At 36.0% G+C, this 71,967-nt stretch overlaps 1 protein-coding gene across 1 annotated transcript; it reads left to right on the forward strand.

Annotated features, from left to right (window-relative positions):
* The first annotated feature begins 1,315 nt into the window (after nucleotides 1–1,315).
* Nucleotides 1,316–46,107, forward strand: LOC132560307 (uncharacterized). The gene is made up of 5 exons (XM_060224975.1): nucleotides 1,316–1,667; nucleotides 35,545–35,704; nucleotides 42,119–42,267; nucleotides 43,376–43,511; nucleotides 43,928–46,107. The coding sequence occupies exons 1-5, from the start codon at nucleotides 1,586–1,588 to the stop codon at nucleotides 44,175–44,177; spliced, it is 777 nt and encodes a 258-aa protein (XP_060080958.1). The 5' UTR covers nucleotides 1,316–1,585; the 3' UTR covers nucleotides 44,178–46,107.
* Nucleotides 46,108–71,967: the final 25,860 nt, after the last annotated feature.

Here is a 71,967-nt window from a genome sequence, read left to right on the forward strand (position 1 = left end):
ATCCATACTCAAGTTTTTAACTTAAATGGAACCAAGATCTGGTTCCTAGTTCCGGTTTTGTTAAGTGAAACTAGGGACCAACTTCAGGCTCCCTATCCACACTGTTACCAAGACACTACCTGTCGAAACTGATGCCATATTAGGCCATTGCCAAACTTATCTAACCCTGCAACAAATACTAAATAGATTGTCACCAATGGGATATATAAACGAATATCCGAGTAGACTATGTTAACCAGATGTTCATGGATGAATGTCTGACTGTCTAAAACAAGTGTGGCATTCTATTTACACAAAAAGTCACCTTAACTTTTGGTCGACACTTTGTTGCACCTAGCGCTAAGCTATGATAGGAGAGGATGCCGACTGTTGTCTTACACATTGTACAAACTACCAAACCGGCAGTGATAATGAATCCCACAGAACATAGAAAGATTTAAACGTGATTAAGACCTGGAACATCCCGGCGAAACATTCACCTCACAGACTTGCAGTGGTGCCACGGGAAGACATCCATTACTGTACACTTATAATGACGTCACTAAACACATAAACCTGCACTGTGTATGTAAATCAGTCCATTCAGAATTTTATACTTTATGAAACAAAATTTATGAATACATGCACGTGTTTCACAGATTCTACAGAGAATAATTAATCGTTGTAGTAGTCTAGGTACTTTATGATGCTTTGTTTCCCACCAACACTGTTCATAGTTGTCGTTCCTTCCACATAGGTGAGTATAAGGGACACTGCGATTAGGTGTGAGATGAAGTACAAATACAATTAGACATATGCAGATCAGTCTGACAACCCAAGAGTACAACTGCCGAGGGTGCATAAAGGTTAATACACCCAAATACCAACAAACTTAATTTCATCATTGGTCACTTGTCCGTGTGACAGAACATTGTTTTATACGAGAGATATGTAGCATGTGGGGGTAGTTTGATTTACGGACTAGAATGAAGCAATTTACAACTGTGTATGTAGTGGTTATATACATGTTCTTATTGAAAAAAACCTTTGTTAAAAAAGGCCATTCATTCAAATATCATCATTTTCTGTCTATAGAAAGTACTTTTACTCAGCAGGTGTCAAACTGACTCTATCCTCTCCCTTGTCTGTAAATAAACAAATAGATCAAAAATCTTACCATGTGTCTTTTCTTTAAAAAAAGAACAAAACAACAACACACACATGATTAGTGCGCCAGCTGGTCCAGCGCTGACGCTGCGGTGATTCCATACTTAGGACTCCACTAACTAGAGCGTGCAGATTTGACAGACTTAATATATATATGAGCAGCACGCGATGCCTACACGGACAACAGTCTGACCCGCTCTCTTTATAAACTCAATATACTACCGACAGATCAATTTTTCCTAATAACTGTCATATATACATGCTCTTTTTCAGTTGAGACTGGGCGGTTTGTGACGTATATCCGGCTGTGTTATGATATTGGTAGCAGACCGGTAAAGACTATCGCCGAGGGACCCACCACTCAATTCATGATTAAACGTTACGTTGTATGACTCACTCCTCAGTTCTCTTGTAGAACTTCTGACGTGCAGGAGTTAAAATGTGTGTATGTGTTTCATCGAGGTTATGGAATAACGTGACCTACCTGAAATCATGGTTCATCCTCACCATTCTGTGTTCGGGTAAGTACGATTTATTAAGTTCATTTATCAATCGATACACACATAGCAAAACAGTATTACTGTTGTGTACGAACCAAGCATGACCAATATGATAAAAAACATAAATACCTGTCTTGTTTAATTCTCGTGTCCTACATGTGTCGTAATGATTTGTTTCATGGGGGTACCTCAAGATGTCATTCAGTAATTTTGTTATAATAAAATGCGGTTAAAGACGTAATTAAAATTGTATATCTCAATACTCACACAGAACAATACTGCACACGTGTTATAGAATAGTAGACTTGTGTCTAGGTAAATATTTCTGAATGTCGTTTACGTGCAGGCTGTCATTACCTAATAGAATGTAGACAGAAGTGCACCTGTGCAATTTGTGATCTCACAATGATAACTCGTGTCATTGATAATACTATATGGCATCCGTAAGGTGTATTGTGTATGTATTATTACCAGTGTGTGTGTGTAATCGTGGCTCTACTAATAGAAGTATAGTACAAGGGAATGTATTCTACATAGCACATGTCACAGCTATACAAAACGTTTACTTCAAGTACATCTTTAAATAAACAACACGAACATTCATACATAAGTATGTTTATGACACATGGAAGTGTAAGTATGTATATTGTTAATATTTTCCATGGTACCTTGTTAGCTTCAAATTATGTAATTAAAGCTGAATAGACAAGGTATATCATGTCTTAATAATTGCATGGAAAATACCATTGAGTTTGAATCGTGCAAGAAAACAAGCACAATACCACATTCAAAGTTTAGTGATTGTGATACATATAAACGTTAGACATGATGAATCCCCTTAATCAAGCCAAGTATTATTCTACTTCGTCCTGGGCACAGGGTCGATACCAAATAGACTATGAATTCACTCGTTCGTGATCCCTGGCAGACAAAACTACATGCTTCTTGATCTAAATCAGGCTTAGCACAATGGAAAACATTAAACCCCCTAAACCTGACTGTGACCCGAAATGACCTCAGAAATCGAGAACCTAATACGCACCAGTGACATTCTAGCACGAGAATCAGATCGATCGCCCGCGCCTGTTTTGTATAATGTTGTGAATGAAATTGTACGCAGAATGTATGTGTGTAGGTGGCGTACATATGAATGGAGGTTTTTAGATGTTCACAAGTATTCTCGTTGTACATGACGAATAAAATAGTACGCTCCCTTACTTAAAGTTGTAAAAGTTAATAGTCACCTATCCCATGTGTGAGAGCGTGCTTTGTGTGTTGGATAGCCTCATCTTGTGGCTTGGTGTGTCGTTTTAGTGTATAAGGAGTGAGCTCCAGCCGGTTGGGAAAACGTTTATATTTCCTTGTCCGCACCAGACCGCCATATGCGAAACCGTAGTTAAATTATGATTAACTGTGGGACGTATATGTTTATTGATGTAATGACGTATTAACAGTTGCTATACTTCAAAAGTGCGCGTGCGTTCCATCGCGTTCTTCGTCTGAAAAATACCTTGCTCTGTTCATAATTCTCGACGATGAATAGGAAGGGGGGTTCCGAAAGTACACTCATCATTCGGTTCCTGGGTTCAGCAGGAACTAACTAGATACGTGTTCCTATACTCAAAGTGTCAGAGAGTATTCAAACTCCATGAAACCGACACGTGTAAATGACAACATGAGGTATCTCGAGTGCACTCTGGGTGCAGGCAGATGTTGCACAATATGAATACTACGGAACGACCGACATAAAAAAAAAGAAAAAACATCGACCGTATACTGACGATGAACGTATATTCTGCTTCTGTACTGATAAACAGAGCGCATGATACGTTTGAATAGTTAATTTCTTATTGATATTGCCCAATATCCTTGTATGACTTCGGTTCACAGTTTTTCACGAGAGATGAAGAGAAAGTGATATTGTCACAATCTTACTGCCGTACCCGGTACTTTGCAGTGTAAAAGGGCTATGATAGTTTAGACGAGGAACAGCCTGGAGTTATAGATCACATGGTCTTTCTAGGTTATTCAGGTATAACTAAACTGATTTACGGTAATTGCACTCTCTAAATTTCCGTGTTTGGTATCTGTCCAACTTTTAACTACACAGAGACAGGGCTTGGATTTAATCATCTGAATTTAGATTGAAACTACGTAATATATTCAAAAGCTTGTGGGCATGTAGCAGAATACGTTAAACGAGATGGAGTTTAGCATGCATATATACGAACAGATATAACTGTAAAATACATTTACATAGTGTAACAACAAAATTAATGAACATTAGATTGCCTGTTTATATTTATAAGGATTGAATTGAAATGGAAACGAATTGTATTTCATGGAAAACTAGCATACACCCTTAACTGTTCTGCCTTAATTATCTGTTCTGAATCTAATAAACCTAGACGTGAGATTATGATTTTTGAGAAGAGATTTTTATTTTCTAAGATCCGTCACAACTGTCATATAGGCAACTAGGGTCATGCATAGTCAATAACTTAATATTATATAGCGTCAACGTTAGTTTTCTAGGGCATATCTCGGGGTCCATAGTGGGTCAACATAGTCAGAAAAGGTAAGCAGATCACACTGCGTCGACATAGGTTACATAGGGTCAACGAACATCACATAGCGTCGACATAGGTCATTTAGGGTCAACGTACATCACACTGCCTCGACAGAGGTCACATAGGGTCAACGAACCTCACATAGCGTCGACATAGATCACATAGGGTCAACGTACACCACACTGCCTCGACAGAGGTCACATAGGGTCAACGAACATCACATAGCGTCGACATAGATCACATAGGGTCAACGTACATCACACTACGTCGACAGAGGTCACATAGGGTCAACGTACACCACACTGCCTCGACAGAGGTCACATAGGGTCAACGTACATCACACTGCGCCGACAGAGGTCACCAGAGTCAACGTACATCGCACTGCGTCGACAGAGGTCACATAGGGTCAACGTACATCACACTGCGTCGTCATAGTAGATAGCAATGCGTCAACGTATATCACTTTGCGTCGACGTCGGCCAAATAAGGTCAACGTACACCACATTAGATCATGCTGCGTTGACAGAGGTCACATAGGGTCAACATACATCACACTGCGTCGACAGAGGTCACATAGGGTCAACGTACACCACACTGCCTCGACAGAGGTCACATAGGGTCAACGATCATCACATAGCGTCGACAGAGGTCACATAGGGTCAACGTACATCACACTGCTTCGACACAGGTCATATAGGATCAATATAGCATCAACGAACATCACATAGCGTCAACATACGTCATATAGAGTCAACTAACATCACACTGCGCCGACAGAGGTCACATAGGGTCAACGTATATCACACTACGTCGACAGAGGTCACATAGGGTCAACGTACATCACACTGCGTCGACACAGGTCATATAGGATCAATATAGGATCAACGAACACCACATAGCGTCGACATACGTCATATAGAGTCAACTATCATCAAATTGCGCCGACAGAGGTCACATAGGGTCAACGTACGTCACACTGCGTCAACAAAATCACACAGGTCCAATGTTCACCATACAGGGTCAACATAATCCTACAGGATCAACGTACGTCATACAGGGCCAACATGTATCTTATATAGAGTTAACGTAGGTTACACTGGGTCAACATAATCCTCCAGGGCCAACTTACGTCATACAGGGCCAACATATATCGTATATAGAGTTAACGTAGGGTACACTGGATCAACATAATCCTCCAGGGTCAGCTTACGTCATACAGGGCCAACATATATTGTATATAGAGTTAACGTAGGGTACACTGGGTCAACATAATCCTCCAGGGTCAACTTACGTCATACAGGGCCAACATATATTGTATATAGAGTTAACGTAGGTCACGCTGGGTCAACATAATCCTCCAGGGTCAACTTGCGTCATACAGAGTCAACATAGGTTACATGATCTGAATAGGTCGTATAGGTTTACAAAAATATCATAATGTTTATAAATATTATATCTATATATTTTTTTGAAATATAAGTTTGTGTCTTTTCTTTTCAAAATTGATTACATTTCACAAATAAAGGTGATTTTATGTCGTGTGAGGAAAAAATAAACTGACCTGAAGAAGTCACTAAAGATGTCTCGATCAAAAGAAGGATCGATTGTCAATACATCTAGACACCCATATCTCGCTTCTCTTTATAAATTGATTCCTTGTCTCGCTTCTCTTTATAAATATATTCCGTATCTCGCTTCTCTTTATAAATTGATTCCTTGTCTCGCTTCTCTTTATTAATATATTCCTTATCTCGCTTCTCTTTATTAATGTATTCCTTATCTCGCTTCTCTGTATAAATATATTCCTTATCTCGCTTCTCTTTATTAATGTATTCCTTATCTCGCTTCTCTTTATAAATATATTCCTTATATCGCTTCTCTTTATAAATATATTCCTTATCTCGCTTCTCTTTATAAAATATTCCTTATCTCGCTTCTCCTTATCTCGCTTCTCTTTATAAATATATTCCTTATCTCGCTTCTCTTTATTAATGTATTCCTTATCTCGCTTCTCTTTATAAATTGATTCCTTATATCGCTTCTCTGTATAAATATATTCCTTATCTCGCTTCTCTTTATAAATATATTCCTTATCTCGCTTCTCTTTATAAATATATTCCTTATCTCGCTTCTCTGTATAAATATATTCCTTATCTCGCTTCTCTTTATAAATTGATTCCTTATCTCGCTTCTCTTTATTAATGTATTCCTTATCTCGCTTCTCTTTATAAATGGATTCCTTTTTATTTTTGTGCCTAATTGAATTCTTTTTGTTTGGTTAGAATTTTGTTCAGATATTGATACACTAGCTCAATGTTGAACAGATATTGATACACTAGCTCAATGTTGAACAGATATTGATACACTAGCTCAATGTTGAACAGATATTAATACACTAGCTCAATGTTGAACAGATATTGTTATTATAGCTCGATGTTCAACAGATATTGTTATTACAGCTCAATGTTGAACAGATATTGTTATTACAGCTCAATGTTGACAATGTTGAACAGATATTGTTATTATAGCTCAATGTTGAACAGATATTGTTATTATAGCTCAATGTTGAACAGATATTTTTATTATAACTCAATGTAGACAATTTTAAACAGATATTGTTATTACAGCTCAATGTTGAACAGATATTTTTATTATAACTCAATGTAGACAATTTTAAACAGATATTGTTATTACAGCTCAACGTTGAACAGATATTGTTATTACAGCTCAATGTTGACAATGTTGAACAGATATTGTTATTATAGCTCAATGTTGAACAGATATTGTTATTATAGCTCAATGTTGAACAGATATTTTTATTATAACTCAATGTAGACAATTTTAAACAGATATTGTTATTACAGCTCAACGTTGAGCAGATATTTTAATTATAACTCAATGTAGACAATTTTAAACATATATTGTTATTTTAACTCAATGCTGCTACTATTGGTGTATGTATAATCTCTAATTTGATGTTTTAACGAGTTTTGCTCTGTCACGTCGCCTGATTCACCCAGTGTAGTATCGGAACATTCGTGAGATCTTAACAATACAGACATGTAAATGTCTCGCGTTCGTATACTGAACGTATCATAATCTGGAATTAAAGTGAAAACCTACTATGTAGAGTTAATGTTGCTGAACCAACCATAAAACAGACGATCTAGTCGTGTTATAGAATGTACTGACTGTAACTATACACCGACATAAATTCTATCTACTTTACAACACTATTCTGATAGTACGATTACGTACGTGTTAAAAAAGAACGGTTGTAAGACAACTAAATCAACCTAGGTGGTCGATATTTACCTTCAGTGTCTGTAATGAATAACCTTGTTGTTATATCACGACTTTCTGTCCAAAAGAAAACATTTGTAGGAGTCTCTTTTTTGTGATAGACATCCGCGTCGTATTAATTGAAAAATACTTTTTTTCATCATTGAAAGCAAGAAATACCGACATGTTTCTTTGTCATAGAAGTTTTCTTTTTCTCCATCATACAAGTCTACCGATTTTCTTTGTTATAGAAAGTTTCTTTTTCTGCCATTAATATTGTTGTCTTCATGAAGTGCTATTTAATAAAAGCTGTTTTCTTCGCAATAAACTAGCTATTTTTTGTACAGAATTCTTTTTTCTTTGCTATAAATTCCTATCTGTTGCTTTTTTTCGCCATCATGACCATACCTCGAATCTTTCCCACACAATTATTTGATAACCACCAGACAATACTGAAACTAAGGCTTGGGGATTGTTATCGACTTACTTTAAAATATTTTTCTCCTTTGTTTTACGTATATATATAGAAAACAGGAATAAGGCAAGTTTATATCTATCAATGAAAAGAGAGAAAATTTTCTTCAAAGCAGACGACAATTAACAATATTGTTTATTGATTTTGTTTACGATGTCAGAAATCTCGCCATCTGTTCGATGTGATGATCCAGACCATCACTATATGATGGCCATCACGGGGGAGACACTAGGTCAGATAATTATCAATTTATCAACTACACATACACTGTATGATATATATCAAAATCAACGCTGTAGGTTCTCCGCCTTTTATCGAACATCTGTGTTGACACACCGAGCCCTAACATCCTGTTATCATAAATATCAGTAGTTTACATATTTTTTATAGTATAATATAACTTTAATCTCGGCTAATTCTGGTATACACACAGTAAAACATTTCTTTCCACAACCAAGCCTCTCTCTAACAACTTGGAACTCTACCACGACACTTTATATAACATTCCTCTTCCAATTTGTTAACATCATTGGTTTCGATTAGAGCGAACACAACGTTAACATCGCAAACGGCATGAAGGATAACTAGCGTGTATTTTTATTTTAGTACCAAGTCTGCTATATTGATTGTCCGATACTGCTCACAATGTGTGAAGAACTCGCCCACTGCTTTAACAGGAAATATTTCTTGTCTAAATGCTGTATGTAGTAAGGTGGCCTTCTGGAAGAGGAACGTCCTGTCTTGGTCATCCATCCCGCCGAAGTGGCGTGTGGTGAAGTGGGCAATCGGAAATATGATAATAACACAAGGATATTGACTATAATATTACATATCATGATCCGTTGAATGATACACCATCATAATTTTTGAAGTAGATCAATGTGTACAAGGAAGTACACGAGCCTTTCGTTCGGTAACAAAGACAGCAAAGTTTCGACATGTTAACGAAATCTTTCCTCAGATTCAAAATCAATGGAACCTGGGCAACATATGAACATAGACAGGCTAATGCTTACATTGCGATTGTTGTAAGTAAGCCAAATGAATAAACACTATCAGGAGTTCCATCTGTCTATTCGTTCATCAGATGTAATAAGGATTCATCCTACCGCGAAATCACAATAATTGTACACAAATCTATTATCAAACAAGCCATTGCTGTGATAGGAATCTCACCTAACTGCAACCATCGTTTGGAATCTCAGCAAATATGTGATGTGACAGATTTGGTAGGAATGTGCCCTTTTGGTGTAGTTACAGTTTACAAAACAACCATTCAGAGTGGTATATGAATGACATATTCACGTTCTTATTGGTATACAAGTCACAAAAGGTACCTTTGTAGAATCTGGTCCCGACACCAACCCCGCACCTACCAACCCCACCTTCAATGTTCCTTAGTATGTGTGGCCTTACCTTTATCGTCTTATCAGAAATTACATTATCTGTTATCTATGTTTGGAAAATGCCGGACGTACCTCAAAAACAGGTCTGAAAAAAGTATATTCCTTCCAGTCTAACTCATGACAACTCCATTATACACCCCAGACATTTGAAGGTAATTTCAGGGTTCTGCAATTTTGTTCACTTGAACATTTTCGTTTTTGTATCATATCAAAATAACAATTTTTGTAACGACTTTAAACTTGATTAATTTTTGTAACGCAAAAGCAACAATTTTTGGAAAAAAATAACAATGTTGGCATGTTATGTTTAGAAAAAACATAAGTCATTCAGTTGCCCACCTGGCAAGGCCTTGGTCGATGGTTCTCCTGAACATCGACCTGTAACCGAATATGTTTTGTGTTAATTAACATCAGTGCGACTACATATGTAGCGTGCACTCCATGTACTTGATGTCTGTAATTAAATTAGTCGATCTCAATCAAACGCTCACACCTGTTTCCAATCGTGGTGGTATAGACGCTTGTCTTCGGTATATAATACTGTAGTTATATGACTGGGATCGGGACCTCATTGAATTTTATGTATATACACTGGTCATGATATCAATATTTTATACCATCATTGTTTCAGAAATTACGTAACCTCTTCTGTTTTATTAACCAATGACCGAACCTCTCAAGAACACTTAATTTCAACTGTAAAATGAAATCCCTTTTAAAATGTTGGCATTAAACTTGACTGGCCGTAATGTCACCCTTGTCTCATATTTCCTCTTCAAATACATTTTGTATGTAACGTGTTTAAGGAATTGAGGAAGAGGGAGTGTTGAGGAGGAAGAGGGTATCACTTGATTCTCTTTGATACTCCTACAGCGATGTGGTTTTTGGCAAACTTTGGCATTGGCGAGGTCAACTAATCTAAATATTATACAATAATATAAATCTCAAGGCTGTCTGAGGGGTTTATAATTGTAGCATTGATGGCAGCAATGTCGGTTGATGATCAAAGTTTTTTTTTCTATTTTTTTGAAATGACTGGCACCGCCTTGTTTGTTGTGTGCAGTTTCTTGGCAGAGATAGATCGATATTTAATATAGCTTGATCATGCTTTACTAACTACCTGTAACAAATCATGCAATAGGGCTGTAACGATCACGGCCTGCTTCTTACTCAGCATTAAAAATGGAAGCCAAAGCAGTAAAACCTTCAAAATAGAAAACCATCTGTTAGCATATTAACCTGGTCTTTCTTATTTCCCTTTCTTTCTTGCTTTCTTTCCTTTTTTTCTTTTTCTTTCTTTCTTGCCCTTATGTGTGGATGTTTCGATTCTTTTCTTGGTTTGGAGATATAAATAAGACAAAAGTTTTAAATGATCTTAGCAAGATAATATCTAAGTTTCTAAAAAAAAAGTGGTGCAATGATGTTGTTTTTTGTTTGTGAGCAAGTGCTGTATTCAATTGCTGAGATTAAATATGGTAAGTTCAATACAAGAGTTAACTTTGGCAGTGCCTTTCTATGTAACCCCGTATTCGCCATGGTCCAGTAATTCGGTCGAGGTGAAGATAATACCCTTTGATGCTGTGTTAAGTTTCACGCCTAAGATAAGTCAGAACCTGCTTCAAATCAAGTCATTACAGTGTAAAGCCCGACATGCACAGACACAATCAGACAAGGATTATATCGTCTTCAACACTCTAACCCAGAATTCATGGTGTTTCTATAGTAAACAAGTACTTTTCTTGCACCCGTGTAAATGCTCATTACGAAGAATATAACCCACCACACTGACCTGGAAAGATTAACTGCAACTTTAATACTAGTCATTTTGCCACCTTTCGTTATTTAAACGTGGTGGAACCTATGTTTCTGATGACTATAATCTTGAAAAGAACAACACGAATAAAAGTATTTGACAATGTAGAAAGTTCTCGAGTTCATGTTTTTAAAAATGTTTTAAAGGATTGATTGGTACGAACAATTTAGAGACAGACAAAGTAGGAAAAAAGCAGATGAAATATTGCTTAGTTGACAAATCCAAATGGTTGAAGAGAATACAAAACAAAATTTCTAACTTTGAGCAAGCTGTGTGGTTATCTGTTACAGTCTTGGTGTGCTTTCATGACGTTTGCAAAAAAAATACATTTTAATGTCTAGTTCGTAATACATTCCAGAATCAGCAATTATTTTTTAACTGCAATTCTTAAATTGAGTTTTAAAAATAAACTAATGCTCGGTCTACAAACAACAACATTTACGTAATGTAGTAAGAGTTTACAATCGTATTTTCCGAAACATTTCCAGATTCAAGTGCTCTCAAAATTTTAAATATTCATTTGCTAGATAAGATTTTGATACAGTTTATAGAACAAGTTGTGTATATGGATGTTAAACTAGATAGAATATTGGAAACACATACAAAATATTAATATCTTAAATAGAATGTATCAAAGAAAAGTCTATTATAACTACAATGCAACAGAGTTGGAAACTTATGTCAGTGTACCGTATGTAGGGACACATAGGAGAGGTTTTGATGCCTACAAGTACCGCATTTGGCATTCACATTTCTTGCTAGATCGATTCTTGAATGACAGATATACAAAATAACAAATAAACATTTCTCTAAAAATATTTTCAGAGTGAACACTTCGTTGAACTTCCTTACATCATGTAATATATTTTGTTCACAAGGATTGGTACAGACAGTTGTTCTAAGATTTACTATATTTACCAGGCCTTTATATAGAACTCAGCGAATAAAATAGATTAGTATTCAAAGGATGTGATACTTCGGCATCAAATGACACGTCATTTATAAGTCTGATCTTGATTTTAAATCTAGTGCCTAAAGGGGAACTAAGGTTTATAGCTAAGACACACGGAGACACGTATACGTGATTGTAATTGCTATATTATCAGCAAGTTTCCATTTAAATTCACAAGAAAATTCACAAGTCTGAGTTTGAATAAAACTATTTCTCTGAGCCAGGAAAACTAAAAAAAACATGACGTTTGACCACTGGAGTTAATATTAAGAGTATACATGCGTCTTTTGCTTCATCGACCACATCCGACATGATATATGTATGTTACGCTCTCAAAATGCCAACCACGACAGTGACAACGTCCCAAAGCAAAGCATTACAAAAGACATTTAATACGAACTTTATATCACTGAATAGAAAATAATATTATCCAAGTAAATTGAAATGAAGAACATGAAAATTCTAAAAGTTGACCATGGTGTTTTAATTTACCTTCATCTGTTTACCTGTGCAGTTTGACAGCCTGCTATAGAATCTTCATAAAACAGTTCTTGTGATTTGTCAAATTGAAACACACCAAACAGGGTTATTAATTTGTATCTATTTTCAGCACGTCGTTATAAGTTGGACTCTGGCATAGACTGTGTTCGAGACCAAAGTTCTGTTTTATATGTTGGAATTTTAGCTTGGATCTGTCTGGCAGGATTAAAATGGCTGATGATGTTCAGAACGAATTCATATGTACTTGACGATTTCTTTTAAAGACGGTATAAGCCCTTGTAAAAATAAATCTGTGCTGTCTAAACTATTTGATAAGATTATTTAAGCATTTCTAAGCCCTCTGTCCAAAAAATGTTGTATTACATTACGTTTTGAAATAGAAATACAATCGTGACTAGCATGCGGAGACTGACCCCCTCAATTCATAAATGAATTAAGCATTTACTAAAACCCTTCATGGAGTGTAATTGAAAACTATCTCCGTGTGAGATGGAAGCGTGAGGACATTACAACTACTTCCTTATGAATTGTTAACCTGTTCTTATATTATAAATGTACACTCCCTTCATAATAGGTTTATGGCCAAACCATCCGCTGGTAATAGTTTCTTGTCTCATAAAACGTATCCGATAACGCTGTTAAATGTCTTTTTTCTGTTTTACTAAAACACCGGAGAGATTGTATACATAGAATAACTTATTGTAAAGAGAAGGTTTCTTCTTTAAAGCTGTGTGTTTGGAGATAATATTTTTTATGCATTCATGGTCTAGAAAATCAGTAAAAAATAGTATGCAGAAGGTTTGCACTGTGTATAAAATAACATTTAAATACTGCATGCTTCTAATTGTATTCAAAACAACATTTTTTGTTGAAGAAGAAATGAGTTTGCAGGTTTAATCGGTCGAACGTCTCTTGGTTTCAGTATTTTGAGTTTGATAACCAAAGATAGAGCTCTGTACTTCAGTTTGGGATAAAGACATTTTAAGTTTTACCAGTTTTAATGTTTGTCCTTTGACGTCAAGATTCAGTTCTGCTGTAGCATGCTCTCATTAGTGATACAAACTAAACTTTGTGGTTACTTAATGATCGTATCATGTTTTGAAGTAAAATCTTGGACCATTCGATTTTTTGTCAGATTCTTAACGCTTTGGTACAGAAAGTGAACCTTAGAGATAAGGCTTTGAAATGAATAAATATGTTATAAGAGATAGCCGTATAGTGATCGCTTGTCTGCTTCTGTATCATTACAGTATCTACGGGAATGTCACAACGCGAACTGAAGATTGACAACACTTGAACTAACAGCTGAGCTTGTCTTTGATAAAAACTATTAAGTAGACTATAATTTGGTGTTTAAAGATGCATATCTTTTCATCTTTCAGTCAAACTTACCAGCAGATAGAATTAGTTTTTTTAATGTGGCCAATATAACTCTTTAAGTACACAGTCAATCATGTAAGCTTAATTTTACACGCAGATTCTGAGGTCGACCTAGAGTTTTACACGTGTTTCGAGTTCAAATCTGAAGTGCGAACTTCTCTAATTTATGAAAATATTTGGAAGCGTTTTGATGTGCCTGTTTGTCGAAAAGTCCTGTTGCGTACTATAAACTATCAAGAATCCTTCATTTTATCAGGATCACGATGGTGAATTTGGACGAATAACTGACATATGCTTCCATGTAGTTACCACTATAACACACAATCATTGCGATATAAGATTAACTAGTTCATCGAGGTACTAGAATTGTAATTTTCGTGTACTGTAAATAATGCCTTACATAGAAATATATTCCATCTTAGAATAAGAGTTTGACCTTGACCTGACTATTGGAACCTTTGTGAAACCGTCTGAGTCGCTGATGAGTTTGAATGAGGTTGTGTTATTATGGTGGCTAGGGAGATGCGAAATGTATCACCAGGTTAAGCTTAACATAATGACTGCTAATACTTTCGAAAGCGTAACCGAATTATCGGTGAAAACATCCACTTGAGAGCACTTCGGTATAGTGTATCACACAAAACTGAAAACAACTCACTGTCTGAATGTCACCTTGACGGTCTCACGTTATATTAGGCGTATAAAATCTTCACATTTCCATCAGAACTGTTGCAATGATCCTGTTACAAACTTCAGGTAATATATCGAAGACGCATAGAACTTGAAAGAATATGATCCACATATTTGTTATTAAAACCAATTGAAGTAGTTCAGCTGTTTTCGAAAGACGCGCCTTGCATTAATATATAGACAATGTCACATGCCTTACAAATAATTTTTTTATGTCTGTGGAGCTTAAATCCAGTGTCTTTGAATCGGCTTTTTGCATCTTTTAAACATTAGATATGAATGATTTTATGGCCATAAAATGCAGGCTTTGTGACGTAATTCTTCTTCACCTGCTTCGGTTTGTATTTTTATTTTAAGATCGCGAAGGCAGGTGTTGAATTTAGTTTTTCATTGGACACTTTTTGAATCCCTTTTAAAATGCATCGTTTACTGAAGATGTACTGAAGAGGTACGTTGTTTATGACCTCCGGCGCTTATCAGATATATGTTTCTACCTCTAGCTATATTATGTAGTCTTTCTGTGTTTTAACCCACGTTTAATTACCAATCGCTTCACTTTAAGGATGTAACGAAGAAGGCTTATAAGAGTCGACTAATGATAACGTTACCTACAAAATCGGATGTTTCTACATTCTTAACGAGAATATAAAATAATCTTTCTCTCATTTACAACATTTTTAAAATATGTTTAGATATATATTTCTTATTATGTTTTCGCCATGTCCTTATGTTGTTTGTCTTTTGGTAGCCCAGGTTAGAATTTTTAAAGAATATTTTGGGTGTATGAGGCTGTGATATAGATTTAAGGGAAGTGAATAATAGTTATGTTGACAATCGTAGATGCCTTACTTCGTCTACTTAACAAAGACATCAAATAGTATAGTTTTTCGCCAGACTGTATTTATCCTGGCTATCGAGTATTTCCTCCCTGAAGAAATAAAAAAGTTAGTATTGCAGAAGGTGTTTAGATTAAAACTGAGTATCCTTGTATTTCTGAGCTAGAGCATTCTTGTCCTTTGTGTCATGTTTCCCATGGTGTTGATTACACAAGACACATGTCTAGCATTTTTAAATACATATATGTAGTTAGATACAATAGGATTAAGCAATGATTAAACATCATCCTACAGCTGGTTCGTCCTTCTAGGGCCACATACATTAATTGTTGTACGAAATGGTCTATAACCACTGTACAAGCTGTGCCATCAACTCTGTAACAAACAGAAAGTTTATTATACTGTTTCTAGAATATGGTGTTTATGGCGAGCACGAAGTCGATATCATTTGTGAACTTGTTATTAATCTCCTAGTGATCACACAATGGTCTACATTTATCAAAATGCCAAATGGTGCAGTTCGTCATGTAATGACCGAATGGGATGACGTGTCATTTCGAAGAAGTTTTACAGCATGGACAGGAAACAATTTTACTTTGTTTAACGGTAGTACAAAATGAGGTTATAGTAGTGTGTGAAATCGATTTTCAAAACCCTGGTATCAAATAGAGATACCCTAGTAATATATTATGTGAAAAATACATATATGCATTGCTTTAGGCCTAATTATTTTTTCGAAAGAAAATCGTTTGTTTTGGTAGTTTTATAGGTACTAGACCATTCATTTCCGAACTGAACCAACGATTGATTATAAATACAGGTCACTGACATTGTCCTAGGACACTAGATAAGCGTAACGTGTTGGAATCTGGCATTAGAATGAACCAAGTACCAATTACATTGGTAGGTGTCGGAAGAAACAAGACACATGCATTCTTCATATTGTGCTGAATGGGAAATTATGCTAAGTCTTCTGAAACCAACAAACATTGTTTCTGTCACTGCTATCATATAAACAATGCCATACAGACAGGTACAACCGTATCAACGATATCAACATGTGTTTATCAAACACATGCTCCAAAGCATGATGGATGTTGCCCAAATATAAAAACAGACGCCAAGTAGAAAAAACAGATGCTTGTCACGAGAGAGTAACCGGGAAGACTTCCGCCCGATGGTTTACAGGGGTAGCATGTACCCTTGGTCTTCGATATGTGCAAATACAATATAACTTCTCCTTCATCAGACACATTGCCGTATACGAAAAAATGATTAGGAGGTAATCAGATATGTATTAAAGAACATACAGTAGGAGTGCCAGATACGATCGTGTCCACACGGCATTTTGCAGTCCACGTGTTTGATTACTAGAACCCACTGAGGATGGGATATCGACACGTGTAAATTAGCGAAAAGGAGTACCCAACAAAAGGCAGGCTTAGGGAGTTTCAAACATACTTTTGATACCCAAGATTTACATGGCGGGTGTCGTCGATGGAGCAGAAGACACTTATTCTTCCGTAACGCCTGGTCTTATTCTCAATTTTTTTCTTTTTTCATGTCTCCGTGGGAATTATTTATGTTCGCTCTAATTATTGAATTTATGATTACAAATAACAGAAAATTCATGCAAACAAGGGATGCAAAATTATGTTTGTCGTTAATGGGGTCTGAATATCATACCTTAACTTCACTGGTTATACATCTTATTGTCTTTTAGCATTTGACAGCATCTAGGAGGTACAATGGCCAAGCTACAGCGGGTTATATTTTATCTTAGGGTCAACGAGGACATCATGTACTGTTATTTAGAGAAGACAGCTAAATATGGTGCGCGAGAGACTCTTAAGTGCAAATACGTCACGTGCATGATTGGTTTAATTTCGCTCTGCTAAATGAGATAAGGAGCGGTGATTTACATGTTAAAATGGGAACGTCAGAAGTAATATTGTAGCATTACGTTACAAGGACAAATGTTTGATATGCTACATGAGAGATGAACTATCATATACAACTAATGTCTGTATTTCACAGCTGGGCATATGTTAAACATGTAATGCATTGCGGCAATATCACATCACATTCTTATGTGTATTTTTCACACTTTGGCTCTTGATTGTCGTTAACTTAGTGTTCACTTTCACTCGCATATTTTGCATATCATACTCTCAGCTTAGTGTCAAATGATTAATTGTTATGTGCAATGCTTTTCTCAGGTTGAATTATATCATATTCCCATCAACGATGTGTTTACATAGAGACTCTTGTTGACTGATACGCATATCTATGTGTACTGGTTATGTAAACAAAATTCTAAAGCATGTTATCAACATTAATACATATTTAGCCAGGATATGTTTTAATGCACATCTATCAAACAATACATTATATAATTTTAAACCTCTTTGTATTCATTGTCGTTGACATTTGTTTTAGGTTTCCATTGTTATTTCATTTCTCATTTTGTCCAAATAAGTACATGTAGCCTTATATCAGGAGCAATATGAACCTTGGATCACCATGTCAACTCTGTTACTCCGAAAATCAAAAAGAATTTAACAATACAAATCTTCTCGTCCCCTTACAATGGACTATGAGAACTGATTATCGAATTATATTAAGGTTTTTATAACCTTGCCATACAAGATATACATGACAGGTGTTATCGGCAAAGCAGTAGACGCTAATCCTTTTGAAACACTTGATCTTATTCCCCATGCAGCATTTTAGCTCACTTTGTCCGAAGGAAAGGTGCGCTTATTATATGGCGCGGCGTCCGTCTTCCTGTGCTCGTCACCTTTTTACAAAGAATCGCTACTAGTCTTGAACGACGTAATTGGCGTGTAAGTTATCATGTCACACAGGGCTACTGGCGTGTAAGTTATCATAAAACTCAGGGTTACTGGCGTGTAAGTTATTATAAAACACAGGGCTACTTGCGTGTAAGTTATTATAAAACACAGGGTTACTGCCGTGTAAGTTATTGTATTGTCTTTAACACTTTGACATTGTTTTATTTTGAACGTCATGCGATTTAAAGGTATTATGGATCCCATACAATTACAGTATTTAGTGTGGTCACAATTGCACATGATGAAATGATACTACTGCTAGAGAATCATAGATACCTGGAAGGTGAATATGGATGTGGGATGTTTTCTATTAATTCCTTATGTACGAAATCTGTTAAACCAATGGTTAAACGCCTTCGTAAACATCACTGAAGTCTTTGGCGTCTATACAGATTAAAACAAAATAATTGTGAAAAAAAACTTTTGGATGCCTTCTGGTACATTCATTGTTTTCACACCAAACAAACGATGGTGCTGATATGCCTAACATACGAGGTTGGAGGTTTAGCAGGCAGACATCTTGGTTCAATTCGCCCGGAACGAAACCGGAAGTACAGGAAGTTGTTACAAGGATATAATTTAAACGAAACGCAACTTTCAGCGTCTGGCTCTTGTCAAGAATGCACACGAAGTGAATTATGATATACCTTTATACGTAGCAAATCGGTGTAGCAGTGTTATTTTGTCGGAAAAGAAAACATCCAAAGAATACGTCATGTAGGATTTAACGATTTTTTTGCTCATTTAAACATCAAAACGACCTGGTTATCGATTTTGTATTTCATAAATTATGGAAGGCATATGTTTTAGGATATGAAAACCGATCGAGGGAAATGTCTTTTCCGTTATCAGAGAAACAGAAATATACCAGATTGCTAGAAATACATATGGCAAATTATAACTGCAATTTGTAAATAATCCTGGGCAGTAATGGTGAGAGAGTGTTTCGTATCGCGCCGTATACAGTCATGTGGGTCTAGAGCGATTCTGTTGTATGCATGGTAGTACCTAGCAGTGTTGTCATTACTTACAAAACATATGTAGTACAGATAAATTGTGTCTGTCTTAAATACTCGTTACATAGCAGACCTACTGGTGTTCAAACGGAGTAAAATGCCCCCGACTACATTGAAATCTGTAGGAAGAGGATTACCACACAATAAGACGTTACATGTGGTCGGCTGTTTGTTTGAAGACATGCATTAAACTTATAGAACATCTGCACTTGGAAGAAACAATATGTTCTATTAGAGGTGTAGTATCATTATATTATATTAACAGAGCTTTTGTATTCTCACCACAATAGACTTGAAGGTGACTTGTCTAAAACGGGCAAGGTTTTTGTTTACTCTTTTACTTGATATTTATCCTTGTGAATAAATTCCTCTCGTTTTGATTCACTTATATTTAGTAAACAAACTGCCTAAGTTTAACCAAGACGGTTTCGAACCCGATTGCAAATAATTACAATAAATCTCTTAGAGATGAACTGAATACCAATAACATCGGAAGTTCAAGCATCAGTCACTTCTTCTGATGTACCGGCCGTCTGGTTATTAAATCCCCCGTTCAAGATTGCTTAAATGTTACCGAGTACGACTGGAATTCTAACCTCTGTTTACAACAGTCTTAAAAGTTACCAGCGCTCCTGATGTCCATCACGACATACAGTGTCTTGTTTTAGTCACCTTAATCACAGCAAGCGATCTGGGAAATAGTAAGTTTGCGAGGGGTTTGGTCCCTGTAATAAACAAAACAAACAAAACAAAACAATGCCAGACTGCTGGTACATTTGCATGCATAATGGGATCCCTTATGTCCATATAAATAGAACCGTTTGACGATAGAAATGTTTTCTACATGTTTGTGCTTTCCAAAGTGGGGAGCAGGTTTCAAATTAATTACAAAAAATATCGACAGTATCTGTAGTCCATTACGCCACAGAAGTGCAAAGCTTTCAATTATTCATTTTGTCTCTCTACGAACAAACGGCACGGATCCAGGTGTTGTGTGAAAGAAACAATAAAAACAATATTCTGAGAGATACGATTGATGTATAACAGGATGCAGGCTCTAAGACTCCTGATAATCAATCTTTAATATGGCAAGTATTAAATTATCGTATTAATGAAAAAAAAACCTTCTTTAAAAGTGTTGAGGGTTACCACACGTGAAACGTATTGTTTGTCTGCAAGGTGAATTATTGACTTATTGTGGTTTTTGCGAAACGTTACATAATTATTTGTGAATGGAACACGGTATCTTCTTGGCATGAAATGCTCTGTTTGAGGGATTTAGGAGTTACGCCACATGTATAGAAGGACGTCTTTTTACGTCTGCTGTTGCTTTGAAAAGCCTGGTTGATCTCTGTTCAAAAATTGCCTTCTGATAGTAAACGTTATATTTTTCTTTGTACTTTTTAATTTGATAACGTGAAAAAAGAACAACGACAGAAATTTAACTCATACTGAAATTCTTGTAAGCTTTGTTCAGCACTGCAAAATTTCTCATCTTAAATATGTTGATTTCACATGATGATGACAATACTTATGATTTTAGCAAACTTCTGGTTTACGCAAGACATCCGCTAGCAGAGTATTTAATCTGGCATTAAGTGTCTGTAATTATCTATGAGGCAACTAATAATTGTGTAATTCGCCGGTTGTTGCTTTTTGTACATACACCAGTATGTTTCCAGGGAACCAGGCTCATTTAGTAGTAAATGTAGCGTTAATGACACGCGAGTCGTATTCATTGGTCGGTATTCATATTAGGCTACTCATCTCTTTATCATTTCTATCTGTACACATTGAACAAAATATCTTGTACGGAATCATTCCAAGCAGATAACGCCAATAAATGCCTCCAACGTCACATGCAATCTCCAACACAAACATCCATTACGTCAACTGATGTCAGAGATCTTGTAATCTGTCAAAATCCAAGTCAGACAAATGCTGTTATAGGAAGTGTTTTTCAAGTAAATAACGGACCAGGAGATGATTCATCAATTAAGTATTTTTGATGGAATTGACGTATGTTACCAACCATCCAACACCACTATCTTTGACTGAATAGTTGACCTCGCTAAAGATCCAACACGCATGACACTGAGGTCAGGATGTCACAAGGTCTTGAAGGCGTACCGCACCACTTCCGGTCCATGTTGACTTCTCTTGTGTCATGTGAACAGTCTGCTTCGAATGGGTGGATGATTCATTATTCCGCTTCCGAGTATTTCCATAATGTATGTTAACATTACTTCACCTGGGTTCAAGGTTGTGCTTGGTGAATGTCTTGCGCATGAGTAGGCAAGATATGTCTTATGAATGGTATATCTTAAATCAAACTGTTTTGCTGAATAATTTATTTAGATGTGCACCTATTTTTTTCGTGTCGCTGTGGATTTAAATTCGCGTCTATAACGATGTCTGTCTACAATAGAATTTATAGACTATCAATATGATATTTGTTTCTCTGACACCAGATCTACTGGTCATTTTCAGCTGACCAAAACACATTGGTGTCGTTTCTTCCCTGAGTCCTGAGGCATTAGTAAAAGGAAGTGTTGAATTGTTCAGTATCTATCTTGTATTTTTGAGTATCTGAAAGCATTGTGGGGATGATACGGGAACTTGTATTTGAAGAAGTCAGTTCCATGAAACCAGATTTAGGCATTCATTAAGGAGTTTTGCGACCTCCGTTCATGGCACCCCTAGTTGAAGCCATAGGGCGTGTCACAGCGTGTCTGGCTTGTACTACGTTATCAACGCACATTGCATGTCAGAATGGCCACTTAATTTATCAGAAAACAAACAAGTGTTTGTATCAATCTAGGTGTCAAGAAACATACACAAAACAGACAGGTTTATTTATAGTATTTACTGCTGTGAGTTTGATGTTTATACGTGAAATCAAACGTACGGAAGGTGCATACTAAGTATGTGACTTTCTACAACAATGTCACGGGCGGCAAAGTCTGTCTTACATTGGAAATATGTCAACGAGAAAAAAAATACGGCTTAAGTAGAAATACGTCCTTTTAAAACTTAAATATTCTTGTCATCTTTGTTAATTGGACACTAAATCTATTGAGGAGCTCTTTAAATATCAGACGATTGTTGACTTTAAATGTGATTTTGTATGGCGATCTGGCGACGACGTAACGAAAATGTGATTTTCTTTTATACATTCTTCAATAAATCTGCATCATGTCAAGTTAAGAGGGATCCATACTGTGACCATGCAATGGCATTTTTTTGTGTCTATTGCAGAAAAACAAATTGATTTGGTGCAATTTTGATCGAAATCCTTTTTCGTTCTGAAATAACACGTCCATCTATGGCCTCACACAGTATTAGGGTGTTAAATAAAAGAGAAAATACAGCATACAAAACCTGTAGCACGTTGTTAGAAAAATGCTTTCAGAATTCGAAAAAAAAATCATAAAATATTACTGACACCTGAAAATATATACATTTGTGTTTCACTTTAGTGAATTCGACTTTTCATTAGAATATTTTGTTGATAAATCATTAGTTTTTGTGATTCAATATTTGGCCTAAACTTTTGCTGTCTCGAACCATTTAATAGTGTTATTTCCGTCCTGTTTGAACGGAAGACAATGCAATACCATAATCATACCATTGGTGTGTATAGAATTGCCACTTGACCTACCCACTTAGTGCAATTAGTTACACAGTCACTTGGAAAACATGAAATAGTATGCATTTAGAATATAAAATGTATTTAACTCAAGACTGCCGTCTCATGTGTTACAATTGTTAGCTTGACACTGTGTGTGTGTCTGGCAAAAATCTTGTGTATGAAGCATTGATGTGTCTGACATCGGATCTTATAATGTAAAGACATGTAAACCTACAGAATATAGGAGAGCAATCTAATTGTTAGTGTAACATAAAAAAAGGCGAATGAAAGGTACCACTAGTTTTGAAAACGATGCGATGAAGCTGTAAAACATAAAGCAACTCGTTCCAGTTCTGTACTCATTTTCAGCGCCTGTTATTCTTGATGGTGATGCTGGTGATGTCACTTACTGAGTAGACCTATGGTATCGCCTTATCGCGTGTTTCTTTAGGACACTCATCTGCAGTACGGTCTGGTTCAAATAACTGTCCACTCAGCAAACATTGCACAAAAGGGATAGGGAGTTTCAATAGCATTATGTAAAATTATTTTAAATCAATATATGGAAACGATTATTTAGGGTATTTGCTTTGAGTAACTGTCTGGGATTGTCGTAATGACGCATACATTGCTAAACCATAAAATTATAAAAAATGAGAAATGTAATCTTATTGTTATTTGGTAGGTTATATCGTAATAAAATTGCTTGATTCATTTTGCTCGATTACTTGAATTTTTAGAGATGCATACATATGAAAGTCGATGTAGGTAACTTGTATGCAATCCAGCCGTTGCCAATCTCAGAATTGTAGGCATTTCGCAGGGAATGTATCGAATCTAAATTATTATTGGAAGATTTCTGAAAGGGATGAATAATAAAATCTTACTTGTGTCTTTCCGTGCACAAGAATACCGTAAGAGTTCAGCACAAGGCTTGCTGAGAACTGACCAGCCAATCTCTAACACAAGGCTTGTCAAGTGCTGACCAGCCAATTTCTAACATAAGGCTTGTCGAGTACTGACCACCCAATCTTTAAAACAAGGCTTGTAGAGTACTGACCAGCCAAACTCTAACACAATGCTTGTCGATTGCTGACCAGCCAATCTCTAACACGGGTTGAGATATCCTTTTCAACAGAACAGACTCGGATTTGAATATATTTCTCATATACTTTAAAAAGTGACATATTGTAACTTGTCGTGAAACCTTGTCATCTCGACATCATCATTGTTACTCGGAATTGAGGTCGGAATGATGAATTTGCGACATGAATGCGTTACATAAACTAATAACGCTTACCTATTGTGTGTTGCGTCATAGCCCCTTTGTCTTTAACTACCCCGTCTGACTTTTTTCTTTCCTAGCAACCACGGGATCACCCTGTGGAGTAAATGAGAAACGGTCTTCCTTCACATATACCACGTGTATCCATTATCAATCGCATTTGCGGTACAATACGGCAAATGTCTATCATAGATTAGATGTTTTCTCTATGATGTAGCAAAGGACAGGATAATAATCCGATATCTATGAAAGGATACATTAATTTTATTTCTCTCTATATACAAATTTGAAGTCATCAGTGTCGCTTGAGATCAGATTCCGAAAAAAATATAGGAGCAACTGTTTCATCAATGGACACATTTTCTGAAACAATTCCTTCCTGGTGATGAGTAATACATGACCTTGAACAGTTTGACCTTAGATTACCGAATGACTCAAGATTGCAAGCCAGACTCTAACGAAATCAAAACTTAGATCTGGTTTGTTTGAAATAGAAATCTGTTAATACTATTGCTTCTTAGAATTTGTGTTTGTGATATATAAAGATTTGTTAGATTTTCAAGGATGAACAAAATTTATCAATAGTAGAACTTCAATATATAGAATAAAAATCATATTACGTCTAAATAAACGTTATTATCTGGTGCGTACGGTCCTGAAAGCTATATCTAAATTCAAAATGGAACACATGACTTTAAAATGTTAAAGCTAACAATGGAACACGAAGGACAACAGTTGCCCAAGCACTTGGTGATCGTCCAACACAAAACAGGGAACAGTTTGTACATATCGTAGATAAGATAGGAAGGGGCGCGTGAGTTCGACTGCGATACGGACAGATAGGATGAAAAGATGGAGGATGATATCTTTAATATTGACTGTCTGTCTCTCAAAAAATAAACCCATGTGTGGCAATCGTTTAAAACTGTTAACATCAAACCTTATTTGTAACTGTATATTGTACTAAACAATAGACTTCAGTAGATATTCTTATCAAAGTCTTTCGTTTTCATCTAGTTTATATTACCGACCTGCATGTTTTAACACTATACGGGTCAAAAGACGGATTTAATCTTCCTTAGGTACTTTTCAGAGTACATGAGAAGCTCACCTTATACGTGAAGAGGTTTGTAACTATCAATTTAGTTGGTTAAACGGTTCAGGAAGTATATGTGTGAGAAAGTTATGCTCCATAGAATTTTCTTTACGTGAGATGAACACAAATGCACTCTGAATAATGAGTGTCGACAAGATCTCAACTTATAACAAATTAGAGTATTTAGGTACATTGCATGTTAACTGAAGCCAAATAGTACATACGAAAAGCTTATCTAGAGTTTTCACTCAATTCTATACCACAGATTTGTCTTAGAATATCCGATGAATAAATAATTCTGTGATAGGTGACTGTAGATGAAAAGTTGATATTTCTTTCGTTTTCTTAAATATTCTAGTTGGTTCCTCCGAGTATTATGGTATCAAGAGGATGACAGTGCCTTGAAGCACTGGTGTCATTGAGTGAAGAAGTTCTGCAGTTGTTAAGGAAAATTGACCCAGTTTCATGAACGTTTCTTAATATAATGGAAGTCTTAACTCACATATAAAGACATTGCATAAGTTTAAGAAAAACATAGTTCAAGGACGCTTCTGTAACGTATATAATGCTTTCCTATAGGCAATTTCAGATAAATTTCTTAAGTGAAGAAAGATTCATGAAACCAGGGCCATATACATCTGTAGGATAATTCACGCGTAAACGAAAAATATAGAAGTTGAATACCATTAGGAACTTCTGCATTTTGTCATTTTCATATATTATCCTTTTTACTATTTCTGAAAATGATTCCAGTTTGACCATCAAATGCTATCTGTACTATTAACTATTTATATAAACGATTTGGAACTGAGCGAAGTGTAAAGAACTTGGCGCTTTTGTTGTTATATGTATGGGAAGCTAAATTATACTAAAGCACACTTGTTTTGTATTGTTCACTCTGGTTTTCACGTTACAGCTTCTCTAGGGAGATCCACCTTGGATTCTGAATCTTCCCTGTGAAGCTGTGTTGTAAAACCCATTACTATTAGTTAGTCTTCCTACTGTACACTTTCCCATTCTGCATTCCATACTGTAGCATGCATTAACGATATAAATATGTCACTGATGTTTACGATACTTTCCCAGGCAATATGAAGTAGAGTGTAATAGTAGTAGCGTTCTGTCACGTGTAGTCATTGTAAAACTATGCCGCTGCTATGTTTTGTTACTATTTTCAGTGAGTTGTTTTGTTCTACAATCATTCTCTGATACGAATGTACCAGAACTGTATGTTCACTATGTTGTATATAAAGATATGTATCTTAAACAAATTTCATGTTTACTTTCATTGTTTCTAATGCTGTTTTTAGATTTTCATATTTTGATGATGAATTCAAAATGACAAAACTGTAATATTGAAGAGTAAAATTTTCAGGTCACTTTTAATAAAACTAGAGTCAAAAACACTATGGTGTAATCAAGCATAGTATTTTCAGCTGTAATTTATTTGGGATGTGTTTTGTATATATATACATTATATATACATATACATATCGTCATTAACTATATATATATATAGTATTACACGTTTGATTGAATCGCAAAATGTTTGAGAAATAATGAATAGCAATATGTTTTATAGACCTTGGGTATTGAACCTGTTTGTGTTTCCATTGTAACAACAACTAAGCTACACGAGGCATTATCTAGTGATTTCCAATCAAATTATCCCAGAAGTACGCGACCATGCGCTGTAATCGGTAAATTGACAGGATGTCATTAATCGGTTCTGTTTGTTTACACCTTTATGTGTCTCTAAAATCATCGTTTATTTTTATTGGAAATTTCTTTTCGGTTATGTTGCTTATAAAAGTTATTTGGTTAATTGTGAAAGGAGAAAATGAGCTATAGATCGTTAGTATACTGGAAGATTCAATGGAATTGAAACCAATGAGGAAATCTTTAAAGAGGGAGGGGTACAAGGTAAAAACAAGGAACAAGGAAGGCATACTGGTTTATCATGATGCACGAATACGCTGAAGGTGTACTGGGTACAAAACAGTTCACAGGCCTATCGGTTGATACTTTGATAACAACAGTGATGTTGATGATAAATACAACCAGAGAACAAAGATGCGTAGAATTAGTCAATATAAAAGATCACATAGGTTGAACAGGGTCTAGATACGGACAAAGCAGGTGGTCACAAAACCTTGGCAAGGGCGGTAAGTTACCCGCACAGTGATGTATCGGTGTAATTTGCGCCCGTCTGGGTCGTCAATTATTCAGAATATAATATATATTATCTGCGCAGGACGTTTCCAATTTTCTACTTTTACATTAATTTGAAAGAAAAGGTCGAGGTACATGTAGTATATCACAAGGTAGAGTTTAAAGGTCACCATGATCCAATCAGCCACGCAGTTTATTAGTATGTATTCATTCTTGTATATAATTCTAAAGTCGGCAATAATGGAACATTTTCTCTCAGAGTTTATTCAATTGTCTACTTTTCTACAATACCAATTAATGTAAAACTTGTAGAATTATATTTGACTTATATGAGCAAACCTTTATTTCAAAATTTGGTCTGATTTTAGCGCTATGCTGAAATCTATACCTTTTTGATTGTGTGATACTTGTGTGTGTCGAATCAGTACACGTTCATTACAGAATGTTTAGAGCCTCTGCCGCCATATTTCCGTATTACTTGTCGTATTTTCTCATGTAGGACTCTGACTTATCAAACCTTTATCACATTCAAACCTTTTCACTTCTGCTGAACTTCTTTGTCCTTCCTCTTATCTCTCATTTCACTCCCTTTTCGTCCAACTTGAAGTCACTTTCCGTTTTCTTCCCTCTCCCCCTTTTTCTGTGTCTATCATCCCTTCACATACTATTTCCCCATATAGCCCTCCACCCACTCCCCATTGCAGCCCCTGCCTTCCTTCTGACAATCTTTGGCGCTTCAACACCACGTGGACACAGGTGCATCAAACAGAAATAGAAAGTTACCAGCAAGGTTATGTGATTAATTGAAATTGGAATATAAACCGCTATCATCCTCCCCGCTATTTACCTCCCCGAGTAGCTGGAACTGGTCCAGAACAGGCAACAGGCCATATAACTTTGAAAATGTCTATAAATGAAATAATATTGTGTTGAATGCATTTTAAATCTGTTCTGACCACGTATTCCCTGTTGAAATGTGAATGAATCATAACTAACAGAGAATGAGGTTATATACAAACAGATATATCCTGTAAAACAGACATATATAATTTTGATACTTGTGATGTGTTTTAATGGATTTATTCGACGCGTGTTGTATAATAACATGCTTTTATCAGAAACACCATGACGTTGGACTTTACAACATCATACGGAAGAAAACACGTTCTTACCTTCTAAACTGATGAGATGTACCGAGATATCGTGTTCTCGACTTTTTGTTTTCTTGGTCAAAATTTTGGCAAATTTCAACAATAATTTTCCTCGTCACTCTTTGCCCTAATATCATATTCTGATAACCAAGGAATAACACGGATGTGCCGTTGCGCTATTCCACCTGTTCTACAGATTACAGGAGAGAAAACAGGGATATATTTTGTTTCAGGAGAACGGTAGTGTGTTATGAGACAGCTCCCAGAGTAACAAGACAATAGGAGATGATGTACTTACCTTCATTTCTCTTTATCTAAATGAAAGATTAACCCACATAATGTTCGGCCGAATGTCTCGATCGATTTCTTGTAATTCCGATAAAAAACTTATTTTACTTGGTTGTCTTGATTTTCGGTGAACATGTTCCTTACTATATACTTTTAATGAAAAGACGGAACACATTTAGAGATGGTGTCACAATAGTAAAATGTATTGATAAAGAGCAAAAATAAAGAAACGAAATGTGCGTTTGGAAACTTTTGGTAAAACTATGTGAAAGGGCCCAAATGCCGTTTCCATAACATGCTCGAGTTATGAACATCGTCACTTTTAATGGAGCTCAAAGTGACCATTATTGAAGGACTCTTTCTACCGGCTATAACATTTCAAACCCAAATAAAATGTCTGACAAGCCTTGCAACAGACACAGGGTGACACTGAGAGTGACGTGGAAATCAACAGTTGTTCGAACGTTTGGAAGAGTTCAGTTGTAAAGTAAAAGCATTGCACCATAGGGAGATATCTTGTATAAAATGTCCCGGGTAAAAACAACAGAAGTATCGCCACAGAAGGATTGGTTGTTTTCTTTTAGTATACAGCCTCATGTTGATCTATCACAATATATGCCATACTCTCCCTTGTGAAGAAGGACTTCAATATAATGAAATAGGAGTTTAAGAGACAACGGCTGGAAATTAAATGACGTATTCCTTATTAATTATGTCAGACAAAGGAGCTGTTGGCAGCTATCATCTGTGTGTGAACAGATATGTTATACAATAATGATACAGACACAGTTCTGGTTGAAACTGACATTTCAGGTGTTTGGTAAGGTATTGTTCATATATTTAATTGTCTGCTTTGAACACGTGCTACAAGATGTTAGCAGTCCATGAAGTACAACAAACGTGCTTATACCCTCCAGTCTGTCTCTAACCCAGTCTTAGATAGCCGTTATTAGAAGGTTTCTAAATGCAGATAGCCTTGAACAGCGGAATTATTATTTTGCCGCCTTACTAGAATGCTCCATGTTTACACTGAAGGCGCTACAAGAACATCAATAGGTGCCTTCATAACGTTTGAGGTCGAAACACAATTTTAATAAACCGAAATGGAACAAACAATCATTGACCTTTTTGCGTGGGGATGAAAAAGATATATTTAATCATGGACTAATCGAGATTTCCCCCATGATTAGAAAAGACATGTCAATTTTATTGATAAATGCGGTTTGTAAATTAGTATGTTTAAAAGGGTTCGTGATTATTGTTAAGGTTGGAGTGATGACGAGGAATCCTAGTTTTTTCTGATTCAATGTACTAAATTGGCAGTTGTCAAAAGGTCATATCATTTAATTAGTATGCGTTTAATTCAAATTCTAAACAAATGTTCATCGTTTTGCAATTACAAGGGCAGATAATCCAGAACAGATTCCTTGGCAAGTTAATGTCCATGTACTATACGTTGAGCACTCACGAGCCATAGATTGACAAATCCCATTAGCGATAAAAATAGATATGAATGACACACTATTATCTCAGTAGGGGTTGCCTGGTATATTTGACATCCGCCGCGGGGTGAAATATTAGTGCCATTATCAACCATATCTAAGGAAAAAGTCAAGGTTGAAAACCATCTTGATGGAGATATGGACCAACACACGTATTGACGTCGTTACAGCTGGATAATATAGCACATGGCTTTGTATCTTTTAATGTTAACCTTGGCAGACGGCATGCTTAGTGATTTCGGTGAAAATGTTACAATATCATCGTTGATACTTCCATGCTATTTTCTTTGTAATATTTGCAAAGCTGCTTAGGTACATGACTTCCATTAGAAATATTAAAATCAATTATAATCCAGATTTATTAAGCCGATCTCTCTTTTTTTTGTTTCATTAACTTACTGCGGTATCGAAACAATTTTGACATGTTTTCAAATCATCTGATCCAGTCATTTTCTTTCAATAAGATTTCCCGATCGCAGATACTAACTCATTAAATATGATTCATAAATGCATTGGACTGCTAAATTTCCATTTGGATCTACGCAGGCCGATTTTTATTTTACTATTTTGGATATTGTAATCAGTTTATTGGCTCTCTAATATGATGTAAACTGGTGTATGTTAAATGTTATTCATTAATGATATCTGCGCGTTCACTATAGGGTGAATAGAAAAGTCAGCTCTTTTGTTTCGCTCTTAATGAAATAATATCCTATCTTTGTAGAAATAAGTAAATATTAAAAGCAAAGCCGCCCTCCATTAACTGACAGCCGGCATTGATTTGACATTGGAATATTGTATCTGCGGTGTAAAGATATATCCAAATTCCTTCCTACTTGTGTATGTACATGATTCTCATTCTTTTGTTTGCTGATAGCAATCTCTGTAATGCACGGTGTCCAAAGAGTTGTCTGCTCCTCCTTACATATGGAAAACATCAAATATGATCATTATGATGAAGAATTTCGACCCCTGGGTACTATGTTGCCACTAGACACGCCCAAGTTAAATGACGTATGCACTTTTGTTCCGATCCATCAATACACCAACAACGACCTGTTCAAATTAGCAATATGAGTGTTTACTGTTTCAGGAACAATCCCATCAAGATTGTTGTGCATTAGTTTGGCATGCTACTTCTTTATCAAAAGCATTCTTAATTTCATTTTTTTATCAAGTGGGATCCTTTTTGTGTTCAGTGCCACTGTTGGGTGGGTATAACAAAAGGTTCCTAAGTCGTTACATGAATCATTCTCTATTGTTACGTAATGGTCGATTCTATAAACCACGTGGCCTTATAACGAGAACATTGCCCAGATAGTAATTTGCATCTCCAACGATATCCCGTGTACGTATGCTCCCTGTTCAACTTGTTATAGTCTGTGGTTATGTTATGTGATCACTTTCACCCCATCGTACAATTATAGACAAAAGTGTGTTGGAAAATATCAATTTTTATCATTGACAGTCTGCACCTAATATGCTGTAACCTAATAATGTAGGCAAATAGGTCGTTTTGACGGAATTTGGTTAGACGATGGGTTTCTCCATTCTTTAGTGTCTTCTCTGCTGTCCGCTTTGTTACACTAATCCTGGATTCGTTTCATGGTGATACTTTCGAGATTATTTCGAAATCTGGTGGCATACATTTATACCTAATGACAACACAGCCTTAGTTATACGAACCACGTGTATATAGAGTAAATTGGACACCACTTATTGGAGAACAGCTCGCTACAGAACCACATTCAGATGGACATCGACTTGGTGACAAATCATCTGTAGCTGTTATGAAGAGGAAGGATGGTCATGAACCAATCGAAAAAAAACCAAAAACTCGAATAGTACACTAGGTATATTGATATACTGTTTTGGGATTTCTATCGGGTGATACCGCTGTGACTCATTATGAAGATGATAATGTCATCGCCTGGTGTTTGATATCTTGCGACTATCACGCCAGACGTATAGTCGACTAGCTCAATGAACCTAATGATGCGCCGTGGCTTGACAATGCATGAAGTCAATATGATTGTGATAATTCGAACTCTTGTTCATTTTTCTATGCTATTTTTGTCTCGGTTCGAACTGGATTGAACTATTTATTTAATTTTGTACTTAAAGAAATATAGTCTTATTGAATTAGTATGTCAATGCAGAGTTATCACCCTTTCGAGAACTCTTACACAAACTACCAATACACTATCGTCTTGAATGCGAAAGCTGTAACTTGAGCCCACCATTTTGTCTGTGAACCCTAACTACGGTAATAACCTTAAACTGACTTATCGTGGGTAATGTTTCAAGTTATGAATCAAATTTCCAGAATAATTCTGTGTATACGTATAAGCTATCAGATATAGCATCGTCAAGAAATTATGTGATATGAAGAATGGTTACTTGTTCTTCTATATATTAAGACATAAGGTCATTTCAGCTGTAACGGTGGAATGTAACTTTGGCACAGAATGCATGTTTTGTGTAATGGATGTGTTTGTTGAAATCTTTATGTGAAGTAGTTTTTATACACAAAACTCGACTGACTTTAAAATACACACATTTTTGCATTGTGTTGCATCAGAAAATTTATAGTTCTCAAACCCAGGATCAAAGTATTCTGGTAACTACTATTTTTAAACATCTAAAATATTTACGGGTCCTAATTCCCTATCTCAAATCCGAATTCGTTTCCTATCTTTTTGTAGCGGAACCAGATTATCTGTAAACTAAACACGTGATATAAGACGTTTGCATCTGGGTGAATTTTTAGTGTTTAGTGGGCGTTATGGGTAGCCCTGGTATGCATGTTGTGGCTTAAAAGTATGTTTAAGTTGACACTATTTTAGTGACTCGTAACCTCGAAGGGTAATCCTGGCATGATAATGGTTTATCCATTAGTGATAATCTCGATAATCTCTTCTTAACTGGCAGACAGGTATGTAACGTTGTGTCAGAGACTGGATAAGAGAATTATATAGCGCCAAGCCCTCACACATCCTGGAGGCCGACAATTTCCTACAGAGCAGAGTTTATACTTACGGTTATTTTACATGATCTTACTTTTTATGGTATAAGAGGATGTCTGGTGATAATTACGGGAGGATGAAGTTCTGAGATCTAGAAGAGCCCCTCTCGTATAATCAGTATGATAAGGTGTTAATAGTGAGTGATCTGAGTTTTATTCTCTGGGCGGTGCTCTTTCACGCCATTGTTATCTAGAGGTGAAGTTTAATGTGCTCGCTACCATTATCTTTGTTTCCTGACAACGTGCTACTACTCAACTTAAATTTAAGGTAACATGGCAATCTATTGTCATCTCTAAAATTAACTTTTTAAATAGTTTGTCGTTATAAAACATACATGTAGTTCCAAAGTACCCTTTCAGGTATCATCCGATTGGGCCACTAATATCATCACTGGATATAGATACAAGTAAAGAACCACGTCTACATATTACAAACATGATTAAAATTGATATTGGGTACACTAAACTTTCACAATCTGAATTCCGGAATTGATATATTATAGTGGCAGTCGAATTTTACATTTACGTTGGTTTTGCCCGAAGGGAGCCTATGGATTTAATTAGCAATAGATGTTGTAAATAATTAAGGTATTTATGTAAACACTATCCAGATATAGATATGAAAAGCATTAATGACTTCTATAACTTCAGTAGAACTTGAATGTTAAATTGATAAAACGTTCAATAAATTCTAAACTTGGCTCCAGTTGGAAAAGACATGACCGTTTCAAGTTTGATATTCTTACTTAAACAACTAATGACCAACTACAGAAAAGATGTATATCAAACAATGATACGTTTAAATATCGTGATCGTTTCCAGCTTTTCAATGCTTTCTCTGGACTCTAACAGAAAAAGATAGTCTCCAGCTAAGTTATCCCACTAAGTCTGTTTTGTGGAATGATGTGTCGGTATGATAATCAAATCGCTTGGCATGAATCATGCCTGACAGCAATCAAACAGCGGTATGTAGGTCCTGATAGAGACGAAACCATGACCTATGGTTTGAAGCTGTGGAAGGTCGAAACACAGACTAATTCGTGACAATTGCTGCAGACGGACGTAATATAGATGGGTGTGGGTAAAAATGAAACGTAAAAACCCTGACCTGTGATTTGCAATCTACAAAGACAAAGCATGGGGATGAAGTGTGGGAGTGAGTAATGTCGGGAAAGATACGGAAATCCTGCATGATTAAAAGATTGTGGTGAATGGAGGACTGGTTAGATAACCAGCATCAAACATCAATATTATACACGAATATTTAAATTGATAAAGGTGTGTTTTTGAGTCGGTGTTCTTTCACCCAGCAGGTTCCCATGTGTACCTCAATATCAGCAACAAATAAGTCTGCTGCAGTTATAGGGATATTTCTGAAAATATTTTGATATGACATTCGTTAGAGCTGAGGAGACTTGCTTTATTTAGAGTAAATGTAAACGTGCATGTGTCGGTTTATTTTTCCACCACAAAAAGACACAAAAATAATAGAATATGAAAGGAAATCACAGCTGAAGGCCACGTGAGATAAAAGAAGTTTAATGCTTGTTCAATTTTTGATAGTTAGCCAATATTTATAATACTAATCACTTTTAATAACGGAAAGATTTCACGGACTGAGGGAGATACCAATAGATACTTTTAACACCATGTTTGTTTGATATCTAGAGGATATTTATAATACTAATCACTTTTAATAACGGAAAGATTTCACGGACTTTATACTAGGGTAGTGAGGGAGATACCAATAGATACTTACAACGCCATGTTTGTTTGATATCTAGAGGATATTTATAATACTAATCACTTTTGATAACGGAAAGATTTCACGGACTTTATACTAGGGTAGTTAGGGAGATGATTCGCGAAAAAAAGCAAGAACGTGTTACAAGGGTGATACTTGTACTGTCCGGGGAGGGCGTGCGGGCAACATGCAGAAAAATAATAGAAAAACTCTTTTTGTGTGTTTCAGTATTTTTTGATGTAAGATCATCAAATTGTCCACAGAATGCCGTCCAGCACATGAGGCATTGTAGTCTTGCTTCCTTGCCGAACTTTGGACTGGGTCCTCCTGCTAGGGAACCTCCAAACGCCATCAGACAGGGAATTGATATGATGAGAGAGTCGTGTGAGTAAGTAATATTGCCGTTTCTTGGATGTTAAAAAAAGTGTGTTGAAATCCATTTTAAAATGACTCGTGCGGCTCATCTTACGTATCCGTACAAATAATGTAGGCGAATGTCTACCAGCTGCTTTTCATATTGTTAACATAAAATAAAGAATTTGTTTAGAAAGTTACTAACGTTAAGTCATTTGTTTGATGAATATTTTTAATATCTGCATTGTTTATATCCTCTTTCCTATAGTCCATAATTTTAATAATTCACTTACGCTTTCTTTATTTTTTTTTCCAAATGTTTCTTTGTCCCCAACCGTCATGTCCTAAAGAAATCCGATCCCCGTGTTCCCTTACTCCAATGAGTCCTAAAAAAGAAATATACTGAAAGGATACAAAACTCATTTAATCGTATGATATTTTGTATTGAATATACATAGCTGTATAAAAAGTAAGAGGAATATCCCAAATGTTTAAAATCTGTAATCCGTGATAAAAAAGAGAATCCGCATCCCGTGCGCCTGAATTACCAAGATAAGGTGACTTTACAAATACATGCGTTCTTTTCCATTCAAACTATTTTCGATTTCTGACTATCACCAAGACGCGTGATTGGCAATACAAATATGCCACGGCTATTCCAACTTGATAAAGGACGGGCTCTCGCAAGGCTCATGGAGGCAGCACTCAACAGTAGGGCGCTACTCACTTCGGAGTTCACAAATTGGCTATAGGTTTTTTTTTTTTTTTACATCTCAATGCTACGGGAAAAGTTGATGAGAGATCTGGACGTCCACATGTAACGTCGCGACGTCAAGATCGGTATTTAGGCTTGCCTACTTGCATGATAGGAGATTAACGACAAGAAATATTATTTGTTATTGTAACCGTCGAATCCACCAAAAAACTTGGAAATAGACTGTAATAGCCGGTTTGTGGGTTTGCTACTGACACCACAACGTCGAGCTTGTCGTATGTAATGGTTGACAACACATAAGCCCAGATGTTTGAGGTCCATGCTCTTCACGGATGAAGCACGCTTCACGTTATTTCGATTAGATGGTCGTGAACGTGTGCACTGGCGTCAAGGTCTTGCAGACGCTTGTGTTTTGGAGCACGACAGATTTGGTGGTGGATCGGTTACGAAAGATTTGGCTGTGGATCGGTAACGACAGATTTGGACAGATTTGGCTGGGGACAGGTTACGACAGATTTGGACAGATATGGCTGTGGAATGGTTAAGTCAGATTTGGGGGTGGACCGGTTACGACAGATTTGGCAATGGATCGGTTACGACAGATTTGGGGGTAGATCGGTTACGACAGATTTGGGGATGGGTCGGTTACGACAGATTTTGACAGATTTGGTGGTGGATCGGTTACGACAGATTTGGCAATGGATCGGTTACGACAGATTTGGGGGTGGATCGGTTACGACAGATTTCGGGGTGGATCGGTTACGACAGATTTGAGTGTGGATCGGTTACGGCAGATTTGGCGGTGGATCGGTTACGACAGATTTGGACAGATTTGGGGGTGGATCGGTTACGACAGATTTGGGGATGGATCGGTTACGACAGATTTGGACAGATTTGGGGGTGGATCGGTTACGACAGATTTGGGGATGGATCGGTTACGACAGATTTTGCAGTGGATAGGTTACGACAAATTTGGACAGATTTGGGGATGGATCGGTTACGACGGATTTGGGGGTCGATCGGTTATGGCAGATTTGGGGGTGGATCGGTTACGACGGATTTGGGGGTCGATCGGTTATGGCAGATTTGGGGGTGGATCGGTTACGACGGATTTGGGGGTCGCTCGGTTATGGCAGATTTGGGGGTGGATCGGTTACGACAGATACGACAGATTTGGCTGTGGATCGGTTACGACAGGTTTGGGGTTGGATTGGTTTACGACAGATTTTAGGGTTGATCGGTTACGACAGATTTGGCGGTGGCTCGGTTACGGCAGATTAGGGGGTGGATCGGTTACGGTAGATTTTGGGGTGGATCGGTTATTGTTTTGGGAGGTTTCTCATAATTTGAAGACAACTTTTTTTATCGTGAACCGGAATTTACGGCTGTCCACTATCGAGATGAGATCCAGCACGTTGAAAGATTTTGAATGGACTTTCTTGCGACCAAGAACATAGTTCCTATTGCTTGGTCCCCATATAGCCCCGATTTGTCCCTAATTGGCACACTTATCAAGCAAACATCCCAAATAAGCACCGCCAATTGGCCAACGCACTTATCGAGGAATAGAATAACACATAGGTAGCACTAGAGACGCTATAGCAGTTCGGAGAGGGCATACACGATGTTAAGGATCGGTCCGACAACTGTCATTATTTCGTGTAAATTAGGATGCCACAATTCATGACCGGCTAATGAAGTACTTATTTGTTAAAAATCTCTGAACATTTCAGTACGGATGGTCCAATATTCGAAGTTAACTATTGCATTTCACATTTATGTGTATTGCTCATAAATATTATTTTATTAAACCGTAAAGTTGAAGTTGCGTTTCTTTTTCCTCGTAGTGTCAATACTTTATTTCATCATACAGTAAAACTTCGATGAGTCGAACTTCGATGAGTCGAATTTCTCGATGTGTCGAACTTTTTGCCAAGTCCCGATTTTTTTCCCCTACATAATACTACTAATTTCACATTTATGACTCGAACTTTTATGAATCGAAGTTCTCGCTAATTCGAACTTTTTTCCCGGTCCCATGGTTAAGAAACCATAAGAAATCACAACACATGCATCGAAGTCAAAAATTTTACCTGTGTCCCATGGCAGTTTTCACACCTCGGCGGAAGCGTGAACAATGGACAGGCAAGGGCTAGACACAAAGTGACAATAATCACTGATCATGTCTGATTGTCTACACAAGCTGTATTTTCTGTATTTTCATTCTTACTTACAAAAGAAAGTGTTGTAACTAACTTTCGTTTCGTCTCAGCATATGTGTTACATACGATAAAGATATCGATTGTTTTCGCATGAAATTCAGTTATTGTTTTTTTAATACTGTGATAAGTAATTTAAATACGAGTTTCCTTATCATAATCGATGTTCTAAACCAACAGAGGATTGACTAGTATAAAAGTGGAGAATCGGTTGAGGGTAGAGTGGACTTGTTTATGCGAAGTTTTACAATGTAAAGATAATATGCATGTTAGTGATAAGTGAATCACGAAACTGAAATAGATAACCCAACGGTAATACCGAACTATCAGAGACACCTGGTCTTGTTATTGTCGTGCCTTTTCATTGATCCCAGTGTATATCTTGCATTCATTTAATTGATTATGCCATTTAAATAGGGTTCCCATATCATGTCGATATTTCAGTGTCGTTTTAGAACATGTTCTTTCACGTTTTAGCTAATAGAAAGCACTACCTGCTTTCTAATGGCAATAAGACTCAGAAATCACATAGGATTATAAACACGTTGGTTAAGATGCCCGAATACACGTGTTTAAGATAAACGACATCAAACGCTATACGTGACTTGTGTAAATTAGAACTATAATGGCAATCTGCCATTGGTAGAAAGATGTGACTATCTATTTCTCAAGGTCGTAATCGTCAATGACCTTTGACCCGAATATTGCTACATTGACTGCTACTCTAGATGCTACGCCTCTGTTGGAATGTCACGCGCTTTGATGGCGGGAAGCATACACGATGTCGATCGTTGGCATTTTGGAATCAAAAACACAACATTCCGTCTGTAAATGTCGATGTCCTGTATACCGATAATAACTGAGCTCTTCAATAAAAGTGAATGTATTCATGTATTAATGAACGGAAGCCACACAAGATTCCTGTGTTAACGGAGAAACCCCGAAAGCATGTGGCAGTGTTTAGAGCTTGGAATCAAAGATATCACAGTGTCATGATGAGAGAAACATGTGATAAATCAGCCATATTACACACTGAAATCGCTAAAAGGAGGAACGTCAGTGAAGTCCTTTTGATCAACTAAAAACATGTCTTCACATCAGTCTCGTAACAGTTGTTCATTGACATTAAGTTAAGAAGTGAACAGCGAAACCATTAAACTTCACCTCAAACAGCATAGGTAAACTCCATTAAACGGATCCATACGCCTGCTGTTTCAACTCATCAAGGTCCATTGCGACATCCATCAAATTCTACAAAATGGAAGTTTGTGTCGGGTTATCGTTCTATATTACTACGTTGTCTTTGATTAAACTAAATCATGAACGGAAGTATCAAAACCAATTTCCGGACGTTACGAGTCAGTAGTAGCGAGGCGACGTTGTTGATTTACTCCGACTCCAGTTAATATTGTCAGTTATTTGTTGATGTTAAAGCGGCTATTACTTCAGATTTCAACATCGGGAAATGGAGAATTCGGCTTATGAATAATGATGTATATCCATAAAAAAGTGATACATGCGCCTATAACGTCAAATTTGTTGTTTTGTACATATTTTCGGCGTCGTAACATTGTTTAACTTGACTATTGTTTATAAACATGTTTACTCTCGGTTTGTTACGAAGAAAGCAGAGTAGGTCACATGGCTTGTCACGTGACGAAGTCATTTACCTCCGCCGCAAAGAAAAAATAGATTACGAGGTAAACAAACGCACGTCTTATGTATGGAACTTGCTTTTGCGCCTTTCTGCTACTTCTTGTTTGCAGTAAATGGTTCTATAGTGTTACAAAATATACTTTTTAACAATAAATCTTGGTAATTCGTTTTGTTTTGGCTATGTCGTGCGAGATTATCCATGTCAAACTAGTGGGGCCCCAAAGGGGTATATACAATCAGAAAAGAAAAAAAAACTCATTGTGCAGAAATGCACAGGAATTGATACTTTGTCTGTAAACATTAATATATATTGCACTGTTTATTATGAAGGCTATGTTTAACATCACAGTTGTTATTCTTACAGTAACACCAGTACCGTCATATTTTTTAAAACTTAGAACGAATACCCCCAACTTGGCCCCACCTTGCAGTCAACAACAAACCCTTGTAAATTCAAGCGAATTCCGAATCTGTATTCAGTCCAAGATCCTCCTTCATCTTTCCCCATCTATCGATATCCTGTCTAATATAAATTCTTGCCTGTCCTCTTTTCTGGTCTGACTCCTTCCTGTTACTTTCTGGTACTTTCTGTAAGGTAACTTTTAGGTCCGCGTCGCCTTTTCGAATTTGCGTCTGCCATATTGTTTCTTTCTATGCTTATACACATGCGCAGGATCAGCTTTCGAGCGGTAATGTATGAATTAGATCAGGACCGCAATGTTTACATTCTTTATTTTTTATATATCAATAAAAAATGGTTGAAGTGACTTTTAATTTTAGTAATTAACAGAAAGTCTTAGTTTTGTAACATACTATTGGAAAATAGAACGTTTTATATCTTTTTCTCGTAGCGTTTTTTTAAACATTATAGTCGTTTTAAGACAGAGTAATATACTTTTGCATTGGCTTTGCAAATTAAATCATCCCTTGTAATGAACTATTTCGTCTTTATCTCCGATACTGTGGTTGTCGTTGTTGGTGTCATTTAAAGCTTGAAACGCCAACAATTGTAAAGGTCTGGAAGACATTTTAATTGTATATGTAGGGTAAGGTGTATTTTTGAAAATGTCAAATTTGAAAATCTCTTCCCCTGGCTTTATGTTTTATTACCCCAGCAAGTCATTCACTAGTTTATAAACCACCTGTCAGTTATAGTCCCCTTATTTTTCATTAGTTCACATGTCATCAGTCAGAATTATTCTATCATGTCCGGTCATTCCATTAATAGGTCATCGGGCAATAGTCAACAGACGCAAATATTGTGTCTAGCACATCATAGGTCACGAGAAAATTGTCGATATTTTTCAACTATTTTCCCTGTTGTTAACTAGTATTTCCTTTTGTCAACTAGTATTCCCTATTGTCAACTAGTATTCCCTATTGTTAACTAGTATTCCCTATTGTTAACTAGTATTCCATATTGTTAACTAGTATTCCCTATTGTTTACTAGTATTCCCTATTGTTAACTAGTATTCCTTATTGTTAACTAGTATTCCATATTGTTAACTAGTATTCACTATTGTAACTTGTATTCCCTATTGTTAACTAGTATTCCATATTGTTAACTAGTATTCCCTATTGTTAACTAGTATTCCATATTGTTAACTAGTATTCCCTATTGTTAACTAGTATTCCCTATTGTTAACTAATTATTTCCTATTGTTCATTAACCTGCTTTGCATTTTGGTCACTAATATATACCCCGTCATTCATAATGATTTCCCGTCATTCGTTAGTCATTGCTATGAACTATATCTCTATCAGTTCTGAAGTCATTAGTCAGCTTTCAGAAATAATTTCCATACCGATCATAACCCACGGTATGATATTACATTTTCTCACATTTAATTCCGATAGGAGCTCCAAGCTGGTGGTGGCCGCGGAGTGTATGCAGAATATCCTTGATAGATGTCGAGGAATAACTGAAGAGGAACAACTCTTACAGCGATTGTTTGACAAGGACGAGATTGTCAACACTGTTCGCTTCTTCTGTGATAACCTCAACAGTAAGTGATTTCTGTGTCCTACCCTCAAGTTAGGGACATATCCTATTGGTCTTTCCTACATAAGTGCTAGTGTAGTACGCAACAGGCCATGGTGTTGTCTGTTAATAAAACAAATGGTTTACAGACATATGACTAAGTTCTGACCAGTAGTAGGCCATAACTCATTTAGTAATAATATCGTAATATGTAGACTTGTGTTTTCGAATACCTTGTTATCAATTGATACTTATAAGCTAAAATAGAATGCTTGATATATTTTTTGTAAAAATTTTGTTTTTGAAATCCATTTCATGATGGAGTAGCTGACGTCGTGATTCAATGTTTTTTCCGTTGCTAGGTGCTTCTAAGTAACTGTAGAAGTTTAAGGTAGACTTTAACAAATCTTGCGTCAGTTATCACCACATTTCGCTAATTTGAAGTATGTGAATCCTGATTTGATAAATCACTTTCCTTGATTTTAAGAACCTATAATAAACATATTTCGGGTTAGTTGTGGTCTTGAAACAACATTTTTTGGGAGATTAGCATTGGAAAAAAGTACAGAAACCTCCTGTTTTTAATCATGAAAAAATATGTATTAAAATTTTGAACAAGTTGGTTTCAGAATACTGTCCGTTTTAAGAATCAAACACATATTTCTCGATTCTTTCATTCTTCGCTGTGCATTTTTGAACTCGTAAAATCAAAAGAAAAAAGATTTTATATAATTCATTTTGTTGTCATAGTATTATTATGTTACATTTCAAAGAAAAGGGGAACTGTGTTGAAAAAGACCAGTTATTCCTGAAATGCTAAAGAGTAGTTGGTGAAAACTACTAATTCTTATTATAGATATTTCGACATTAGTAGAGAGGCAAAAATAGAGACAGATTAAATTGTGAGCTCCTGAATTATTCTCAAACAGTCATCACCAGAAAGAAAGTTCAACCTCAGAAAAATATCAACTATGTCCTTACATTGCTTTTGGAAACAAAACAAACAATATTTCTACGATAATTTCATTAACATAACAAATTATTTAGATGGTCTGAAATTTTAAGAAATGTGTGAGCTACAAGAAGTTATTTTTAGAATTAAATGTACTTTACCGAGACTATGTTGTTGACAGTTTATGAGAAACATACAAAGTGCATAATGGACCAGCATGCAGTCGCTATTGAGTGTAGTTCGGAGGCAAAGGAGAATTACCAGTTAAAGATCTCGGCGAATGCTCCCATCGATGTCCTCATTATGGCCACATGCACGTAAGTATATTTACATATCTTGATTATTTAACGCTGTTTTTACACACTATTCAAATTTAATTTATCTCCACTTCTGTTTTATTAATTCTGCTTTCCTTTAAAATGTCTACGGGTAAATGACAGGGTCGCTTAGGATAAATTACACGGTGTCGCTGTGGATAAATGATTGTCACCGTGGGTAAATCAGCTGGTTGCTGTAGATCATCTGAGTCTGTTAATTTGGAGCAATTTTGATATGCACATTAAGTTCAAAAACGAATATAAATTAAAGATTTGTTAATATACTTATGTACAAAGGGCGATAATTCTTGCAAGTTACATCAGTTTATTGTCTCGTCTGGAATGTAAGCGAAACACCTACACATCCTCTCATCCAATGTTTATCTAAAATACAATTTACTTTTACTGATGTTTAGATATTTGGATGAGGCGGCTACATGTTTAACCGGCACTGTGGATCTGCATTGCGGAAACGAGGCTGCTTTTTTCCTAGAAACAATCCTTCTAGGATCTCGCCCACCCGCATGTGGACAAAAAATGCCAGTTTACAATCGGGATGACAACTCTGGAACTAATGATGCAAACATTGTGTCAGGAAAAACGAACTGTTTGATAATTTCGATAATGTTAAGCATGGTTTTCCATTTAAAATGGATGTTTTTATGATAAAGAATAGCCCAAATGACAATTACCATGGTAATAGACTAACATTAATGTGATAAATATATTTGTGTCACATGACTTAATCGTTTAGTCATGTGACAAATTGAAAATACTAATGGTAAGTTTTATAACATATTTATATGATTGTGTGCAATCAAGAAACCACTTATAACATTGTAAATGTCCATTATGAAAACAAACAAAAAAAGGGAGATTTTTTCTGGAAGTGCCCTAACATTCCACTGTAATGACGAAGGTCTGCCGGATAGAGCAGGCCACAGAAATAATGGAGATTAATCAATAACTATGTACCTTGGATTTTGTAACTACAATATAAATATGTACAGATACCATAATACGCATTGACAAGGACAAATACCTGTCTTGTAAACGATGTTTATTCATTGTATATCCGAGCTTTCGAGGCACCACTGTTAAGAACCATCAAACGGGAGGTCGTAAACTACAAATGAAGAAAAGAGAGATAAGAAGCACATTATGATATGAAATAGTGGTTCTTAGCTATAGAGGTTGAACATCTAGAAAGGCTTTGTGAATGTGACATATTTACGTTGTAAAGTACATGATTGTTAGATCAAAGACAGGATCCTGGTGAACTTCGGTATGGTACTTTTCACCACACGGATTTGTTTACTACCTGTTAGCCCGAACCCGTGTAGTATGCAGTAAACAAATTCTTAATAGTTATGGTTTTAATAACGTAATTATGATTAAGTGAAACCGGTGTCATTATAAGTTGTTTATTTATTTGATTTCATGTCATATACATGTTTTCTTTTTTTTTTTTCAATTCCAAAATTTTGGGAATTCCATATTGACAATGTATCACTTTAGTCATTTTCGTGTGCATTTGTTCTTAGCTAGACATTTCTTTAAAATGTTTACTAGTTCATCAGGCTTTTCTAACCGTGCTTGTACTGACATTTAAGTGATGAAATCTTCTTAAAAAAAATTACAAAAAAGAGAAAGTGACAGTTAAATTCTGGAATTTTACAGCCATCATCCGCCTTTTTCTTGTGGTAATTTTTATTGATAATTTGTCAATATTACAACATTAAAGCGCTATGTATTAATTTTTCTGTCTCATAACTTTAGAAGATGATATATACATATGTATGTATATATTTATATATACATATATATATATATATATATATATATAGTGTTATAAATGCAATTATCACGTGATTGACTGAATGACCTATCTGATGAAATACATGCTGGACCGATGTAATGGAATGAGGTGTGTATAATATAGATTGGGACAATGGCAAGCAAGATGGTTATGGTTATTATACTAAATATTTTGAAATTCTTATTAATAGTATAACACAATTTAGGCAATAGTTTAAAAACTTCATACCCTATATTCCATGATCTTTTTCTTATCTGTCAAATGTATTGAACTTATCTCCTCATGACATCCAGTAAAACACATAAATGACAAAGATAGTTTTATTTTACCATAAAAACCATGAAATGGAATTTCATCTATTAGATATAAATTATTACATCTGTGAGACATCCCTTCAATTGAAAGTCGATTCTTTAAAAACACACAGACGTATCATTTTAGAATGATTCTCCATCTCGTTGTGCACAGTCCTATTCCTTATATTTAACAAAGTCAGTTAATTATTGATTCAAGAAATCCGAGCATAACAGGTTACACAAAGAGTCGAGCGGATTCCGGAAGCTGTCTCTCGCATTGATTTGCCCCCTTATTTTCAAAAACATCTGTGATGAAGAATTCGTTGTCTTACGTGATTGCTGATTGTGTTCTGTTCTGTACTGTACTATAAATATTGACGTTTTGTTTGTATAGCCAAGGATGTCTTTATATATAATGATTTTTGATTGAATGACTATTTTGTAAACGCTTTTTCTATAATAAATTGTTCCCAATAGAAAATGTGTGTTCGCATATTTCAGCAACTGCATTTATCATCTTAAGTTGAAGCAATACAATTTGATTTCGTCACTTATCTTATAATAACAAATTCTGTTACGCCCATAAAATCTCGGATCTTTCACTACAATTCACGTTATCTGTTCAAGGGCCTTAAAACGCAGAAATTTATCACAAACGCTGCTGGTATGAAGTCTACTTTTCTTTCATTAATCATCTTTTATAAGTATCATTTACAAGTATGGATTGATCGTTTTCTCCGGTTTACCATCACGACAAGGGCGCAAGCGGTGGCAATTACTATGGAAACAGATGAAATGGAGGCAGTGATGGTCAGTCAATCCGTGTTGTCCGAATTACTATAGGGTTCATACTTGTCGGTTTGCATAACTGACTATGAATGGTGTGAATAAGCGGGCACCGACACTGAGTGTGATACTAGATGCTGGTACAATGAACGTCGCAAGCTTTGGAATGTTAACTACCCACGTGGAGCAAAAGTATCAGCCTTTTTTGGACCATATAATGAGTCGTAATCATCAGACAATACCTGAGAGGTCTGTAAATTGTTTATCGGTATTTTAGATGTATACAATGTTTTTCGCGGTGGGCTCACTATGGAATTTTTACCTCTAACACGTTTTCTTTCCTTCAGTCTAATTAAACACACAGCACAATGGACTACATTCATGAAACGAACAAAATGTCACACGTTAAATTTTGAAAACGTCTTTTCTTACGGAAGAAGTTAGATACTTAATGATTCTTGTGAATTGTCTATATTTTATGACAAACATCCAATCTCGTTTTAAACACCTATTCAGAGTATTATTTTCAATACTAAAAAATACTTACTCAACTTTGAATATAAATGATAATTCTATTGATAAGGCTGCATGAAAACCATACACTTCACTTTCTAGATAATTCTATTGTTGTTTCAGTGACAAAGAATAATAAAATTTGAAGATTTATATTTTTTCGTTTAAAAAAGTACTTTTTGATCTGTGCACACACAGAGACAATTTGGCCCCAGAAAGGGAATCACCATAAGTGAAACATTACAAAAATGAATTTTGTTGACATCCTTAAAGTTTAATTACACCTGCAATTAACTTTTCATGAATATCATATCTATGATTCCTAACTTGTTTTAATTACTTGTGCTCCAAATATTGGTAACAATTGCAAGTTCTGCTATATTTGCTGTTTTGATGTGAATGTTGTCTTCGCCGTTGGATTCGTTGGTCATTCATGAAGATATTTACAAAAGTAGGGGAGATAACTTCACATTGGTAGACTAATTGAATCTTTCACCCTATGAAAGGTGAGATACAGAAAACTCATCAAAACATTGAAGTGACATCATAGAATAGACAGCGGAATTCCCCTGTTTTGAAATAAGACAAGAAAATCTCAAGCTTGTAAAACGTCTATACGCCTGTGTGAGGTAAAGAGAATCAATAACCGTTAAGATTGTCCTTGGTATAACGGTGTTTACGCTAACATGAATATTCCTGTTTCCAAGGTAATACCGGAGATTAATGGAATCTTTCATTCCCTTTAGTGTAAGATAGGTATATCTCAACTCGTGAGGAAAGATTATTAATTTGTTAAACACAAGGCTTGCTGAGAGAATCTAGCCCGATGTTAAAAAGACCATAATAGACCAAAAAGTGCTCCATTTTGCTTCTGCTAAACCTAGAGTTAAAAGAAATGTGTGCCTTTAACATGTTTAGGGTCATCAATTCTTTTTTCATGTGAATCCATAACAACACATAACAACTATCACAATTGGAGTTTGACATGGAATTTGTCAGTGTTATTATTTCTTTATACAAAGATATGTTAAGTGTTGCTATGCATCAAAGATTCGTGTCAAATACATTCAGGATATACCAGGGTACCCGTCGAGGGAAATTTATCTGCCCTTGATTGTATTCAGTTTATATCACGATCTGATTAATGACAATTTTCCACACTGGCTTATTATCTATGATATTAATTTCATGTGTCCTATGCAAGCAGATGATAAATGTCTCCTCCACTTTTCAAAAACAATTTAGACATGCTAATAGACCGGTGTATAGCTTTAATTGGAGGTTTTAAATACAATTTCTCTTATTCAGCAAATGCTGTAACGAGAGTGATAGTATCCGGTCACATTACCTATAAATACTGGGAGACAATGAACAAAGGTACAAATGTTGCACGTGTTGACATTAACTGGAATAAAGTCTGTACGACCTGAGGTCAATGTTTTGACTTGTTAAACTGTCAGCTATTTGGTCCAAGCATTAATCCCGTGACTGGTGTTGATCTATGTCTTTCTATTGTATTTCCTAGAAGTATATTTGGTTGTGAATTATTGTACTCACTTCCTAATTCTGACTAGCGTCTCTTGGAATCGGTTCATCACGTGTGTGCCAAATTAATTCCAAATTTCCCCTTGAGGACCAGATCTGATAAGGCACTGGGCATTTTTGGTCAGTAATCCCTACGTAATATGTCTTACCATTCGATTACTCGATAGATGATCGCGGATTAGAATTGTTCATGGCTACACGTCCAGGTTTCCACAGGGAGTATAACCAGGTTTAATTCGGACTCACATTTTGTGCTATTTTAAAAGGAGTTATCTCCCTTACATCATCGTTCTGGTGTTTGTTGTTTTGAAGTGAACCGATTTCCGGTTTTGGTTTCAACAACTGTTTAGAAATAGGTAATCGTGTCCTTTTTCGACTTGCCATCATTCAACCTTTGTGTCGGTGATCCTAGGTCTGAATCTCGTGGTCTGTTTCTATTTCTGTTTAGCAACGCTAAGTATTGATTGCTAAAATGCTGTTTCGTGTTACTTTGGGTCGTTTCCAACCATAACAATGGACATCGGAAACATGGCACATGGGTCCGTTGTTGAATTTAGACTCTTCATGCAAAGTTTAGAATTCTTGACAATCAAATTGTGGGCTATTATCAGTAACTAGGAGATCTGAAATACCATATATGGCTAATTGTGATTTACAGTGAGTTATCACCATTTCACATCCAGTACAGTTAAGTTGATTTGTTCAAAGAATTCTAAGTAATATTAGACTAGCATCTGATAAATATCACAAATCACGCCAAATTTTAACCACGGCCGAGACGGCACTTCCTGCGTTACCAACGGCTCTGTTGGTGAACTCATACGGGTTTCTTGACAATTAGCAAATTGCAACACAACATCTTGTATATATCACACCACTGACCCTTTGTCTACATTTTATCTCACCCAAAATGCCATTCATTTTTTCCCCGCTATATTTCACTCCTCATTACTCTTAGAAAAACTGGGCCATCTTCTTTAATAATAACTCTAGGAGTTACGACCACTTTCGCTCACTTCACCCGTGGAACATGTCATGGCAATTTAATTTAATTGGTAATTGGTTCAAGGGAAAAAACTAGCCAATCATAGTGATATGCTACTTTTGATCTACATATAAGGAATAGATGTTACTATAGAAGGAACAAGGGGTTGCTAAGGAAGTTCCAACACCGAAGTATTACTATTTTTCTGACAAAAAAAAGCAAAAAACTAATACATTGCTTTCAGTTATTATATTTTCTGTTTGCAAAATTTACATTTTTCGCTTACACAATTGCATTTTTATATTTTTTTTTTCAAAATATGTAACGATGACCAAAAAAATCACTTTTGCCTTTGTTTACTGCTGTTTTGTTGCTGTCATTTTAATCAGCCAGTCTGCTCTGCTGAACACATATACGTAACTCGGAACTTGTTAACGCGTCTAAGAAATCTTTCGCCAAGATTTGCCAAATTTCTGGCGTCGCGCCGCGATATGCCAACTTAGCCTTGAAATGCCATGTGCCAACTGAACTGTCACCGGGGATTTCGCAACGAAATTTAAGCTGAGTACGGTATAATTCGGTCTGATGTATTGGAGAGAATCTCTGTTGTAAAGCGTCCAGGCAAAGGGAAGAGTCCTGGCGACGATAAACCTTCATATCATCATCATCATCATCATCATCATCAAATGTATAGTTTCTTTTCTCTCTCCGCTGGAGTCGGATTGACCGGATGTTCCAGATGATGAACAATGATGTAGTGTAAGTCAGTGAGGAAAAGCGTACCTCGCCAGAAGTCTAGGGCGGCTGTAGGATAGAAGTAAGGGGGTCGGCGCTGACGCCGGGAAAATGACAGAGGGTAGCCATGGCTCAAAGGGACGTACTGTGGGGCAGGCGAATGTAGAGCGATGAGGTTCCTCCTCATTGTGTTTCCCACAGTTTTGTTAGAAATAACTGTTGTTGACGCCGGAGTAACCCCAGTTGTCTGCTAGCAACGACAGATCCCCCATGCTGTGCTCCCATTGGTAATGTAGTGTGTTTGTAGGTTTGTTTAATGTACATTATGTAATTAAATCCTTTACATTGCGACTGGTGTTGTTAATTTTTCTGAGATACGGGTACTACGCACGCAGACATGGCGAGAAGACACCTTGAGGGCGACAGTGAACCTGGCAATAGGCTAACAAGAAAGAGGAGAAAATCCTTTACAATAGGTAACGTAATTATGTAATTGTAATGAAATCATCGTAGACAATAGTCTACAAACAACTTTGATATAGCCATACCGCTGGTGCCATTACAGGATATGCTCCAATGTGAATAATTGTATAAAGGGTGAATTTCGTTTCATGGTTGAATGTAAAGATTAAAGTGACATCAGATTATGTCCACTTCACATGAATACTAATTTCACAAGTCTTAGTAACATAGAACAGTAATGTTGATAGTGACATCAGATTATGTCCACTTAACATGAATACTAATTTCACAAGTCTTAGTAACATAGAACAGTAATGTTGATAGTGACATCAGATTATGTCCACTTAACATGAATACTAATTTCACAAGTCTTAGTAACATAGAACAGTAATGTTGATAGTGACATCTGATTACTTTTATTACAATTACGAATCTCACCTGCAAATCAGGTTTATAATCGCAATAGCCTTTTTGATCTTCATCTCATTCAATCATAATTCACTATGACCTCTGAACTACTATATGACGTACACAGAGCGGACCTCGCTGGTATGGACTGTTCCAACAGTTGGAGAAAACTGTCTTCACGTTGGAACAAGAGAAGGGTACTGTAGGGAGCTATCGTATCAACTATTTTACATTTTGTGTTACAATGTCATGGAATTCAGTTTTGCTATAAATCATGTCTGCTATCATCCTTATTCTACAAAGACCTATCCCGGTTAAATATGACCATACATTCTTATGTATTTAACATGAATGATGATATATTACACTGAAATGAACCATATTGTATTTTTGTATATTTGTGATAATCAACACTACAACAGGATAATCTGAAGTTTGACACAAAGTCTTTACCACCTGAACGTGATATTCAAATATCCGTTTGAGTTCAAAAACTTACGGTTTTTATAGTGTTTAGTGACACTTAACAGAACTATATATGTATATAGGAGCTTACACGTGATCCATATAAGAACTTTTCTTTTGAAGGGCACTTATGAATACGAGTTTCGTAAAAGCACATATCAAATGGAATCGAATTCAAGCAAATGTTGTAGAAAGCAGCGTTCCACCACAGATTTTTCGTCTCGTGATCTTTGGTCTCAATTGATAAGTCCAACGCAGTCTGTATTTCATTATCTAAACCTGACGTGACAACAAGTCATATTGTACATGTAATAACCAAAAGTATTATACGGAAGTATTGCACGAGTGAATGCACTGAATAACATGACAACAAAAATGCGATGATATTCATTATCAAATGTTTCTTTTTAAAGGAAGAGACAAAGTTTTAAGGGAAAAGAAAGAATACATAAGGTTTTCCAATTTACAATTGAAGTATCCAGTATTAAACGGAATGATATTACAAATGAAGAATGGTGAGAATTTACAGGTAAAGAATAGACAAAAGTTAAGGTGAAGAACCGAAAGATGAAGAAAATACACATAATTGTTATTTCTAACAATGTAAAACGTCACAATGATCCTATTGGGTATATTACCTTATACTTGCTCTGTGGTGGTCCTAAGTAACCCGATGTTGTTAACCTCGCTCGCATTTGGAAACATGACATTAAGTTCTTAGATTAACATGGCAGGTGTCGTAGATGAAGGTACATGGAACAGAACATATGGTTCAATTCTCCTTGTACTGTTTCTTGAGTGTTTTTGTAATTCATTCTTTCATGTTAATATTATATTGATATTTTGTTTCATTGGGTTCGAATAAGGATTCTGCCGACGTATCGATACTTTCTTTGTTGTTTTTAATCATTCAGTCCATGACATTCAGTGATGACGTCTTGATTACCAGAACTGCTTTTATGCAAGAGCTCTATGTAAATCAGATTTGTTTCGATATTGATTGCTAAGACATATATTTATTTTTTATGTAATTTTTATCCCCAAAAAAGTCCTTGAATGTGTATGTGTCATTTTTTTGTGAAATTCATGGTGCATGCAATTTTGTTTTTTGTTTTGGTTTTTCAGGACTGTTTCACGAATGCTCTCTCTCTCTCTCACTCTCTCTCTCTCTCTCTCTCTCTCTCTCTCTTCTTGTTTTAATTTACAAAAGTTGAAAGGGGCACTTGTCGAGAGAAACTGCATTTTACAAGGCATTATATATATTATGACGACTCTAAATTCAAATGACTTGATATACAGCGATGTATGCGGCAATAGTTTGCCACCGCCTTGAATTGAAAACCAGTTCATTTGAAAAAAAAATGTATGATCTGCTTTTAGAAGTTGATCTCCAAGTGAAAAAATGTGATAATACGTGAGCTCCACTGAGATGTCAACGCAAAGGTTATGTACAAATTCTAACTGTGAAACTTATCAATTTTCTCAATACCATTACGAACTACTATCACAATATTATCAAACGGGAAGGGCATGAGTGGAGCAGAGAACATCTGTCATTTCAGTGACTGGAATATATTTATATTAAACTGTGGGACCTAATTATAGTATCAGTAAAGTTCTGTTACTATTATTGAAAATCGACACTCTTATTGCAAAAACCTCTTCAGTAAAACAACAAGAAAAACATAATCATAATTGTAATCCAAACTCAACTTCAACAAACTAGGACAAAACAGGAAAAAAGTACAAGACCAGGAGTTCCGGATGAGTAAGCGTCTTCTGCTTTAACGACAATACCAACCATGTAAACTGTGGTCAATCCAAGTGAGATATTTCACGTTCTCAAATGAGAAAAAGGTATAAAAACAAACGGCCTAACAAACTAGCATAAAAAAACGCTAGGCTTATTCTTTCCAAAACGAATCTATGAATACTAAAAGAAGACTTTGTACGATTGATGGAATATTGATTCAGTCTCATTATTTTGTTGTCAAGGCTAGTGATATTGTTGTCAAGGCTAGTGATATTGTTGTCAAGGCTTGTGCTATTGTTGTCAAGGCTAGTGATATTGTTGTCAAGGCTAGTGATGTTGTTGTCACGGCTAGTGTCATTGTTGTCAAGGCCAGTGATGTTGTTGTCAAGGCTAGTGATCAAGGCTTGTGATGTTGTTGTCACGGCTAATGTCATAGTGATCAAGGCTTGTGATATTCTAGTCAAGGCTAGTGAAGTTGGTTATGTTACACATTTTTCAATTTAAATTATTTTCTTGACCTAATCCCTGATATACTTATGAAGTCTAACGCTAGCCTAAATATGGCGGCCATCTTTCCGGTTATGGCAGATGTTCGATATTGTTATTAGAGAAATCTATTATAACGACATACTAAAATATACGATGGTGATAATATTCGTGACATATTTTGATTATCTGTTTTCTATTTGACTTTGTTGCTAATTTCAGAATGTCTAGAAAGACGTCATAGTAGGCGGTATCCTCAATCCAGGGATCAATTTCAGTTATTAATATCACAGCTAAATAAAATCATATTATGGTATTATCTCCTACATTCCAGTGGTAATTCTATAGAGAATGATACATAAATTCAAATCCAAATTGAAAGCCAAGTACTGAAAACTTGCATGAGTATCCTGTCTAGATTTCCTATAAAAGCCCCTCCGTTGTGTCTGTTGTTTTATCGATCTGATTTAGTGACTAAATACCTTTATCATTCTGAGAAAGATATGACGATTGTTGGGTATGTACACTAGGAATCAATATAAACAATAATTTAGGCAGATACACGCAGAGAAAAATTTTAGGCTTTTTCAAATGTGTCGACCAACATCCTGATCTGAATCTGTCAACAACTGAAGTGGAAAGATGGCGGATGTTCTATGTCAGCGATGGTTGATATGTCCAACAAATCATAATTCACCATTACAATCCAGGGTATCACTGTATGCCTGACAGACAACTGACATATCTAAGTTTCTATGAACTGGGATTCAAGTAAATGTAACCTCATTAGTGAAGCTAAATGGTCTTACTGCACTGAGTACTGTTTCTTTATGAGAATAGTTACAGAAGTTGAAATATTTGTTTTTTTGCTTTTCAGATACTTATTCCTCTGCTTTTTAGTGTCATTATCTCTAGAAATCTTTCGATATACCGAAATATATCATCTCTTTTTAACTCCAGGGCACATGAATCTAAGAAAGGAAATGACTCGCACTAATTTATCCTGTTAAGAACAATTTCCCAATATCAGATCGAACAATGTAAAGTATAACTGTCTGAAATTTTGCAAAATAAAAAATTGTTGGAATTCAGATTTTACTTTCCATAAGGTTTAACCAATCAGAAGCGATTAAATTATCAGTGCTGTCTAAACTTTCGAATTTTTGATATTTTCAACTAATCAAATAACAGATCTGATTACATAAATTGAGTACTTGCGGCAGACCTATACTCTGATCTGTATTAATCGTTCAAAATGCAGGCACATTGATTACTTCTTTTTTTCTTATTGATCAAGTTAAGTCTAGAATGACTTTTAGATAATATATGATAGGTTATAGTCTTTGTAAGAAAATCATTAGGTGCTGTGTCTTAAATAAAGCGTTTCATGGAGGTGAAATCCATATTATATTACATTTTCTTTATTCATAACTGTACTACAACAAAGGATGAACACCTTATACTGTCAAGAGAACTGATCAGAATGCAAATCAAATGGAATGAAAGCATGGTAACCATTTTGAGAATAGTGGAGTATCATCTATGCCCTTATACCTTTAACATGTAAGAGTATTGTTTAGAGTCTCTTGCTAGAGACTGAAGGGTCGCTTGTTCGAATCCCAGTGGTAGCAGGGTGTTTTTCGTTACTCCTTCCTATCAGATTTGGTGCCATTGACTACTCTAATGGTAGAAGCTATAGGAGATTTTGCTGCATCCTTGGATATATCAAACCCGGGATGTTGGCTTCGGGTCGCTGAGCTAGACATTGTGAAGAATGGAGCAGTGACGTTGACGGTACAGCTCACCTTACTTTTTCATTACCGTCTCCCATGACATATCAGTTTTGGCAACCATTTCTATCAATGCATCCGTGAGCGTTCAAGTTTACATGTTTCCTACGGTCTATTTACTTTACTGTTGCCTAGTACAGTCGGTTACTTCGTCTTCATCGGCATTTTCAGTCCGCTTAATCACCTGTGCTTCACAACCCTTTAGAAATGCTGTGTTGAATCTTTCAAAACATTGAGAGTTTTCATGTACTTACCACTTTACTCTGTAGTTTCAAACCAGGTTTTGTCAACGACACCAGATTCCTGATGCTTTCGAGCATTGTGACTCTCGCAGCCGCCATATTCTGAAAGTTCTGGTATCTAGGGCATGCTCTGTGAGGCCGGAAATGTGCAGAAGAGGCCGACAACTGAGTGATGAAACCATTTTTGCGATTGGCCACTTGCCTCTCCCAATTGATAATACCATAGTTAGGCATCCGAGGTTTGGGACTATCGCTCGAGTGGTTAACGTGAATTGTGCTTTTGTCTTATTTTCAATTATGTTGTATGAAGCAGAAGAAGCGTTAGACTATGGCAAACCAAAATAACATTTATCGAATGGTCTTGTATGTCATCAAATGAAATATAAAAATGCATATATGTAAGATATTTTAAATGATTGAAATGAAATTAGGATCGGATGTTGCTTCTTAAAAACAAATTACGTTGGCTTGCCATATGACACAGTATCCAATAGACACAAAGCAAGCATTTGGATGGTTCCATTTTTGTACAAGGTTCACTCCAAGCAGTTTGAGTTATAATTAAGTTAGATAGCGTACATGAAAATAAGCTCCCCAGCTTCCCATAATGTTTTTCATCAAATGTTCGTAAAGATTGGGTTTCATGGCCAAGATAATTACAGATATTTTTTAAGTCAACACATACATTTTGAAGTTTTTCTTTACATATACTTGAACAGTGACCCGACTTCCATCTCTGGGGTTTTTTTAAATTATTGTTCACTTTTCCTGATTAGAATAATAAAAATTGATAATGCTCTAGCTTCAGAACTAATTCTAATCCCATGAAAATGGAAAAATAATTAATGAAGCTTTGCATGATTCAACGAATATTTATTCTAATCTGTTGAAGTGTCGTGTTTGCTGGTCACGCCATATAGTTTTCCATCTCAGAGCTAGTGACATTGTTGTCATGCTAAAACAACTTCAGCAACAGGTTTTTATTATCAATGGTATAGGATTATTGTACAATGTATGTTATAAACAACGAAATTGTATCTCTGACAAAGCATTGTAATGATCGGTATAAATTATTCATTAATTTTTGCTTTTTTCATAAGTCGATATCCTCGGAGTCAGGTCGACAAAAGACGCGAGCGTAGTAATCACTGAAGTCAACATTTCTGAGTATACATTTTATTGTGTGCCAATGCGCATGCATTACTTAGATGTATCGTGCTCTGATCTGTCATGATGTTTTAACAGTTTTCTACGCTATTGCGGGATTGTTACAGAAAACTGCCAATATTCATGGGATATCGTGCCGATAATGCGTCCCTGGAATTAGCATGTCACGTTTTCGATCATTTGAATAACGCCACGGATCGAATATACATACATAATTTACAGATAAATAATTTTTCTAATGAAATAAAAGTTTATTGAAAATAGGACTATTGCACCACTCAATCCAGATTTTGACATTTCTTTTGATCTTTTGGATTTCTTCTGTCGCCTCCTACATTCAATATTTCAGGTTTATAGCATCACTGACGAGTCCTATAAGGACGAAATGACAGTATGACGCGGTTTAATTGAATATTTGTCTCTACTTTAGCTTATTTTGAATATATATTATAATCTACAACTCTTTTATAAATCTTTATAGTATTTTATAATAGAAATCAATATATTGTTAGTCTTTGATTTCCCGCAAACTTTGTCTATAATTTCATTATTCATTCATCGTCCGCAATGCCTGTTCGTTAAGATGTCGACAGTTGATGACTGAGGCAAAGTTTACTTTCTCTATTTACATGTGCAATATGAAGATAAATGTGTTCGATGTGCTCATTATAATGCCTGGTTGTTCCGTTGTTATGTACCTTGTTCTCATTTTGGGAACATGACATTACTATCTTGGATTATCCTACATTTACAGGGCGGGTGTCGTGATGATGCAGAAGATACCTACGTTTTTAGTGGTATCCTTTACTCTTTCCCTTATTTTACTGATATGAAAGTTGAATTAAGATTCTGTTGTCATGTCGATATTTGCATTGTTGCTTCTTTAAACTTTAATTAATTGTATAAGGGAAAATATTATATTTGTTTGTTAACATGATGAATTGAAGGTAAGGAAGATATTTTGAAGATAAAACTAACGGAATGACGATGAAGCATAAGGTCAATCTAATGGATTCTAGTTCAATACTGTATCGTTATATCGGCTTTATATCTCTACAAGTATAAATGTCAAGAGTTTGTCGAAATCATAAAAACTTAATTCCTCCAGTTCCCTTCGATCTCCGCGATCAACGTGGTATGTTATGGTTTCAATGTTATATCTGATTTCCTTGACCCCGTTTCTTAGACTTACATGTCTTTATATCTAAAATAAGAATAAACAAAATCACAGACACCAGCACAATTACTCCCGTGTACCCTATAGTTTGTGCAGACATCCGGTTATCCAGCACAGATGTTAGACTGCGCAGGTACCGTCTGGTCGTCTTCCGGTCGATGAGGTTTGCACGCATTTCATGCAAGAGAATGTTTACATCTCTGGTGTGGTTGGCACAGTAATCATAGCATCTGATATTTCCCGAAGGGTAGAACTTTGTTGTGCCACACAGCATTGGTTTGCTGCTTTGTATTTCAGGTGCTGCAGAAAGAAATATAAGTTATAAAACATTGTAATCAAGTACTTTATCTAACATTTTATTGATTGAACGATGATATTGAAGCTTACAACAGATAAAATAATTAACAAAATTTCTACTGTAGACACTCGTCAGAACAACATAAGTAATTATTGTTTTATCAACTTGTAATGTCCTTAATGCTTGTTCTGTTCGAATACTACGTTTTCAAAAGTTCCCCGAGATCTTGACATACCTGATGACGTGGTATCGTGGACAGTAGAAGACGGTATGGCCGTTGTTGTTTTATACCTTGTGACGTCACTGTTACCGACCGTGTATATGTCATCCATTGAAGACGTCTTAGTAACAGCGATGGTTGATGTTTTGGTTAAATGTTCGGATGTTCTCTCAGTAATAACGGGGCTTTCGTACCTCGTTTCAGTTGTTCTGCCCAGTGTTGTTGTTAATGGTTTTGTCGTTTGCTCCGAGGTTTCAAAATGTGAAGCAGCTTTTGTTTCGATACTTGGTCCGGGTGTTGTTCCAGCTATGTCAACTGTCGTTTCAGTTGATGATTCAGTTGGTACCAAATCCATGGCGGCAGTTGTTTGTACGTTTGATGATGTTCTAAAGATAGCTTCTGTTTCAGGCTTCAATTCAGAGGTGGCCAAATCTGTGGCGACAGCTTTTCCCTTCGTTGTTGTTTCGGTTTCCGAGTTGTTTGGTCCATCGTCTGAGAAGACAGTCGTCATTTCGAACGCAATGGTGTTAGTATCGAAAGTACCAAACTACAAGTACATCGTAAATCAGAATGTTAATATAAGTCGGTCAACGTGATGTCACGAAAATGGATTTCAACAGAGTTAAATAAAACCAACAAAGAAAATATTCACATGATTAATTCAAACACAACGTCGACGAAATTACGGCGGAAAATGAACAAAAGAAAGTTTTTAATGAAACGTCTTTAAAAGTACAAGAATAAGACCATGTGTTCCTGAAGGGTTGTGACTAATTCCTTTATATGTAGTACAAATTTGTTATCAATACAAGTATATTATGGTACGTTTTTTGTACAAAACAATGACATGTACACAACAGTTTACAAAGTAACATGCATATTATACTAGAATCAACAATCAACAGCATAATAACTGGCATAATTCAAAATGACAAAAACCTATGGTTATACATACAGAACTAAAGGGACTTATTGGGTGCTCATTATCACTAAAATGTTATAATCTTACCAAGCATCACACTTCTGCGAAAAAAAATGTGCGAATGATTTGTAGGCTGCGGTAAAAATTGAGATGTATATAACATTAAATGGAAAACGGGTTAATTATCACATTTTTTCTCAAGTTAAATGTGTAAATTTCTATGTGTGACAAGTCGCGCGTTATTTTACTATTGTAGACTACACGCATTCTATGACCTGCATTCTATCGCAATACATTGTATGTGACATTTCATGGATCGAATGGTGTTCTTATACCAGTTCTAAAACAACTTTTCACATGTGAGACATTATTTTGAACAAACATATCAGTTGGACAATATCTAATGAAAAATATAAATGATAAGATCATTACAACAAACCAAAAGGTTTATCCTGCAACAGGCGCTGTCATTATCGGAATACACCTGTCAGGTGTATTTTAGCTGTAGTCGTCATTGACGGGATCAGGTGCTTTATTTAGCACGCGCATTAAATCGACAAAATTACTTAAATATTATATTGAAAGATATTAATAAATATCTAAGTAAGCAATTCAATTGGTTGTACAGAACAATTTTATTTACAAAACTTCATTCAAAATTAAAATTCATAATTGCTGTGATATCCGCTTAACTTTTGAACTGTATTTCTGCGCAGAGCAATCATCGTGGCGTCAGTCATCACGAAAAATGCAGCGTATTGTCAACGTCTAGTAAACAAAGATTGAACAACAAACTTAAACTTTTAAATCAATACTACAGGATAAATGTGATGAATGGTCAGTGTCTAAAAATATAGACTGTACTTTGGCTAAAGGTCAGCAAGACAAAAGTACCTCGCCAGAAGCTCACTCGTTTGTCTTGCTTCACCCACGCGAAGTGAAAATACAGTTTATGTTTTAAAACACTGACCATATATTTTCTATGTAGCGAAATAGCGCTTACCCCTAGTGAATATCCAAAAGCTTTGCTGCCAAGCCATCCATAAATATATCCTGATATTTGGAAGGTTCTGGATGAGCTGATAATATGAGTTCCGCTCCCGATATCTCCAAACACAACAACATAATCTGGTTGCATTTGAACCATATTCAGGTTTGTCACAATGCCATTGTCTAGAGCGATGTTGCCTATGTCTTCTGTCTTCGTAACAAAAAGGATTTCGGCAAAGTCCATAGATTTAGGGACATAAAATACTATGTCTTCGTATACATCGTGTATAGGCGGTAACACGACCATGGAGGGACTACGGCTGACCGCATAGATAATCATGGTAATCATGATTGGCTCATTGGCGATGACCATGCACATATTACTACCTAATTGAAGTGTCACGTGCGATCCGGGGAAATCTAAATTTACGTATACAGCTTGATGCCGCTGAATCGTGAATACGTCGCATAGGTACTGCACCAATGTATTGGGGAATGCCGCCACTATTTTACAGTCGTATGTCGCCCCACTCGGGGGGATGGTCACGAAAAGAGTTTGCCAAAACGTCCCGGCTGGCATTTGCTCGAACAGAAATCCGCTTTCGGTGTCCATTTGCACCTCCTTGTTGCCACTAAAAACACTGATTGGTGACGACGCGACAACAGAAGTGCCTGTCAGATCACTACTCTGGCACTGGATCTGTACAGTATCGAATTCATTAAGCATGACATTGATTTTGTTATCACTAAAGTATTGCCTGTGATCATAAGTGACAGGTGAAGTTGCTTTAATAGTCACAGTAACGTTTGTATTATCGGTAACTCCAACAATTAGAATTTGTGAGTTTGTGGCCCCTGCAGAAGATGTTCCGGATACCACAGTATACCAGTGTCCTAGAAACTGTTCCGGGATGACTACGGTTGCTTCCTTAGAGATTCCTCCTCAATGTACACCTGTGCTGTTCCGTTCGTTGATATTCGGATCCCTTGTTTGGTTTTTGTGCTACCCTTTACCATAAATTTACCTGATACCACTATAGTCTTGCTTGATGCTGGGGTCAGAACGAATTCGTCCAGTTTTCTGATGAATGAAGAGGTGATTAATACCACTATCGCGCTCACATCCGAATTCGTTACCGTGATACTCAAAATTGTAAATTCTTGCATTTGATTCTCCGGAAATCCCACCAGAAAAACATCTGAATATGCTTTGGGAATATATGCTGCAATCGAGAGAAAATATCGTTTATTCGCATGTAATCAATCTAATTTCATACGTCGATAAAAAATAAGAATTTAAAGAACATGTATGTTTTTAGATGATACATATGACACATTGAACAAATCCAAGGTGTTCCAAAACATTTAGTATAACAGGGAAAAACCCAAGGTGTTCCAAAACATTAAGTATAACAGGAACAAATCCAAAGTGTTCCAAAACATTTAGTATAACAGAATAACCGACTGAAAAAAACCTAAATAACGGTACAAGTTTACATAAATTTGTCGCCTTTCTTCCCGCCGTTAAATATATTTGGGTTTTTGCTCTGTGTGTGTTTTTCGGGGTTTTTTTTAGTGCGACAAACTCGTAACATTTATTCTAACATTGGTTTCTCTATATGAACCATATAACAGTTCTGTTAATTCACAAACGATTATCATCATTTTCTCAAAATAGAATATTTCAAAGTGTGGTTTGAATAAGAATAAGAAATTTGTTTTAAATCTATGTACACTTCTTAGTTACTATAACCACAAGCACAAAGTTTTAGCTTTGACATAATATATATTAAAACCTGTTTTGGCGACCACCTCTATAATACAAATCCTGCGTATAATGGCCGCTGATTTGGGGTCCCAATATGAAACTTCCATAAGTTAATGAACCGCTAATGAAAGGCAACATGGCTATAAAGATTTTTTCCTTTCTCTGTAGAAGCCTTTTATGGACATGATTGACTGTAGAAATATTCTCATCTATTTCCAATTCTTAGTCCCATAATTCAATTTAAAGTAAAAGTTACTTGTATCCCTTAACACCACCAACAACAAATGATACTATATATTAACTTAATTAAGTTGTCATGTGATAAAAGTACATCATTCTACGAACGCCATTCTAATCCTTACCTCCCCATACAACGCTCATTACAAGCAGTGTCAAAAGTCGGGATTTCTGCAGGATATCCATCAGGCCAACAAATTCGAAGATTATATCGTCAATTTTGAGAGAACTGAATGGCGCCAATTCCGAGTTACATAGCTACTGCTCCTCCATAGGTATTCCAACATGTGCTGGTGTAAAGGTGCCTGACGTACGCTTATTAGTGTATATTATTGATCACGTGTCGAAGCATCATCAGAAATACACCAGTGTCCATCCGAACTGAAGATTAATAAGGGTGTTCACCAAAACACGAGATAGAAGATCAACACGAATTGAAACCAATAGGAAAGACGGTTAGATTGTGAGGAAAACAACAGATATTAAACAAACATCCCCTCATAAAGATTTAAGCTTCAACGAACAGATGTATCCGCTCAAAATGCATAGACAAGCAATAGAATTCAATCACAACCTAACTTTTACACCACGTTATTTAACATAGTGTAACTTTACAGGGTATAATTCGGCACTAATCAGATTCTTTGAAAAAGAGTGTTGTTTATTTATTTAATAAGTGTCATGTCAAAACCGGTAACCCTGAAAAGGTAAATATTAGAGAATTTTGTTTTAGTCCGTGTTTCCGCTTTCTGGTTGAAATTTTCGGTATTTTATCCTTAATCATAATCAACATTATATTTGTAAACAATGATAGCATTTGCTTGTTTTGACAGTGACTTCTCAATACCGCATACTGATTAGGACATTATTTATATCCCTGTATCAGGCAGGTATAAGTGTCGCATATCTGCAATATGTTTATCTCGTTCGAAAGGTTCTAACTATCTTTTTACAATTTTATTTTGTCTTGGTCGCGGATGATAGAATTCCTCTCTATGCAATAGCATGGGATTTTAGCGACCAGTATAAGGATTGTCATTCAGGCAAAGTTTTATATAGTTCACAACAGAACGATAGTTATGAATGATATATCGATAGAAAGATAAACTATTTTTTCAATCAACTTGCATATATGTCAAAGCAATAAAACAATGTAAACTAACATGTACAATAGGCGCCACCATACGGAATCTGTCTGGAGTTGTTTTTTTATACCTACCAAAAAGGAAACTCTCGCGAGATTTACGGAAATGGTAGTGTTACACCGGCAAGTCTAGAGAGAATCCTTATAGTGGTGGCCATTGTAGATATGCTGGAAAATAAAATCGCGGTCAAGAGAGTCAGAATCCTGTTTATCATGTTTATATCACAATCTGTCAGAACATATGTGCTGTTTGATTTTCTAAAATGTCAGTCTTTTCTGTATTTACGGAGAAGTAAAATTGGATTCAAGATCTACATTTGATATAGGTTGACAACTACACAATTTTAAACTCTAAAATCCGAAAGTGTTACCTTATAAATGGATCCCTGTTATATTGGGATTCCGAAACTACTAGAATCCGCATCAACAAAGTGTCATTGTTGGTTCGGTTAATCGCTCCAAGTTCCTTGCCACTATTTAATCTGGTTTACAGACTTTATATGGAACTGTACACTCCAGACGTGGAATCAAAGAACGCCAAAGAGAATTCTCTTCTATAAAAAAAAACACCGTTTAATCGTCCTCTACCGGGAACAGAAGGAGACTATATGTTTGCATTGCGTCCGTCCATCCGTCCAGTCGTCTGTCCTTTGACTATCTTGTCCCACGCCGATCTTTTACAAAACTAATCACGGGAACTTCATACTTGGGATATATGTTCACATTGGTTAGACGATGTGTTGCATATCAAAAGCAAGTCATATTGACCAACATTTTGACCTTTGACCTACATAAAAACTTGTATGGGCCCTCTATTCCACACAACTAATCATCGGAACCTAATACTTCGGGTATAGGTTCACTCTGGTAAGGCTGAGTCGGTGGGGGCTGTAATTCGCCGAATTGTTTTGTTATTTACACAGAGTACACTACAAGACTCCATTCTAATGTTGCTTTGATACAACTTCTCTATGCATATATTTATACGGGATACCATGAGTTACGTCCCCTTAGAGCTTATCGAGTCGTAGGCACGAGAGCCCATATGTAGAATGGGGCTAGTCATGGATGAGCAATTTTATCAAATTACACTCATTACTAATACGGACTTAGTTGGTATTGTTTTACTAGGAGACCTGTACAGTCATTGTTATATAGGTATCTGTTGTAGCCTACATATATGTTACACATCTGCTAGTCCGTAATAGTACGGTACATATCGGACTCATTTTAAATTTAAATCCATGATAGCATAAATATGTAGAAATTATATATTTGTAGCCAAGAAATGTAAAATTCACTGATCAGAGGCATACATTTCGGAATTTTTATCTACTAAACAATATGTTTAATATTTCTTTCTGAAATGCCGCTATATAATATAAAGTAAAAAAAATCGTTCACCTGGAGCGAGAAATCCGCGAATGCGCGACTCGGTATGTCCTTAATAGCTGCATATGTGATCTGTTTTGTTTTTGTACAAATTATTTGAGGCAAGTTCTTATGTAGGGAATGAATCAAAATAGTTATTTGTTAATAAACTATATGTATTTAAATATCAAACCATGGAATTCCAAGTCATCGGTCTTAAAGTGCATCAATCGAGAAATTGATCAATGGGGTTAAGCCATATTAAACATTTACAGAAGTGAGCTGAAAGCCACCATAACTACCATAATGATTCAGACGATTTAATTTATGATTCATCAGAGCTAGATTTGGTTTTCCTATCAGTTTAATGAACAATTCTAGTGAGTAGTCAAACAGCAAAACCCCTAGAATTTTCCGCTGAGTCACTCGGAGTTACCCCTCTTCCGGCGTTATAGAAGAAACGAGTGGTAGTGTAGGGGAGGTAACTCATGTTCTAAAATCATTTAAGAAGAACACATTAACATTTAGCCGTTTCGACCTTCTAGAACAACACGTTGCCGAAGTTATGCTCTGTTTCTTTAGAATACCTTATCAACTGCATCTTTTCCAGTACTTCGTCTACAATTTCTGTAGCGCTCATAATATATATTTGTTTTCCAGAGAAGTATGATCTACTCTACTATGAGTTTGTTTTTGAGTGATAAATCCATTTGACAAAATTAATTTTTATCCAATCACAACCCATTCTTATTGTCCTCCTGGACGTCAACAATAAAACGGTATAGTTTTCCTCTGTATAGTGTTCATTTACAAGTAAATTTTAAGACAGAACACATACTGTATAGAAATAATATCAAATTTCCGTTTGGATAATTAATTGGCAACATCACCAGTTTGAAATTGTCATGGCGATATTTCCATTCATGACGTATGTTCGGAAACACAATGTTGTAATGACCTTATGAAGTTTTACATAATCTACATACGTACTGTAATAGAAGATAAGAATTGCCCTTCACGTTCGAACATCATAGAAACATGTTTGTGATTATGTTATAATGAAAATAAGTTCTTTACATAAAAGGGCCATTAACATATGCAGGAATTCCACGACAAAAGCAGAAACGAGATGTAATCTTTTACAACTTCAAACACTACGAATATATTTAAATCACAAATTAAAGTTCTTACGGGCAGAAGTGCTTTCAAAGAGCATGATATAAGCCGATATATGATTGGTAACTAAATCACATGTGTATTGTTACCTTGGTGACCGTTTATCAGTGATGTCATCAAATAAAGGGTCCTACGTAAAAGGGATATCGTATCTTCTAGAGTTCATGGTTTACAACCGTGTCATTTAATATATATATCATGGAAACTGTTTTATATATTTGATTTAAAACCCGTGTTCGTTACACATCCCCGAATTCAATTTTATTCTCTTTCTCACTTATCAATATATTTATTTTAACTTTAATCGTTTGTGTCCTGGATTTTAACACTTCTGGCTTGACCACCACTGACGAGTCCTAAAAGGACGAAATAGCGGTACATATACCGAAATGATCTATTCAGTTACATAGGATGACTAAATGGTATCACTTCGTTGTTTCTTGCCTTCGTCCTCTTGTCCTGAAATATGTTATTCTACGCAAAATTTTAAGACTTTCTGCCACATAGTGATTTAATAGACAAACCCATTTTTTCTAATTATTTCTGATTTTCATCAGATATCGAAAATATTGCAAACTTAAATTAACTTTATAATATTTAAGTTGTTTTAATCTTCGAAACTTCCTTTTATCGATTTCTTCAAGTTTGGCTCGTAGCATCTGTGAAGGTTCTTAAAGGACGAAACAGCTGTAGTAGTAAGTATCCTCAAACCTAATGACTACTCTAGCCAAGTCAAATTTAAGTAAAGTCACGTTCCCAAACTGAAACAAGGCGCATTACAGGACACGTGGTTGTCCATAACATCGACATCTCTTCGCATAGAATGATAATTATTTTCAGTGGTATGATGAGAAGTACAACATATTTGATTTGTATTCCTTATATTGCTGTTTCACACATTCATTTGTTTATTTCAAGCAAAATTCTCAAATATAAAACAAAATGGCGAGACTTGAACGAAATTTGCTCTAACCTTCAGAATATGTAACGTCTGGGTTGAATTTCTGCAAATATATATTAATACTTTGTTAATTGGAAGTTAAACAAATATTACGTGTTTGTTCTCGCACTGTGTACAAGAAAACAAAACAATGTGTGTGTTTCTCTTGACAAAGGATTAAAACACCCTTTAAAAAACCAGAACACTATTTTTGGTATTATGTCAACGAAAACATATTCACAAGTACAAACGTAATACGGAAAGATAAACAGTCGCTTCGGCGTTTAACATGTGTTTATATGAAATCTAATACTACAGTCTATACACTCAAAATGTAAATTTACTGGAAAAAAACTTGTCTAAATAGCAATTCACAATTTAAGCAATATTAGAACGAAGACAGTAAGACGTTATGTAAACATTAAGTTTATTTAGACCTTGTGTTGACGTGTTTTGTATCCCAAAGCGGTGAGTGACAGAACTGTTTGTATTTCAACATCTGTTATCAAGAATGGCTTGGCTTAAACAAACAATATGTCATTCGTACAAAATTGATAAACAAATGTTGTATCTGGCCTCAGACACCGAGCCACAAGGTCATCTGGGGACTCGGTAAACCCACGTAATAAAAGAAAGTAGTCCGTGTTTTAGTTTAAACACGTCCTGTTGGTATCGGTATCTACACGCTAATCAAGTATATCTAGACACTCGTGATACCAATGTATTTCTGTGAGATTTATAACTGTATCAGTACCATATATGTTGTTAATGTCAGCCAATTTTTAAAAGTATCAACACGATAAAAAAACACGGGTCACTGTCAAATCATAAATTTATTATTTGACTCACAAGTAGAAGAAATTTTGTAAAGTTTCGATATGGATTCTCACGAATTATGAGTATTTTGAAATAGTCACACGGAAAGTAAGCACACGTTTATGGTTTCTTGTCATCCAAAAAGGCAACTTACATATTTCGATAATATATTAGTAAAGAATAAAGTTCTGATGTTGAAAGTAACAAGTACCATAACGACTTCACGTCTACCAATTTTCGAATATTTACTTTCACTGATGGATTTACTCAGCTCAGCCATAATGTTTAACTTCATTACTGTCCACCACAGTTTATCGTTGCCTCCTCTCTCGTTCCCCACCATTTTGGCGCTTTTTTTGCCGCCAAACCCAACCCTTGCTATTTCCGGTATTGAACACATTTCCATTGGTCCAAACTTGTCCGCAATGGTACTTGGATATGTCCATTATTTTTCCCTTAACTATGTAACTTTTTTCGGTTTGGACAGCGAAACATTTTTAACGTTTGTAATTATTTTGGACATTTTTGTTCAGTGGTTGTTTCACAAGACACATGTAGTGCCATTTACACCTCTTGTGCTACATGTAGTAGAGAGAGGACACAGCTTAGATAAACTCAAACTATATGTTTTATGGTAAATATAAGTAACAGACCACATTGTAATACTGATGCCCTACCTGAAATCGTTAGATGCAGATTCGCTCTGTTCGACATAAAAACGTAAAATTAAGTTGACCTTTTTATTACTGATGTTACATTTGGTTAACAATTACGTATCTAATTGCACTGTTTTTACCTTCAGTATCGTTATCTATACTTTACGTATAGTCTGTATAAAGCCCAACTGTCTGGTGTAATTCGTATCACATGAAAGAAATCGATTAGATCATTCCTTATGCAAATCGTTCCGCTTTCTGACCCTTCTGTTACTGTCTACTCCACGTGTGCACTCAGCTTACTGCTTTCTACCAACTTTGTCCGTAGTTTTCATGAGTAAGAATATTTTCTTCGAAATCTTAAATTAGAATAATGCACGTGAGTATCACCTTTCAATATACAGCTGATACTAATTTTCTTTTGGAACATAGCACGTGCCGAATTAAGGATAGAGCTGTAATGTAAAGCTGTTTCATCCCCATCAGACTCTTGGTGATTTTAAGGACCCTATGTGTTGATATCACGAAACGGACTTAAAATTAACATAAGCGCGTGAAATGTTTGATCGGATATATCGAACATAATACTACATAATCGAGATGATTTCATAATTTTTTCGGTATTTAGGTTTATCAAATTAATTTGGACTTCAGCTTATAAAGCTTATGGTGTATGTTGTAAATAGTTTTACGTACTCATCGCACTATTCGTATTAAATATGGACGAAGAAATAAAAATTAAAAAAAAAAATGTATGATCAATTTTAACCTCGATTTTGCTAGATTTTCAGAAGATTTTTTTTCTATTGAAATGCTTACCAATTTCGGGCTGCACTGACTTCTGGACTATTTTACTCCGGTTCATGACATTTGTCTTTTAGTGTCATACTTGTACCTGTTGACTTACGCTGTCCCCTTACACATTGTCCTTGGTCTGATCATATTGTCTTTTCCTTGTCATACTTCAAGGTTTATAAATTGTTGTTTTTATTTTCATACACCAATAATTGCTATAATTTTTTCCTTGTTTTGCTATCTTTTGCAAACTTCCGTGTCATATGACCTCATTTTATGTGTCTCTTTTACATATTAATATTTTTTGTATTTAACAATTACTGTAATTTAGATAGGAAGTAATACTGTCAACGTTGATTTACTTGGGGATTTTGAGGTCAGAGCCTGGCGTCTCTATAAGTACGGACAGACATTGTTATGCAATAAGACAGACGCATTTCGTGACCAAAGGTTTGGCGTATGACGTAACGTGTGTGGTGGTGCGTGTTTGGTGGTGTGTTTGATGGTGTGTGGTGGCGATGGTGTGTGTGTGGCGGTGGGGTGTGGTGGCGATGGTGTGTGTATGTGTGTGTGGTGGTGTGTTTGGTGGTGGTGGTGTGTGTGTGGTGGTGTGTGTGTATGGTGGTGATGTGTGTGGCGGTGGTGTGTGTTTGGTGGTGTGTTTGTGAGCGCAATCTGAAAACCTCTACTTTGGTTTTAAATTGTATAGAAAAGAGAGGAAAGGGCTATTGGCATCATCCCAATTAGAGAAAACACGAGGTTTCAAGACCGTTAGAGTGTAGCTAAAAGACGGTCTGCCATTTATGACAACGTTTTAACGCAACAGATTCAACATCCAGTCTTCAAAGGAGCGGCCAACCACGAGTTACCACCCTTGTGAATACTGCTGCAGCTTCTACGGCTACGGTTGCAGGAAGAAACAGATACAGCAAGGCCTTTGCTCGGTCGACCGGTAAGTAGCGAGACCATCCGTAACAGGCTGAGACATCACCGAATGTGTGCGAGGAGGCCTTACACAGCCCCGACCCTATGCGACACCATCGCAACAAACGCCTTGACTAGGTTCGGCGACAATGACGATGGTTTTTACGGCAGAAGAGAAATGTTTGTGCACTGATGAGTCGAAATTTTGTTTGATGTACAATGATAGGAGGCACCGAGTATGTCGACGTCATAAAGGAAGGCTTCACAGACTGATGTGTATCCCAGCGTGACTGATTTGGTGGGGGTCGTATAATGACCTAGGGTGGCATATCCGGTGGAAATCAAACCAGATTTGTCATTGTTAAAAGCAATTCAAACGCAATTCGGCATCGTGAAAAAATTTTAGCACCCGTCGCTTTTCCGTTTTTACAAATTAAGAATCTGGATCCATTCTAGAGCATGACTAACACCGTTCTCAGAGATGAGCCACAACAGGTCTTGTTCATCACACAAAATCACCGAACCATAACGGATATTGGTTACCATGTTTCACTGAAACCTGACATAGCTGCCGCCGATACAAACCTTAATAATATTTTTTATTTGTTTAGTATATTCCAGTGTCTGTCTGTGAAAGGAAACGTTAAATTATTACTTAAACCATCCCCGTGATAAAGAGAATACACTTTCGATTAACGGTGGGAGATCAGGATGGGCAAAGGAAACAGGCCCGATACGGAAAATCAGAATACATCTTTTATAAGTCTATAATGGCTAGCAAGCAGAGACACTTTAATTCTGTAGAGTAACACGTGCTTCATTGTGGATACAAAAAGTGCTGACAGTCTAGAACGTGTATGTAAACAAATTTCACTCCTTATAAAGTTTTCTATATTCGTCTTGTTCTCTTGAAATAGATCCAGCATGTTTGATCTAATATTTGTCAATGTTTCTCATCGCACGATTTGTCAGCAGCTTTTGTTATCAAGAAGACTTGCTGACCGAAATAGCCATTGTTCAATTTTTCGATTCAAGACGATAGTTCTTTTTATCAAGAATAAATGAAAGTTTTTTTTCGCCATCCTGACTTCATTGCTTTACATCCTTTTTACATTTACGATATAAAGTGCAATTCGCTTTGTGCCTCTGAATTTTAAATGATCTTTGTCGTTGTCACTAACTCAATTTTATTTCTAGGAACATTGCGAGCCAGACGTCATCCATGAATGAGAAGAAGCTTATCTTTCAGGCACACGTAGTCTTATCACCATAGTCGTTTTCAGTCAGGATGTACGTATCTTATATGCTACTGCAGCTAATAAAATCTGAAAATTTATCAGAAATATGAAATTTTTGAAACTCATTGAATTTTGGTGCTAGTCCACCTCCCAATCCGGTTTTTGTCGCCTCCTCGGCTTTAAAATTTATGCCATATGTATCACTGTTTGGCTCAGCTGTATAATGCAGCTCAATTCATAACTTGGCTCTACTCTATCTAATTACAAATTTGTATTAAACGGTGATCATTTGTATAAAATCTATGACCTTGCTGAAGGAAAGATAAAGATTG

This window comes from Ylistrum balloti, unplaced genomic scaffold, assembly GCF_031769215.1.
Source record: "Ylistrum balloti isolate Yb309-2 unplaced genomic scaffold, AGI_CSIRO_Ybal_v1 Utg371048, whole genome shotgun sequence".
NCBI classification, from domain to species: domain Eukaryota; kingdom Metazoa; phylum Mollusca; class Bivalvia; order Pectinida; family Pectinidae; genus Ylistrum; species Ylistrum balloti.

Coding starts and splice junctions, on each gene's coding strand:
- LOC132560307 (XM_060224975.1), top strand. CDS start 1,586: ATGTGTGTATGTGTTTCATCGAGGTTATGGAATAACGTGACCTACCTG. Junction 35,705..42,118: donor ATGATGAGAGAGTCGTGTGA/GTAAGTAATATT, acceptor TAATTCCGATAG/GAGCTCCAAGCTGGTGGTGG. Junction 43,512..43,927: donor CTCATTATGGCCACATGCAC/GTAAGTATATTT, acceptor ACTGATGTTTAG/ATATTTGGATGAGGCGGCTA.